Raw genomic sequence first — 72089 nt, 5'->3', positions numbered from 1 at the left:
CCACAAGTCATGTACATGCCCATTAATGAGGCTTTCCCAGGGATTGCTCCGTGAAGGCCTCTCCTTTTAGACGCCTGATTTATGGGACTCAGACTTGACCCCCACCTGCTCTTTCCCACAACAGTCAAAAGCTCAGGCGGCTCCTTCCCCCTCATTACACACATGGAATGTCCTTTGTCTATAAAGCGAATGGCGAGAGCGACGACCCCGGACACACACAATCTGCAGGAATCAAATCTGTAGCAATGATACAACCTATTACATTATGGATACAATAGCTGTGTAACAGGCTGCTGGTCCGCTTCCACCTCCTGAGGCCTTCCCCAGACTTTACATTTGCTTTGTGGTGGTTTTTGCTCATCTTTTAATTCAATAGGAGCAAAAAACACAAATGTGGTGTTCTTGTAAATGCAACCCAACTTTACAAAACTTCAGTAATGAATGCACTTTACATGTGCTAATAAGAGTCAATGATAGGATTGTTGGATTTAAACAGATCCTACAATGGCTGTCCCACATGTGACTCCATGCATTCCTATAGACAGGGCTTCAGAGGCAACAAGTCAGCATGTTTTAGGTCACTTTCTGGTTCGGATTTTAGGCTGAAATCTCACATGCAGGAGTGGATACAATAAACCACGTATGTCAAACTCAAGACCCGCGGTCCAAATCTGGCCCTCCACATCATTGTATGTGGCCTACAAAGAGGGCTGGATGCAGAAAGACCAGCTCTCCGCTTAGGGGTGTAGCTGAAGACTCATGGGCTCGGGTGCTAAAGTTGATCTTGGGGCCCACAACTTTTCTTAACCCCTTAACGCAGAGGTGTAAATTGAAGCTCCTGGGCCCCAGTGTAAAACCTGTAACAGGGCCCCCAACTATAATGCTTTATTCATAGTACTGGGCTCCCTGTATGGAGAAAAGAGGCCTTATGGGCCCCCTAAGCTTCTGGGGCCAGGTGCATCTGCATCCCCTGCATCCTCTATAGTTATGCCAGTGACTTACGCATATGCTCATGTGAAGAGGGCTTTAATGAGTATTTATGTTTAGGACCTATTCACACAAGCAGTTTTGGTCCTTGAAATATGCAGCGTTTTCACGGACTAAAACTTTTTTCTTGTTTGCAAAAGAAAAGCAAGAAGGTCCCATAGCCTAATGAGTTTGAGATGTGTTCTCTTTCCCGCGGAACTGAGTAGCATGTTACGCATCTCTTTGCACATGCATGGGAATAGACCCCCTGCCTCTCCAGTCCCAGAAGCCAGAGAATCACTTTAAAAGAGGTGAAAACTGTAGCATTAATTGACATGCTGCGGATTTAAAATCCGCACTGAAGGTCAATTTACACTGCAGCTACGTGTGAATAGGATTCCTCAAAATCCAATTTGCTTTGCTAATAATGTAAGGCTGCTTTCACATCTGCGGTGGGGATTCCGCTTTCCTGTTCTGTTCAGGGAGCAGGAAAGGGGAATCACCGTGGTCAAATGGCTCAGTTTCAGGACAGAACCGAACGGACCCCATTGACTATACTGGGATACATTCTGTTTCTGCCCAGCTGCCCGGCTTTTGGACGGAAGAAAAAGTGCTGCGGCGCTTTATCTTCTGCTGTTTTGAGCCGCATCGGCAATGTAACTTCTGCAAGGAGGTTCCAACGCAGATGGGAAATTGACTGCAGATTTTCTACAGCATATCTTTCGGGCATCTTCCCAAAGTGGAATCTTCACCAAATCAGCATGGATTTCACATAGTAACATAGTATGTTAGACCGAGTAAAGCCATATGTCCATCCAGTTCACATGAAAGCTGTGGCAAAAAATGGGCAATGCATTGTAAAGAAAATCTGCACCACATACTTTATGTATTACGTGGAATTTTTCAGTTTGTGGACTTGAAATACACTCCTTTTCTTTTGTTGAGTCGCTTGGAGTCTGTGGCTCATGGTCTTATGGTGCAGGTGCCAGATAGCACCATTATGTAGAAGCAGCACCCAGCAGAGGCCTAGCAGACATATGAGAGAACAGAAGGGCAGTGTGTGCTCCACAGCACCCAGCAGGGACCTAACAGACATAAGAGAGGACATAAAAGTAGTGTGTGCTCCACATCACCCAGCAGAGGCCTAATAGACATAAAGGAGGACATGAGAGCAGTGTTTGCTCCGCAGCGCTCAGCAGAGGCCTAGAAGACATAAGAGAGGACATGAGAAAATTGTGTGCTCCACAGCACCCAGCAGAGGCCTAGAGGACATGAGAGCAGTGTGTGCTCCACCGCACCAAGCAGAGGCCTAGAAGACGTGAGAGGACATGAGAGCAGTGTGTGCTCCATCGCACCCAGCAGAGGCCTAGCAGACACAGGAGAGAACAGGATGGCAGTGTGTGCTCCGCAGCTCCCAGCAGAGGCCTAGCAGACATAAGAAAGGACATGAGAGCAGTGTGTGCTCCACTGCACCCAGCAGAGGCCTAGTGGACATAGGAGAGAACAGGAGGGCAGTGCGTGCTCCGCAGCACCCAGCAGAGGCCTAACAGGCATAAGAAAGGACATGAGAGTAATGTACTCCACAGCACCCAGCAGGGACCTAGCAGACATAAGAGAGGACATGAGAGCAATGTGCTCCATAGCACCCAGCAGGGACCTAGCAGACATAAGAGAGGACATGAGAGCAATGTGCTCCACAGCACCCAGCAGGGACCTAGCAGACATAAGAGAGGAGATGAGAGCAATGTGCTCCACAACACCCAGCATAGGCCTATCAGACATAGGAGAGAACAGGAGAGCAGTGTGTGCTCCGCAGCACCCAGCAGAGACCTAGAAGACATGAGAGGACATGAGAGCAGTGTGTGCTCCACCGCACCCAGCAGAGGCCTAGCAGACACAGGATAGAACAGGATGGCAGTGTGTGCTCCACAGCTCCCAGCAGAGGCCTAGCAGACATAAGAAAGGACATGAGAGCAGTGTGTGCTCCACTGCACCCAGCAGAGGCCTAGCGGACATAGGAAAGAACAGGAGGGCAGTGCGTGCTCCGCAGCACCCAGCAGAGCCCTAACAGGCATAAGAAAGGACATGAGAGCAATGTGCTCCACAACACCCAGCAGAGGCCTATCAGACATAGGAGAGAACAGGAGAGCAGTGTGTGCTCCACAGCACCCAGCAGAGGCCTAGCAGACATAGGAGGGAATATGAGCAGTGTGTGCTTCGCAGCACTCAGCAGAGGCTTAGAAGACATAAGAGAGGACATGAGAGCAGTGTGTGCTCCGCAGCACCCAGCAGAGGCCTAAAAGACATGAGAGCAGTGTGTGCTCCACAGCACCCAGCAGAGGCCTAACAGACATAAGAAAGGACATGAGAGCAGTTTGTGCTCCACAGCACCCAGCAGAGGCCTAACAGACATAAGAAAGGACATGAGAGCAGTTTGTGCTCCGCAGCACCCAGCAGAAGCCTTGCAGACATAGGAAAGGACATGAGAGCAGTGTGTGCTCCGCAGCACCCAGCAGAGGCCAGACAGACATAAGAGAGGACTGGAAAGCGGAAAGTAATCCGTGCAACAGAGAAGATATAATATGGAAGTGATGTACCGCATTTAGTGCGGATGTATATGATGTACCTTAAACACCCACAGTGTGTCCAGTCCGCGAGTAGGAGGAGCTCTGAAACTATGTATAGATGACAGTCTGTAGTATGTGCAGACGGCACCTATGGTGCATTGAAACTGTTACGTTAGGGCTTATTCACACAAATGCATTTACACCCGTGTGAAGCTGCATTTTTGTGTGCAGTAAAAATGCAGACAAGGAAGTTGATAATGTCACAATTTTTTCCCCTCCCAGGGGCTTAGCAACCTATGTAAAAAAAAAAAGCAGTATAATGCTTGCAATTGTATTTACTGCATTTTTACGCACCCCCTTTATTTCAATGGGCGATTTATGTGTGAAGTATGTGCTAAAATGCTGAAAATAGGACATGCTGCATGTGAGAGGCCCCATTAAAATGCATATTGTGCGCGTGCAAAATATGCGCATAATACGCAGCAAAAAAAACCCCCGCTGATGTGAGAGTGGCCTTAGCCTGTGCTGTGGACCTCTGGAAATGAAGTATGCAGCAGTAGTTTGAAGAAGGACTGTAACCAGAAAGTTGGAAGTGCCTTGCCGCGCTGTGAGTTGAGACATTTTGCTAACATGGAATGCTGGTTAACATTTATGCAACTAAGGCCCCCTACGGAGCGGAAATAGTACACCAGTTTTAGTTCAGCAAAAGTTTTGGTTTTTTTTAAAATCTGTCCTCTCTCTCTCTGTCAGCCGCGGCGCCATCCTGAACCTGTTGTCCCATCACCACTCGCAACAGAAGTGACATATCAGTTATTGATTCAAATTTGGTGGGATTTCTGCTATTGGGGAGGGCTAAGTCTGTGTGTGGAACCGTGGTAACTGCGAGTGCTGAAAATCCGAGGCTATATCCCCAGACAGTGACACCATAGTATGGACAGGCAGGGACGTGTCAGTACAGTCAGCTCAGCTTCTTACTTAACACACCTTAATATTACAACATGTAAGCTTTGGCGCCTAGAGCCATGAAAACCAAGAGGGTGGAGCAATGCCCCACATTATCATAACAGCAGTGACTAGCACTCTCACTATGGCAATAGGAATGTCACCTTTGATCAAAAGTGGCTAATTTTCCATCTGATATTGCCACTAATAAGAATCACACGGTTACACGGCAAGCATTTCTCCCTTGCAGCCAGCACCTGTACTTGTCCTAGTGACTGAATTAACGAGTACAGGTGCCAGATGCAATCAACATCGCTCCGCCTGCGTTTTTAAGGTGAGAACGATAATATGGTGTTTTCCACTTGGGACATCCCCGGGAAAACATTTTTTACCTTGAGGAATCCCTACCAAATCTTTTTTTTTTTTAATAAAAAATGGGTAAAAATACTCCTGTCGCAGTATAATCTCATCCAGAGTGTCAATATCCCTTCCCGTCACAGTAAAATCACATCCAGAGCTTCACCATCCCTTCCTGTTGCAGTATAATCCCATTCAGAGCTTTACCATCCCTTTCTGTCCCAGTATTATCCCATCCAGAGTCTCCCCATCACAGCATAATCACATCCAGAGCTTTACCATTCCTGACCGTCGCAGTATAATCACATCCAGAGCTTCACCGTCCCTCCACGTCCCAGTATAATCACATCCAGAGCTTCACCATCCCTTTCCATCGCAGTATAATCCCATCCAAAGCTTTACCATCCCTCCCGGTCGCAGTATAATCACATCTAGAGGATGACCACCCCTCCCTGTGGCAGTATAATCACATCCAGAGCTTCACCATCCCTCTCCATTGCAGTATAATCCCATCCAGAGCTTCACCACCCCTCCCTATCGCAGTATAATCACATCCAGAGCTTCACCATCCTTCTCCATTGCAGTATAATCCCATCCAGAGCTCCTCCATCCCTCCCTGTCACAGTATAATCACATCCAGAGGATGACCATCCCTGCCTGTTGCAGTATAATCACATCCAGAGCTTCACCATCCCTCCCCATGGCAGAATAATCCCATCCAAAGCTTCACCATCCCTCCCTGTCGCAACATAATCACATCCAGAGCTTCACCATCCTTTTCTGTTGTAGTATAATCCCATCCAGAGCTTCATCATCTCTTCTCGTCACAGTATAATACCATCCAGAGCTTTACCACCCCTCCCTGTTCATAGAATGGTAGAGTAGGAAGGGACCCCCAGGGTCATTGGGTCCAACCCCCTGCTCAATGTAGGATTCACTAAATCATCCCAGACAGATATTTGTCCAGCCTTTGTTTGAAGACTTCCATTGAAGGAGAACTCACCACCTCCCGTGGTAACCTGTTCCACTCATTGATCACCCTCACTGTCAGAAAGTTTTTTCTAATATCTAATTTGTCTCCTCCCTTTCAGTTTCATCCCATTGCTTCTAGTCTTTCCTTGTGCTGATGAGAATAGGGCTGATCCCTCTGCACTGTGACAGCCCTTCAGATGTTTGTAAACAGCTATTAAGTTTTCCCTTCTGCAAGCTAAACATTCCCAGATCTGTAACCGTTCCTCATAGGACATGATTTGCAGACCACTCACTATCTTGGTAACTCTTCTCTTAACTTGGTCCAGTTTGTCTATATCTTTTTTTAAAGTGGGGTGCCTAGAACTGGACACAGTATTCCAGATGAAGTCTGACTAAGGGCTAATTCCCACGGGCGGAACCTTATAGCACAATGCTTACAGTGCGGAATTCCACCGTGGAATTCCTCACCGTGAAATCACACGTACTCACCAACGGCATGTTCTATTTTGCCACGGGCGTACACGCAGACGGCTTCCATTGCAGTCAATGGAAGCCGTCCGTCATGCTATCTTCTGCTGTAAGCACAGCGGAAGATAGCGTGAAACCGCTTCCCCACCTACCGCGTCATGTGACGCGGCCAGCGCGTCACATGACACTGCCGGCGTGTCATGCGCTCCGGAGCGTCATGTGGGACATCAGGCGGTGGATCCGGAGGTAAGTATGGGGTCTCTGGGGGGGCGCCGTGACGGGCTCCGCTGTGGTATTCCGCTTGCAGAGCCTGTCACAGCCGTGGGCACTAGGCCTAAGGAAGAGTAGAGGGGGATAATTACCTCATATGATCTAGACTCAATGCTTCTCTTAATACATCCCAGAATTGTGTTTGCTTTTTTGGCTGCTGCATCACATTGCTGACTCATGTTCAGTCTATGATCTATTAGTATACCCAAGTCTTTTTTACATGTGCTGCTGCTTAGACCAATTCCTCCCATTCTGTATGTGCTTTTTTCATTTTTCTTGGCCAGATGTAGGACTGTGCATTTCTTCTTCTTAAATACCATTCTGTTAGTCACCGCCCAATGTTACCCAGTGTTACCTATCTCTCCTAGCTTTGTGTCATCGGCAAATTTGTTTCACATCAATTCCCTCCTCCAGAACATATCACATGCAGCACCTCAACAACCCTCAAGCGTCTGTCTCCTTTCCCTTCTAGCAGTTTCCATGTGGCTAAATCTCCCAAATACAGGTGTATATGTGGCCAAATCTATTCAGCCCCCTGCTGCAATATGCATATTTGCTCAAACCCCTCTTACACCAGCTTGACACGGTTGTATTTTCGCACACACCAAGGGTCCCCATAGAAGTCAAAGGGGGGGGGGAGGGGGTACAAATGCGCTCACAATACGCAAGGAGATGCATGAAGCACTGCATAATTCCACTGGGAAAAGAACTCATCTGGAACTCATTAGCCATTTCAACCAGTGCGTTTGTTTGCCGCACGCAAATGAACTTGCCCTGTGGGCAGAAAAAATTCAATAAAACACGTTGATATGCGCACAAAAAAGCCTGGTTCAGTGCGCAAATGTGTTGTGCTGATGTACGCCCTTTTACACGGGATGACTGCCAGACGCAGTAGCGCCAAACAGCCATCCCAGTGATAATCATTCCTGCGCTTTTACACGGGAGTGATCATCGCTCAATGGAGGTGGATTGGGCCAGAGATCACTCCGGCCACCCGCCCTCTATTCACAGTAAACAGGCCGTCATTGATAAAGTAGACTTCTGCTCCTCATGTGCTATTCTTCAACTTTACAATTGGGTTCTACTCTCAATCTCTTACAAGGGGGACAACATAAAATTATAATTCATTTTCCGGGTCCCCAAGGGCCCCGTGCACCATACTGTTGTGTAGTGGATTGATGCTTTCCTATTCAAGTACGCTATTATTATTTCAATATAGAACATCAGTACTGAGATGTAGCGCTGGGTCATTCTTTCTGACTACACCCTGTCTATCATGACTAATGCACAAAGATGAGTGCAGACAAGGAACCAAGAGAATTGCAGCTTTACTTTTTCCAATGCAGGAAATGGAAAGAAAAAACTCAGATCGGTTACTAAGCATAACTTAACCTACCGTATTTACCTTGGGTAACATGCTAGTGAGTAATAGTGATCCTTGTACTGCCCAGGTGTCCATAGATCCAAGACACAGGATATGTAAAATGATATTCCCCTGGCACTCCTTGTCAGTCTTTACTGTAGTACTGACATTTTATTCAGAACTGCTAGTCAAAAGGCAACGCGATTTTTGTGTCTAAGAAAAGTTTATTTGTTCCTGTTAGCTTATTGTAACATATAATGGAAAATAACTTTCATTTCGAAAAAAGTTGGCTTTTGTGGTCAAGACATCAATAATTAAAATATATGATTTTGAATTTCGAATGTTTCAAGGACATACACAGTGAGAAAATAAATTACTTAGAATCATGAGCCAAAGCCATTATACAATGCAGAGTATGTCCATACAATTCAAAATGAATGAAAATGTCTGGTTCATTTCGATTGACGATTGTGTACTTGGTGGCTTTCCCGAACGAGCCCCCAGATGTAGTCGCCCATCATATTCTCATCGTATTGTCCTTAATAGTGACCCTCAAACTGCTGTATATCTTGGTGAACCTTTCTCCTTGTTCCTCGGAGTATGCTCCCATGTTCTGCTTGAATTTATGTAGATGAATCCAGGATAAGAGGATTTTTTACTCACCATAAAAACTCATTCTCGCCTCATCATTGGGGGACACAGTAAAGACTGTGGGATATAGCTACTGCCACTAGGAGGAGACACTAAGCAAAAAAAAAGTATTAGCCCCTCCCACTGGCTATATCCCTCCTGCCAACACCCAGCTGATCAGTTTGTGTACAAGTAGTAGGAGAGGAACCACGCGGGAACAAAGTTCATAAAAAAAAAAAAGACACCAAAAGCTACAGTTGCAACTAAAAAACAGCACCATGTGAGACTTACGGAGCGAAGATCCCGGCCAGAGCCTGAAAGTGGTGTCACTGATAACGGGCGGGTGCTGTGTCCCCCAATGACGAGACAAGAAAGGGATTTTACGGTGAGTAAAAAATCATCTTTTCTCGCTCATGTCATTGGGGGACATAGCAAAGACCGTTGGACATTCTAAAGCAGTCCCCAAGGGTGGGAAAATATAACAAAAAATACGCATGTGGTCAGATTACAGCTGTCTGTAACACCTTCCGACCCAGGGAGGCGTCAGCCGACATGAACGTATGTATTCAATAGAATTTAGTGAATGCATGCGGCGATGACCAGGTAGCCGCCCTACACACCTGTGAGGCAGAAGCACTGTTGTGAACTGCCCATGAAGCCCCCATCGCCCTGGTGGAGTGGGCTGTTACTCTCAACAGAGGAGGCCTACCCTTTACTCGGTACGCCTCTAATACCGCCGATCGGACCCAGCGAGAGATGGTCACCTTGGAGGCCGCCATGCCTCGGCCCCCCCCCGGAACCACAAACAAAGAATCAGAGTGCCTAAATGATTCTGTTAGGTCTAGATAGATTCTTAACGCGTGGACCGGATCTAAAGTATGCAATGCCTGCTCGCTTAGATGGACTGCCGCCGGTCCATCTAAGCCGTCACCACCTTGGGAAGGAAAGAGGGAACTGGACGCAGGACCACCTTGTCCGGGTGGAAAACAGTGTAGGGAGGCCTGCCCGAGAGTGGAGCCATTTCGGATACCCTCCGAATTAAAGTAACTGCAATTAGGAAGGCAATTTTCCAGGACAGCATCCTCCATGGTACTTCTCGTAACGGCTCAAATGGCTGAGCCTGAAGGGCGTTGAGGACCAAATCTAAATCCCAGGGAGGCAGCGGTGATCGGAACGGTGGCACGGAATGTGCGACCATCTGCATAAACGTACGCACCGCTGACCTGGATGCTAAGGGCCGCTGAAAAAAAATGGACAGGGCAGAGTCCCATCTCGAGCACGTCCTGGAGGAAAGACAGAAGATGGGACACAGAGAAACGCATGGGATGAACACCACAGGAAAAAACACGGTGGTACAGCCTTGAGGAAGAAGGTTTCCTCGCCTTAATCATTGTTCCGGACTACCGGGTTTGAGAAACCGCAAGCCTTCAGAACCACGGCTTCAACAGCCATGCCGTCAAATGTAGCATGGACTCGGGTGGTAAAGGGGACAAAGATCTTCTCGTAGCGGAAGTCACCATGGTACGTCAGCTAGCAGATCGATAAGCTCCGCGTACCACACCCTCAGTGGCCAATCCGGAGCTATAAGTTCACCCGCAGACCCTGCCTCCAAATTCTCCTGAGCAAGCGAGGAATGAGGGGAATCAGGGGAAAATGCGTAAAAGAATGACACCCCTGACCATGGGGCTGTCAAAGCATCCACTGCCCGGGCCCATGGGTCCCTTGATCTGGCCATGAAGACATGATGCTTGCAATTGAGACGGGATGCCATCAGATCTATGTCCGGCTGACCCCATTTCTGGCAGATCACCTGAAAAATCTTGGGATGTAGTCCCCATTCCCTCGGATCCACTGATTACCTGCTGAGGAAATCGGCTATCCAGTTCTCTACACCTGGAGCAAAGATGGCCGACAGCGCCTGGAGATGATCCTCTGCCCATGACAGAACCCCCTCCACCTCTGCCATGACCGGGGTCCCCTCTGGTGATTGATCTAGGCAACAGCCGTTGCGTTGTCTGACTGGACCTTCACTGAACACCCCGACAGTTGAGGTGCAAAAAACTGCAGTGTCTTGAGAACCACTCGCACCCCCAACACATTGATCGGAAGGTGCGACTCCTGGTGGTACCAGGACCCTTGTGCCACCCGGCTCCCTAGCGTACCTCCCCATCCAGTCAGACTATTATCCATCATCAGTACCTGCCACTGAGGTGGCAGGAATGACCTGCCCCGCTGTATCCTCGGGGAGTCCAACCACCAATGGAGAGAACACTGCGTCCTCGGCGGGATCAGAATCCCGCGATCTAGGGAGGCCACTGACTTGTTCCATCGTGACAGAATGGACGACTGCAGGGGGGGGGGGCGGCATGAAATTGCACAAACGGAATCACCTCGAAGGCTGATACCATGAGGCCCAAAACCTTCATCCCTTGCTGGATCGACACCGGATGCCGCGACTGCAAAGAGCGTACATGTTCCTGCAGATAGCAGCACTTCTTTGAAGGGAGACACACCCGAATCTAGATAGAGTGTCCATCATAATCTGCAAACTTTCCAGGTTGCTCTGGCAAGAGGGGGCCTTGATCATAATGTTGTCCAAGTACGGTATGGCCACAATCGCCGCCAGAACCTTTGTAAAGACCCTGGTGGCCGTCACCAGTTCAAAAGGAAGAGCCACAAATTGAAAGTGCTGATACTGCTGATGCGCTGGGTGAATGGGGATATGCAGATACGCGCCCTTGATGTCTATGGATGAGAGAAACTCTCCCAGTTCCATAGATGCAGTGACGGAACGCAGAGACTCCATACGGAAATGTCGCACCCTCACAAACCGATTCAGCTTCTTGAGATCCAGGACCGGCCTGACCGACCTGTCCTTCTTGGGCACCACAAAGAGGAAAACGCATAATGACGCCTTGAAAAAACAAAACAACATGTCCAGTTTCCTATCCCTCGCATCCATAAGGGAGGAGGCATCAGCCGTGGGCAAGGTGGTGTGCCTAGCCAAACGGGATACCGGCACATCAACCATTGGCGATACCGACCACTTCTCAACCAAATTGTCTGGAAAAGGGTACATCATCTCCAGAGCCCTTGATCTGGCAAAATGCCTCTCTGGGGAATTCCATTCCCTGGCTACTACCGTGTCAAAATCCTCATGCAGAGGGAACGTTTTTGGCCGGTTCCAAATCTGAATCTGAGGAGGAATCAGATAACATCCTCAAAGATTCGCCATCCTCCTCCGAGGACGGCTGTGACTCTGTCATTGAGCGGCGAAAACCAGACTGTGACAAAGATAACTTGGATGCCCTTCGTGACCTAACCGGCCTATATCGTTTATGGGCACGCTTGTGCCACGGGTCCTCCTTGGGCGCCAAGGTGTCCAGGGACTGATCGAGCCTATCTAGGATTGCTCCTGAAGCTCGCGTAAGATCCGACTCCGCCTGGGACAAGGAGCAGGCCCACTCCGGCTCCACCACAAGAGGGGGCTGCGCCGGCGACGCATGCTGCGCGGCCGCCTGTCTCGCAAAAGCGCAATCACCACAATGTGCCTCCACCTGCCCACATGGAAACTTCACCTTACAGCAAGAGCATGCATAATGCGTAGCTCTCGCTGACCCCTGGGCAGACATGGCGCTGAATCGAAATGCGCTGCAACTGCGCCAAAAGCAAGGGGGGGGGGGGGTGCAGGCTAGCAGGACAGAATACAAACAGGGAGGGAGCCTGCTACGAGAGAGAGATCCTTAAATCTCATGCCGAGCACCACCACTGCCATAACCCTCAAAGTGTCTTCCTGCCACCAGAAAATTGGTAACCCTTCACCCTCCAGTGAACACTGCAAGGAAGGGAAGGTGGGAGGTAAGGAGTGGGGACCACCCAGAACTCCAGGGGGGAGAAAAAGAGAAGGAAAAAGGAGAGGAGGAGAAGGCATACTCCCCATCCTGATGCCCCTGGGCAAGGTCCCACAGCCGGCCATCACCTCCAGCAGAGCGCTCACCCTATCATCGCCTGCCCTGCATGGGGAGGGGATGCGGACCACCAAATGGGGGGCTCTATGGCTGGCGGGACACACGCGGGAGTACGTGGGTTGTCCTCCTTTTTCTTCTGAGGGGACCAGGCCGACAACAGAAGAATTGCTTGACTTTTGTTCGCCTCCTCGGTTGGGTTAAAAGGGAGCGTTAAACCTCCCCGTTAGCCCAGGCCAAATCCTTTCAGGCCTTGCGGGCGAGATCATCCGCCTCCTATGGACACAAAGCTGAAAACTGATCAGCTGCGTGTCAGCAGGAGGAATATAGCCAGCGGGAGGGGCTAACACTTTTTTTTTTGCTTAGGGTCACCTCCTAGTGGCAGTAGCTATATCCCACGGTCTTTGCTGTGTCCCCCAATGACACGAGCAAAAAATGAACCTTGAGCGACATCCTGTATCCCATAGCGTGGTATTTCTTCACCATCGTTTCCACCAACTCCACATAGTTGTCTGCTTGTGATTACCCAAGAACCCCTGAACCAAAACTGTTCCAAACTGCTTTCTGTACTTCTCTGAGCATGTCAGGATATTTCAGACACTCTGTGATCCCCTTGATTTGTCAGCTTTTACCTTGGCCTCAGTCAGCTTTGGGAAGAAGTTTAGTAGATGTTTCTTCGCTGTAGATTTTTTATCTAGTAATGTGACAAACGGTTCCATAAGCCCAAATTTTATGTGAAGAGGTGGCATCAGAATCACCTTAGGATCTACTAGGGGTTCAAACTTGCCGTTGCTTCGTCCGATAGTGAAGTCAATACGTTCAGGCCAGTCTCGTCGATGGTAGTGTTCAGTTTTGGCTCTGCTACCCCAAAGACAAGGATAGCAAGGAAACTTTGTGAAACCACCTTGAAGACCCATTAGGAAAGCAACCATCTTGAAGTCTCCAATTACCTCCCAACCATACTGATCGTACTTCAGAACTTGCAACAGGAATGTGACGCTACTCTACTCCTCCTTGAGATGTGCAGAGCGAGCCACTGGAAGGGATTAATGAAGAGAACCAGACATTTTCAGTCACTTTGAACGGCATGGACATATTCTGCATTGTAGAATGACTTTGGTTCATGATTGTAAGTCACTTCTTTTCTCACTCTGTATGTCCTTGAAACATTCAAAATTCAGAATCCTATATTTTTAATTATCGATGTCCTGGCCACAAAAGAAAACTTTTTTTTTTAAATGAAATTTATTTTCCATTTAGACCTGCTTAGATACATCGTTGGCTCGTTCAAACGAGAATCGTTCAGTCTTTCACATTCGCTGTATAAGTGACCGCGAGGGACTGAATGAACGCTGTTCAAACTGAAGTTTGAACGAGCCAACGATGGGAGAGAGAGGTGGGAGAGAGAGGGGAATAGGGAGGGGGGGGGGGGGGGGGGGGAGAGAGGGGGAGAGAAACTAAGAAAAAAAAAAAAAAAAGCTCAGGACCCTACGGCCCACATACAATGCTCGAGTCTCCCATTGTAGTCAATGGGGTTCGTTACGCGAGTACAGATCTCGGATTTTACGAAAAGCTCGACTCGAATAACACAGACCCGAGCATTTGGGTGCTCGCTCATCTCTAGTAACCAGAGTTTCAGCCGTTGAAACGGCTAATTAATGTAATTAGTTCTATATGTTCTATTTCCCTGCAGGAAAATAGAACATGCTGCTTATTTTTTTTGTGCAACGGAATTGCGCACTTGTAAACGAAACCATTTGAAATCTACGGTCTCTATTCACTGCGTATTGCACGCACAAATAGCGTGCTGCGAATCCGGCCTACAATGGAACAGAGTAACTTACAGCTTTTGTAGGAGCTCATTTAATTTTTGCTTCACAATACAATTACAAAGCCGGAGAAGGTGTGGAAGCTGCTGAGCAGACACTTTACATTCAGCCTTCAGCTTACTTACATTTCTCCTTGAGTTTTGCCTTTCAGCAACAGGGAAATAACCTGACTGCATCGCCAGACTAAGAGGAAGCCGCCCCAGGGGCTGCAGGTGAGCGCAGGATTAGTCACTGCCAGCACTGAGATAATACTTGTGCCTGCAATCTAAATCCACCCATGCTGGAGTCACCCCCGCTGTGTGCGAATGGCGAGTACAGGGAAGCAGGCGTCTGCTGTGAATGGGATTGCCGGTGAATCATAACAAGTAGAACTCTTTATATGATATATAACCGATATGCAACACTGAAGCGAGTGTACAAGTGTAGCAAATCACAGCGCTATTATTTACTTGGTGGTAACATATTCGGCGGTACAGTAGACAGATGGTAAACAAGCACAGCAGGCCATCCCAATCTGATCTCATCTCACATATATAGGCTTAATAACATTGGAAGACGAGAAACGTAAGCCCCATTTGCACGCAAGGATGATCGTTCAAAATCTGTTCAAAAGATAGGATGGTCGACAGTTTGAGAGATCATTTTGCATAAGCCACTAATGGGGACTAATGCCCACTAGCAGCTTATTATCTTCATTTGTATGTAAATGAGCCACCCTTTACAGTATGCAGATAACAGCAGGTGGTCTGTTATCTGCATACCACCCCTTTGTTCTGCTGCGGGACTGCAGCTGAATACAATGTTATCAGCGCTCCCCTGGAGAATCACAGCGTGTGGTCCCTGCTCTTAGCTCTCCAGCGGATTGATGGATTTTAAACTCAACTGAAAATCATTGTTTGGACGAAAAGTAAACAAAGACATCGTTTGAGCGTTAATCGTTGCATGTAAATGGGGCTTTATACAATGTCCTACCAAAAGTAATTAGAAACCTGAGCAAGAATCAAAAGTACTATTTATTTGCATATGATAATACTTAGTGGGGCTCCTTTGGCCCTAATGACATTGGATACTCGCTGTGGCATACTTTCTACTAACATCGGATACAGTCCAGCTGGTATTTCCCTCCATGCATCATGGAAACATCTGGTGAGTTCTCTCAAGGAAGATGAATCGAACTACGTAGAATGATGCAAGGCACAGCTGAGCAATGGAAGAACGTTATACGGAGTGACGAATTACGCTGCTCCATGTTCAAATCAGATGGAGGTACCTGGGTTTGGAAGATGTCTGGGGAACGCCTTTTGCCTGAGCGTGTTGTGCCAATAATATGTACGATGGAGGTTCTGCTATGGTCTTGGTCTGTCGGTGGTAGTGACAAGAACCATGGACATGGTGGTGCACCTTGACATTTTAGACAATAATGTGCTGCAGACAATGTGGTAATACTCTGCGAATGGTCAGCCGCGCTTCCAACAAGACAACACCCCTTGTCACAAATACAACGCTGTTTTGTGTTGGTTCGAGCATATGCATGTTCCATGATTGGACATTCCTGCAGAGTCCTGACCTGAACATCTCTGGGATGGCCTGGAGTGTCAGATCAGGAAATATGAACAGCGTCCATCTGTTTTGAGAGAACTTCCCAGACATTTGAAGGATGAATAGAAGGAAATACCAGCTGAAGTGTATCAGGTGTTAGTAGAAAGTATGCCATGGAGAGTATCTGATCATCATTAGGACCAAAAGAGGTCCAACTAAGTATTTCTATGGTGATGACAATGTTTTGGCAATGGGCAGCGACATCATTATTGGAGCTAGGGAAGATTCAGTTGAACCTATGCGTTCTGTTGGACAAGGAGACCCAAAACCCCCAAGTGCACGACTGTTGAGGGCCCTGGTGCAGATTTTCTAATGGGTCTGGACTAGAGATGACCGAGCATACTCACTAAGGACAATTTCTCGATCGAGCATTGCCCTTAGCAAGTACCTGCCCGCTCGGTAGCAAAGATTCGGCTTCTCTCTCTCACTCTCTCCCCCCGCTCCCTGCCGCCCGCAGCGGCAGCCGAACCTTTTCTTCCGAGCGGGGAGATACTCGCTAAGGACAATGCTCGCTCGAGTAATTGTCCTTAGCGAGTATGCTCACTCATCTCTAGTCTGGACCTTTAGACCTCATTCAGACGGCCATATTGCAATTTGCACCGGAGAAGCTCAAGCACAATTTGCATTGGACAGCACACGGACACCCGTTCTTGTGGCGTCCGATCTCACAGACCGTGCACATTGTATGCCCTACTGTTATCTGAGAATACAGGTAAGAATACGACATGCAGCGATTTTCCGTGTGAAAATACATGTGTGACGCCTGAGGCCGTATTCCCACGGGCAAGAAAATCATGCCAGTTTTGTGTGTTGCGAGACGCAGAACACTCGCACGAAAAAACTGTCATTATTTACAATTGGGGGTATATACATAGGCATCGCTGCAAGATCGAAAAATTGTAGCGTGTTCTGTTTTTCTGTAAAATATTGCATTGCTCCCACACCTCCATGCGAGTCTCATGCAGGTGCGATGCATTTTTCAATTTTTCCTATAAAAAAATCCATGCGATTTTCACACGCATTAAAATCGGATGTTCAGTGATGTGATGCATTTAAAAAAAATATAAATCGCATTACACTCGCAGTGAAACTTGTAAGTGTGAGATCAGTTCGAGTTTCTTGGACCAATATCGTGCTCTCCCATGTATATAAAAGTCTTAGACTAGGAGCAACTTTTTGCTTGTGCGACTTCTGTTGTGGCTCTAACCAACTACTACAAATTGTGATGCAAAACAAAGCCTGCCACAATTCAGCTGGCACTAGGTCCTCTTTATAGTCTACTCAAGCACAGCGCTGTACAGACATTTCTGGTCATGCCTGGTACTGCAGCTCAGTCCCCTTTATTCAGCTGAGGGTGTTGGGAATCGGACCCCAACAATATTGATAGCCTATCCTGCAGAGGAGTTGTGCAGTTGATAAGTACATCGAAAACTGCACGTGAAACCAGATTTGTTGTGATTTTCTATGATGCGGTATTTATTTTACGTTTTTTCCCTGTAAAACACTGTGTGGCCAATTACTGCATCATAAAAACGCAGCAAAATAGTTCTTTGGAAGCTGTTTTTGACGCGGTCATCAACCTTGGTGTTTGAATATACCCTAAGGATGCTGGCGCCAAAAATGGCCACCCAGGTTGGCTCAGCACCCATACATAATCCCCCATAATAAAGAAGACCAACGGACACAGAAAACTTAAAAGCAAGATTCATGTTGTCTTGAGATTTACACTGATCGGTAAGACAGCACACACTTCTGTTTCTCATTGTGCAAATATCAGGTTAGAGAAGAGGTGGAGGATCCGCGCGAACAATACGAGACGTGAAGACTCCGCCGGTGCAGGGACTCAAATCAATAATCAATACCTGACTGAGGGGGGTTGAGATCATCCTGTCATCTCTGAGCAGCGGGAGCCGCTACCTACAGCGCTGAACCAGCAGATGTGAAGAATGTCAATATTCCTTCAGCTGAAGACACAAATAAAGGAGCGCTCCGTGGTGGTCGAAGAGGTAAAATACAGGAATATTGGGACGGCACGACACGTTTGTTTGCAGAACGTTCCAGCTGCGGCCAGCTTCCACGGCACAGGCAACACCTCCATGTATAAATGTGAAGACTGCAAGGAACAGCAGGCGCACTGGAGAGAAGTAATGTAACGAGCTTCATTGTAGAGAGGCTAAGCATGTATGTGCCGGATCGGCACCTGTGTGTTAACAGCTGGATGAAGGTGTCCGGCGCTGAAACGCGTAGCCTCTCCACAATGAAGCTTGTTAGATAACGTTCCTGGTCCGCCTTGCCGGCGCACCTGGTGTTCCTTGCGGTCTTCGGTAATCATTCAGGGCTTGCGGAGGCGACGCCAATTTGGGTTTTTACATTTATCCTTTATTCGTACAACTAAAGGAAAAACAGCCTCTTTGTGAGCGGTCATAGGGGCTGGCCTGAAGAATCCCAGGCAGCTAGGCAAGAGACCGGTCTCTTGCCTGGGAATCAGATACTCCCAAGAAGTTAGCTGGTCCTGCTCCTTATTATATTTGATTGTAGCGCTGACAACAATCTAAGAAAGAAGGAATCTTGGTTTTCATCGACGAGGAAGTTCACATCTTATGACCACCGGACTGCCTGGAAGCAATACAGGCCACTAGTTCCGCGCCCAGAACCCACCATAGATACCGAAGGCCAAGTGCACACTATCTGTAGGTGCAAGTTGCGCCTGAGAGACTTGGGCACAACTTGCATCAGACAGAACACAGATACCAGTCCATGTGCTGTCTGCTATACATGGATACTGCACATTGACTCGCACTGGCATGTCCTATTTGTTGGCCATGAATAGGATATGCCAACAATTTTTTCACATGTCCAGAATAACCAATAACCCCCCCCGCAATGTCCCTTTTTCATCTAGTTTTCGTAGCCACAACGCTCTGCACCCATGTTCACTGGTCGGACCTCTTTGTTACTGTCTGCGAAGAACAACTGTTTCACTTCCGGTTTCGTTGTGTTGGGTCACATAGTACGCAGTACTAGCGCTGGCTTCTATGCAGAATTCGCAAATATGTAGACACTGGAAGGATCTTCTATAAATTCAGCCAGGCAACAAATACTAGTCATACATTGCCCTGGCTGGAAGTCATATGCACAGAATGAATGGGACATCTGCGGAAATACTGAAAAGCGCTTGTTGGAGGATCGCATGACCGGGTTTCAGATCTCCTCAATGAATGAAAATCGGGATGCTGCATTACTTCATCCAGAAAAACGACGGACGGAAACCAAACGCACCCCATTCGAGTCAATGAGGTCTGTTTGCTTCTGTTGCTGGGTGAATGGGTGCGGGACCCTTCTGGGGCGGTATGCCAGCCAACATTGCTGGGCTCCAGCGATTTAATTTATTTATTTTTTTTTTTTTAACAAGACGTTCAGTTTTCCACCTATTTTATGATTGCCGATTCATACGTACAATGTGCAGCTGTGACATTGTTTCCTTTTCCACTGTTCAAAAAAAGTCGCATGGAGTGAGATTGGGTGAATATGGAGGGTCAGGCAAGAGTGGCATGCCATTTTTTGGCGTTGCGTGGGCATGATTGAAGAATCGGTCACCAATTTGGCCGCCCAGCGCTCGCTGAGTGTTGAGCAATATGTGACAGAAGTTTTTGAAGCGAAATTTGAGACGTAATTCACCCCCTCATTGGAAGAGGTTGAAAACAGGCAAAAATCCAGTGCCAGCATTGACAGGCTGTAACTTTAGCTACCCCGTCGCATGTCAATTTCCGCAGCAGATTATATAAAATCTCATTTGCTTATCAGTTACTGCAGAAATTTGCCCTGTGTGGACACACCCTGGGACGACCCTCCAGTTTCAGGACAAAATTTTGGCGCGGGATCGAAAGAGGCAGTTATATTACGGGTTAGCCTCCTGTACTCATGCCCCCGTGATTCAGCCATCCAATATGGCGAACGCAATCTTCACACTGCCTAATCCTCACAGTGCACTGGTAGTATTGACACCTGATGAACCATATCTGCTCCATGATTGGCTAGCTCTGCTCACGTGATCAGTGATGACGAATGAGAAAGCACTGCAAAATGTGCATTAAGTAGTTAGAAAATTGCAGCAGTCATCCTGGGCAGCTGAAAACAGGATTACGAACCTTGAGATCGGCCTAGAAGAACAGCAGCAGCATGTAATATACCCTAGCGCCAGTTGAGGGACAGAGTTCTCTCCCAGGACCGGCAGGTCGCCTTACTCAGAAGTATGCTGGAGTACGTTGCACCTAATTTATTAAGAAGCAAACGCTTCTTAATAAGCTGGACACAACTTTGGATGTAGGCTTGCAAGAAAATAAGAACTAGGCCAGCTATGAGTTGGTGTAAATTTGCACAGAATTTTGTATAAGTGTTGTGGGCCAACAACAAATATCACCTCTTTGGCCAAATCCCGCAAGACCGGTCTTCGAACATTTTTGCACAAAGTAGGCATGCAGCAAAATTAGCAATTTTTTTTTTTAATACGCCAGAGAACTGACGCAAATCCCATAATTCCTCCATTGAATTCTGTAAGATATCTCTAAAACAGAAGAGGGAAAGGCTGGTTCTATATGGCAGTGCGCTTGCATTTGAGGATGCGTATTACGGCTGCAACAGAACAGAGATGGTCAATAAACCCCACGGACTGGTCCTGTACTATAATTAGTAAAGCATCATCATGCCTTCTAATTGGAAAGCACTGGGAAATATGATCACAAAGACGCCCCCTACCCACAAGGCATCTCTCCTAACAGAGGTTTCCCCGTAAGCACGCAGCAGTTTGCACATTACGTCGTCTCGTATAACATTAGGGAACCTGTAAACAAAAACAATCCAGTTACATTAAGAAAAAAAAAAGTATCAGACTGTAAATCAGCAATTCATCACATTGTATAAACTCCGCCGTCCGCTCCCGTAAGTCTACAGAGTTGGACATATTTTTAAAAGTTTCTATCAGAATTTCCTTTTCCAGGCAAATATAATAAGGTCGTGTGGAAAAGACAAATCTGTGACTCTAAGGAGGAGAAAACATTATGGTGGTGTGGCACAAAAGCTGCAGGAGGACAAAAGTAAAACACTTGTACATTTCATGAAAGTAGGGTCCAACAGCAGGGACACCCCTTATCTTGTTAACGAGGGGTTCTGTGTTCATAAAATTGGGTGGAATTATTGGGGTTCTTAGTGCAGGATACCAAAGGCTCATATACAGTCGGGAACGTCCTTAGGGCTGTACAGTATCTTACAGCTTCTCTTCTTAGGACTATAGGCAGACTACTCCTCCAACACCAAGTAAACATCTTCTAGATCAATTTCAGGGTACTGATGAAGACTCTCCTTTTAACCTTAAAGGGATATTCCCATCTTGGTAAGCGATAACTTGCCAAATCAGTGGAGGTTTGAGCGCTGGGACCCCCACCAATCCAGAGCCATCACCCCCGACAGCTTCCCTGAGGCCGGTGCATACACACAACTGTGCCATTCACTTTAATGGGAACAACCAGAGATAGGTAAATTAAAAAGCTTAGCAATCTCTGGCCATCCCATTCACATCAGTGGGACAGCCGGCGACTGCTGTGAGCTTGAACTTGGCCATCTCTAGTGGGCCCATTGAAGTGTATGATGTGGTAGCGCAAATGTGAAAGCACTGCAATCAAAATTTTAGAACCTGCAAGAGGCGATTTTTCTGGATTGGTGATAACTTCCCGAGATAGGAATACCCATAAAAGAAATTATCCTGGGAGCAAAATACCCAATCCAGTTGAGGGCCAGCAGTGCATGCACCTCCACTTCCAGCCTAGTTTGGAGAACAAGATCACGTAGAACGACCCCTCACCCCATCACTGGTGACATCATTGAAGCAGAGGGACTGTTTATCTTACTTCAGGAACTAAGCTATGTCTCTGCAGTGGCCACGACAGAGAAAGACTGTCTTAGATCACATTCAGACCTGCACCAAGGCCTTCGGTGTATTTCCATTTTTGGGCCCTATCACCAGAGCGGAATTAAAATATTGGAACTTGCTTATCCGAGCAGTGCCATCTTGACTATAATAAAGCCTGTATGGCAATCAGCGGGCGGGCTGTAGCTTTTCCACATGAGATAGCACACCATACCATGCTATGCTATTTTATTCCATAGAACGTGACCCATTTTCAGAACCAGGCTCAAAGTGGAAGTGAAGACATCGGTGGACTACAGCTGGATGGGGCAAATATTTCCCACCTCCGATGACTCCTTTAAAGAGGTTTTCCAAGACTACACTCTTGATGACCGATCATTGATCAGCAGCGATCCGATGCTTGGAATCCCTGATCAGCTCAGAGGCTGAGGCTTTCATGAGCACTATGGTCTCTTCTTGGGCTTGTGACGTCACGTTCATTGGTCATAGGGCCCAACACAAGGTCAGTCCCATTCAAGTGAATGGGACCGAGCTGCCAAACCAGGCCTAGCCAGTATATAATGTATGGCACGGTGCTTGGTAGGGATTCAGTCAGCTGATCGGTGAAGGTCCCAAGTAGCGGACCACTACTCAACTATTGCTGACCTTTCCTAAGGATAATCATCAACGGTGTAATCCCCCCCCCCCCCAAAAGAAAAACCCCTTTAAACGTTCTTAAATACAGCGCTCCCCTATGGCCAGAATTAATTCAATCTAAACATTCACTTGCACCTAGCAGCATTAATGAGGCAGGAGGCATACAGCACCTCAAACCTCAGCAAAACCACTAACTTCAAATGAATTGCATACAGTTTCAGCGACAGGAATTGCAGACTTCTGCTTTCTGATTGGTCTGCGCATCACTACATGTATGACACAAGATGGTGTAGGAATATACAAACTAGAACATACAAAAAAAAAAAAAAGAAATATAAAATAAAGCAGCCCGACATCCCTCCTCTCAGATTGTGCATCCGGGGCTTCTGCTCAGATAAAAGTCTAAAAAACAAAAAAAAACTACGAGTCCTTTCTAGGTCTTTTTTTTTGTGCTCCTAAAGTAAAATAAATCAAGACAGAAGCACGGAACATCGCCCCTCCCCCACACTAGTAATAAATACTGCAAAAGCTTACTTCTTTCAAGTCAAAAACACAGTGTAACAGCCAAAGCGCTGACATCATCAATAATTAAAAAAAAAAAAAAATTTACAATATGAACCTAAAGTCTGTACAACCGTATCCAACGGAGAGCACAGACCGCGCCAGCCACTGTCCCCAAATCGTGCTTCCTGATGTGGATATCAGTCGGGAGTGTGGAGGAACGTCTCATCTCAGAAACAGGAGTGACGACAAAGTCAACGTAAAAAGTTACAGGCAAAAAGAAAGAAGAAAAAAAAAGGCTTCTGCTGAGTTCGCTCTCTTGTGTGGCAGGCCGCCATGTTGTCTTGGTCGGTTTGTGGAAATGCAAGAAGTCAGCAGTCAATGGGGAGAGTCTCGAAAAGTAGAAGGATAAAATTACATCATATTACAAATTTAAGGAGACCGTAAAAACATGGAGAAAAGTGGGAGGAGGAGGAGGAAGAATCCAGGGAATCTCCAAGGCGCCTCGGCTTCTCCCCATCTGTGCTCTGGGATTTGGCAATGGTCGCTGCATGGTTACTGCCTTCGATCTTCTGCTTCTGACCGGGAGAACGCCATCACTACGTCCTCAGCCCCTACGAGAGAAGGAAGAAAAAAGGTAAGAACGGGAGAACGACTTGGCATTGGAATCTCCAGAACTTTCCAAGAACTGGCCGGTGGTTTGTGACCCAACCATCAATAGAGAAGTCAGCCATGACATGATCTTCATGCCAACATGGCCTACAGCTGGTGACACGCAATGTATGGTTGAGTATCCTGGGCTGACGGTGGATTTCCAGACTCAGACTCTGGGCATTGCAGATTCCCATGATACTCGGAGCTCAGGTCAGGATATCCACGGTCATGGGTATGTCACAGGCCTTAATGATCCCCAATATCCTGACCGGCAAGAAATGCTCTGCTCTAGACTTTCATTACTCTTGGACTCATCACCTAATGTCAGAGGAGATCCCACTCAGCTGATCTATCAAGTCAGACTACTTTGTATATACTGCACAGAAGGAAAGTTGATGTGTATACCAAGTCGGAGATGGGGGTAAGATTTCTTAAAGGGGGAGAGGAAAAAAAAAGGGGTACCAAGTGTTGCCACCAGGGGAATATCTGGCACTGTAAGCGAATGGTGTGACGTGTGTAATGCAACTAGTGAAAGGAGCGTTACTCGGATGGCTACAATACGACTGCAGAGCTACGACACTCTCAGTGCCTGAACGCACTTCATTGGCTCCCCTTTATCATCAGCGCAAGTTGCTTCGAACTTTGACGCATGCGCCAATCTATGAACTTCTGTGCGTGCGTGAAACATCAAACCGCTCTGTGGATAAGATAAATAAATTATATATCTCGTTTATAGCGCCTGTTATCAATGCAGTAAATAAAGCAGGACCCGCTGCATTTGTCAGAGCGACATCCCCATGCAGTTTTTACGTTAAGCTGCCGAAGTGCGACGCGCTTCCAGCGCCAGAACACGGAATTCACATCCTATCCTAGAAATGTGCAGCTACTCTGCGGCTCGGAACGAAGAGCCGTGTTTGCACTGACAACCGGAGGGCCGTGCCAAGAACCAGTGCTTTAATAATCCCCCTCCCCAACACAATCCTTCTGGGAGCTGCCTCCCCTACCAGCAGAGCGAGGAGACCGCTCGCTCCAGTTACCATGGCGACAGGACGGATAAGCTGCGAGGGCACGGAAAGCTGCAGGTTGACGTTCGGATACCTAATGAGGACGGAACATTACTGAGCGCTGACGACTCAGACGTCTTCTGCGAACTGACTGACTAAGGCGCCGCGGTGACCCGAGCAGCGTACGCTGGGCACCAAAGAGGAAACATCTCCAATGACGGCGACATCCAACGCCGACGGGCACTTTGTAACGTTTGTCTTTATAGAAAACACTGCTTTTATTGCTACAAATGTGTGTATGAAAGGACAAAACAGCAGCAGAAACGATACGCACTTGTCATAAATAATCTATATTCGTCTCGCCTCCGTCCTTCCATAACCGTGTGAGGTGACCTATAGAGCGGCTTATCCTGAGCCTTATGGTCCGTAAACATGAAGCCGGAACGGCTCACAGGCAGGCAGTAGAACAAGGGAACGGGCGGAAAGTTGCGGACACGCAGATTTATGGTAAGCGCACGCACCACGGAGAAAAACATGCATTACAATAAGTCAATTGTGTGGGGAAGATCCCCGCCATTCCTGCAACAAGGAGAGCATGCCGCAGATACTTTCCACTGTAAGTGAATGGGGTTTGGACGGGACATTGCTGCAGAATATTGGGGTGAAATCTGCAGCGAAACCAGCTGGCCGTGTTCCAACGCAGTAGCATGCGGATTTAACACCCTGCGCCGAGTCCAAAGTGCCGAGGAATATCAAAAGATGGCGGTATTGGTGCCCGGCTGTCATTCTGGAGCATGTGTCCATTAGATATCAGCATGGCGGATCCCACCTGTACTTCACAGTCAGCGCCAATAATATAGCTTCAACTAAAGTGACTTATGTCCGCGAGTGACGATCACCACAAGACAGAGGCGCAGAGAATAAAAGTATTGCTATATAAATTGTTCCACTGTTAACCTCTAAAAGGACCAGACACTTTTTAGGGATTTTACCCATATGTTGGTTTTACTGCCCAATAGTCTTTAATCAAGCCTGTCTTGATAAAGACTATTTCTCTAGTCGAAACGTTGCCTGTATTTGCTTTTTAAATACGGAGCAATAAAATGTAAAGTTTTATTCTAAAACCCTCATTTGAATGGTGCCACTTCCTTCTCCCCTGCGCTACGATGTGACAGCCCCCTATAGTAGTAGTAATGTGGGATAAGACATACGTGCCGTATATTAATGCCAAACGCAGAACTGAAGGTGCAGAATGTTCACAGGCAGCTAGTGACAGATCCTCCTACACAGACGCCGGCAGCTGCTGCGGTTTCTTTTTGTCTTTTCTGCTACAAACTTGCCCCCTATGTGACTATTTATAACGTCTCAGCTGATCGCAATCTGGAAATTTTTAATTAGCGATTTTATTTTAAGTTCTTGCATTTCTTCTCCATTCTTTGCAGCCGTCTGCGGATGGATCTCGGTGTCGGGTTTGCACTGACTGCAATACGGCTGGGAGTTCATAATCAGCTCCCAGCTTAAAACCTGTCTGAAGCTCAAACGTGTATCCAACCCGAGCGAAAGAAAATACTCTGAATCAAGTGGAGTTTATGTCTAACTTGGACCAGAGATATGCACAAGATAGAAGTGCCCTGCAAATTCCAGTTTGGGGTAGAGATAAGACACAAAGGGGTAGGTAGAGGGGTGTTGGTTCCTGCCCTCTGATCCGAGTCAGCTCTGCTGGCTACAAGTACAACTTTGGGTAGAGATGGGTTCTCAGATATTGATAACAGTTGTACCTGCTCACCCCGAATCCATAGCTGCCTGCATGCATCTGAGTAAAGAAATGGGCACAGAGCCCGGGAAGGTGAGGGAGCAGCAGGTTTGAGAAGGACAATACGGGTATGTGGAATCCACAAGCACGTGGGGTGTTGCTGGGAGATGTAGTACTGCAGCGGTCACAAGTCTCTGAAGCAGCCCTGACTACTTTGACATCACACGGAGGCCAGAAAAAAAATTATGGAAAGAGGAGCCAAATCCATGCAAAGAGGCCAAAACGTAAGTTCATTTTGGCACTCGTGTGTCTATTGCAGCCTCCTATTGGGAGGCTATAGTGATTTCATATAAAACATTGCATTATGGGATTAATTCCTTTACCCATGCAGTGTGAATCTAGCCTAGGCAGCTTTGACCCTGGCTTCAAAATCGCAGGATTTTTTAGTGATGCGACAGCGCTACAAAACACATACATGAAGCTCATGATTTCCTATTGGTTCTTTCATGATTTGTCTTAAAATCGTGACACGCTCTATACTGCCGCAATTTGCGCTGTTTTGTAGCCCATGTTTCCCTATGGAGTCTCCTTGCTTATCGCATTGCATAGCACAAACTCATTTTTCATGGTCTACCCTGGCCGCCTTTCGAAGGCCACAGACTGCCATGTTTACCAACTGGTACCCCACAATCTCATGGTGCCTCAACCACCAATCAGGGCATTTAAAGGGTCAATAGCTGCGATCATTAAGAGTGCTGATTTCAGCTGCTGCGAGCGAGTGTTGACCCCTCTCAATACAAACTTTGCATGCCTAGAATGTAAATGTACATCATGGAACACGAAAGTTAAAATTATTCATATTTTACCACTGAAAATCAAGTTTAAAGTGGCTGCCTCCATTGGTCTCCCTTCTGGCACCTTTGCAACCCACTGCTTGTTGTTAGGCACTTGGCTTCTCTAGTAAAACGCACATACTACATGCAAAAAAAAGAGCGGGCATTTCGATGCTACCTTGCAGCTGACTGGATCAAGGTAATATGGGAAGTGTGGGTGAAGAGGTCCCAGCCAATAAAGTATGTCTGATGTAAGATTCCCACCCCCACCTTTTAGTGGACTGTAAACCGTAGGGTAGCAGAAAAATAGCGACATTACCATAGAAATCTGGTCAGCATCAATGCAGCGGCTAATGAAGAACTGTACTGCTTTTGAAAATTCAGGTACACTTCAATTTTCTGATACCAATACCACCCGTTGCCCCTGCAATACATAATTGATAACCTGGTATCTACTGGTGCCCCCATGTGGCTGGAAGCAGTACAACAGACCAAGCACTGCATGTAGAAGTGAATCCTTGTCAGACCAAGGAGGATTATTGATAAGGGGTAAAGCTTGGAAGGAAAATCCCTTGGATCTATCTAATCCTATTATGTACTTAAGGGTCATCCTTGGGCATCCTGGGTGACGAATGAGAAGCCTTATCCTCTGGCTGGCAGGAGCATGCTGGGACATGTGGTTCTGCAGCAGCTGGAGCGCTGTCATTAAAACATGAAGTCTCTGGCTGTTCCTTTCATCTTTGCTGATGCTTTTTCTACGATCATAAGATGCAATTCATTTCTGCGGAGCTCCGTGTACGGCCATGTTCACACGGGACGGGTAGACTGTGGCATTTCCAGACTACGATCTGCAGCATTTTGAAATCCCAGCTGAATTAATTTTAGTGATTTTTCATCTACACTGAGCGAAAAATATCTAACATATAACATTGTGAAAAAGCAGCGTAGAAGCGGCTTTTACTGCATGTTCTGCAGCAACATTTAAGAGGTAATAAAAAAGCCAAATCCCTGAGTATTTGGGCAAGTGTTGGTTGCATTGCGGGTTTTAGTGTGTAAATTCACATTGTTCCTCCAAGGATGCAGCTCAGTAAGCGAACAAGTCAAAATCAAACTAAAATCTGCACCGAAAAAGCTGATGGAAAATGCTATGAAAAGCGCAAGAAATAGTAACTTTGTCCTGCAGATTTCAGGACCGTTTATTAACCATCCTAAAATCCCGTAGCGCCTCCGTCCCGGGTGAACATCGCCTAAGCAGAGAACAAGACCTTTTGCTGCGGCCGCAGGGTCCCTTTATAAGCCATTCTACGCCGCTGCACGGCGGTTCCTCTTGATCGCTGCCCGACCCCGCTTAATGAGTTGTGTCTTATTGCTTTGCTGGCCACTGCCTGCCCGCATGTGAAGTCAATGTCCAGTAACAGAGATAAGGAACGCAGGAAGTATGGGAGGGGAGGTTGAGGACTCATGTTGCCCACAGAGGTCTGTAGGGAGGAGAGAAGGTTATGCGGGAGAGGAAAGGAGGAAGGACCTTATGCTGAAGCTAACAGAAAATTAGAGCTACAGCCTGTAGAGGGCAGAACTGCTCATAAACCAAGGATACAAGTCATATACTGCAGTGTTCTCCCTCATGTGCACACAACCTATTCTGAAAAGTGAAGGTATACTTTAAAAAAGGTACGAGCGCCCGTCAGATAATATATGTACAGGGTTAGCGAACTTCAACCCTCCCACAACTCAGAGGCCTCTGGTGGGCATTCTGCTGCTCCACGAGACAAAATTCAGAAAACTGGCCCATTCCGACGATGCACGCCGCCATCTATGAAAAAAAAATGGTTATTTGTACAAAAAAAACAAAAACTGACTGGTAGGTGTCGCCTTTATTTTTAAGTCAGTCACCCACGTTTAACTAGTGAAGTAATATACTTTTACGTCCGATACCACGAGGAATCTGTACTTTTATTTTCATCCTAATTTGTTACGATCTGAAGGTATCAGTGCAGAAATCGTTTGCGAGCCATATGCCAATTTGCCCTGGTCTCTCCGATGGGCGGTCCAGGCTCTCTCCTAGCTGTCCCCTCTTGGTGATTGACACTGCCAGCTCTGCCCGCTGGAGACGTCCATCATGCATTCCATTTGCAACTGGCCGTAAGTGTAGCAGAAGTGTAATCCGTGACGTCTCCAGCGGGCGGAGCTGGAGGCAGTTTATAGTTCAAGAGGCAAGGAGAGAGCCTGGACTGCTAGCAGAGGTGGGGCGCCCATCAGATGATCTGGGGCTAATTAGCATATGGCGCACAAATTATTTCTGCACCGATATCTTGAGATGGGAGCAAGTCTGGAAGAAAATAAAAAATAACGTACGGATGGATTCCTAATGTGGTCACACATATAAAAATATATTACTTTACTAGTCTAAAAGTAAGGTGGCCGACTTCCTTTAAGTGAAGGCTCTCTGCAAAGTTGTGTCACCGAGTCACACTCAGGGCAGCTCAGGGCTTTATCACGTAGATCTTTATCTGGTTCTTCATAGACTAACACTGCCTGTAATCTTTGCTGAAGTCTCTATGTTGATCTTACATGACTAGCAGCAGTGTCACCAAGCATTTTCCCCCTTTAATCCTACATGACAAGTGACTACCGCCATCGCACTCCGCATCAGGTCGCTACTTTTAAGGCACCGGTTGCAGTTAATTACAATATGTCGCAAGGAATCAGGCTCGGCTGGCTAATTGTACAGACTTAATTAAAGTCTCCACAGCAGCTTTCAGAAGCGCAGCCATGCGAATCCCATCCATCCGCTATCTAAGTGTGTGCAGGTCTCTATTACATTATGGTACCAGCCAAATAAGGAACACGTCCGCTCCCCTCAGCACATACAATGCTGTGACACCGCCATTGCATCTATACGTGCGGCGGAGGAACTACGGATCACAGCCGAGGAGCTATAATTTGGGAATGTTGGCAGGCTGTAATTTCACACTATAAACCATTAAAATTCAAGTAGGAGCAGCTTCCCGTCAGTCATAGGAACTTGCAGATTGTGTGTCAGCAGAAAACCCAAGAACCATCCCTAGAGCAAGATGACAAAGACGCGATGACGAGCGTTTCTTCTGCCCCATTTCTAGAGGGTGTTGCAGCGACACCTAGTGGTTAGTAGAGGGAAGCACTAAACAGAAATTTAACTGGAGCACACTGTCACTTCAAGGGGTTGTCTAAGGCTTTTACCATTGATAAGCTATCCTCAGGATGGCTCATTGATAGTTGATACGATGGGGGTCTGCACTTGAGATCCCTGGCGCTCACTGCCAGTGCTGAAAGCTGATGGCACTGTTCATATTGCAACGGCTCAGTCTGGTACTGCCAAACGAGGTAGCCATATGGTTGACAGCGTTAGCCACACAGAGCGAGTCTGTCGATCAGCAAGGACCTTAAGTGTAGACCCCCTCCCCTCTAATTAACTATTGATGGTCTGTTCTTGGGTTAGATCCTGAATAGTAAAAGTCCCGGATAACTCCTTTATATGGAATGAATCACAAGTTAAATTTTAAAGGGCTTGTACCAAAATTGCAAGTTATCTCCTATCCTGTGGATAGAATGTAAGTTGCTGATCTGCGGGGGTCCCACCGCTCAGACCCCCGCGGATCTGCAGAATGGGATTCCCGTGTCCCGTTCTGCCCATCAGTGCGGAGGTCACCTCTTTCCTCACAAGCGTTAGTCAATCAAGCCCACTCAGTGCTCCGTTTCAATGGAGCTGACGGAAACACTGAAGCGGGTGCGGCTCTGGTATCTTGGCAGTCCCATCGAAAGTGAATGGAGTACACTTGCGCATCCAGCACTCCAGTCTCCTCACTGTGGGGGTGTAGTATCCTGGCAGTGATGACAGGGAAAAATGGGACCCCCATCTTGGGATTGGGAGGGGTTTAAGCGGCAAGACCCCTATCAGTAAGTTATCCCCTATCCTGTGGATGGGGAATACCTTGTAATCTTTGTACGACCCCTTTAACTAATTAAAAACAGATTGTGAAACATTCCATGTTTTTCGGGCTGCACTCAGAGCTTCCAGTGAGGATGTGGCACAAAATCCTGGATGAAACAATGCAGCATGCTGCGCTAGATCTGGGAAAATGTCACCCAGCATGCGGGAAGCCTGAAGGACCCCAATATAGTCAATGGGGTCATCGGCTGCCATTTGTATCTGGCATGTGCAGTTTTCAATATTTTTGTTGTTTACCTCCAAGGGTGGAGCAAAACAATGGAAAAACAGACTAAGTGCCAATCAGAGGCTGCAGCATTACGTCTCATTGCCCTGGCATCGGCAATCACATCCCGGGGGCATGATGCCAGAAGTCTGGGAATGTGATGCTGCAGCGGTCACCTTATTTCCTGTGCCATCATTGGTCACAGCAAATGCCAGGACCAAAGCAGAGATGTAGCGCTGGATCTCGACAGCAGGTGGTGTACGTGCACACATTAAATTTGCTTTAGTCACCATTTGGACAGAATTGGCCTGAGACAACAGAGGGGTGAGTATTCAGATACGGTCCCCCTCTGCCAATTGGGCCACAGACTGTGTGCTGCATTGCACCGTTGCACAGTGAGGGCAAGCAAGTGCAGAACAGTGAACTACTGGCAGAATGCTAGGCTTGCTAAGTGGACTGCAAACAGCAGGACAACAAAAAAAATGGGGAAGACCACCTGAAAAATCAGAACTGACATGAAACGGTGCAAACAGCAGCAAGTGAACTGGTGCATTTCAGGCAGCTTGTGGAAAACTCAAATATACTTTAAGCTTAGCGGTCAATGAAAATGCAAAATTACACGACTTTTATTCTTAAAAAAAAACACATTTTAAACATGGATGACGACACTGGGAATTGCAAAAAAACACCCAGAAAATCAGCATGAAAGCTTGATTTGTACAACAGATCATTTTCTGGTGGTAGACAATACAATAAGGCAGATGCACGCTTATGAATAAATGTCTGCACGGTCTGAAATTGATAAATGAAGCTATGCTAGGTCAGCTCTGGTGCAGCGTTGGACAGCAGAGACAGGAGAGGTCCGCAGTTGCTCCAGCTGGAAAAGAAGACAGCGCATGCGAGGTCAGCGTGGCTGGAAGAGACAGCCCTGAAATGGGAGGTCAACAGGGATGTCCTGTAAACATGGGAGAGACTGCCCTGTCCTAGCCAATGTTTACGGGACGTCACTGAACCTGCATAATTAAGTGAAATCAGATGTAGTCATGTGACGCGCCAAGAACCCAGCAAAAGGGGCACATCTGGGGCACCGTGAGAAATCTTCAAGAGTTCATGTAGGCAGGATGATGGACCCAATAAAAAAAAATAAAAAAATACCTAGTAGCATAGTATGTTAGGCTTAAGGGAGACCATCTCAATCTAGTTCAGCCCATTTCCACCCCCCTTGTTGATCCAGAGGAAGGCAAAAACTGTATATACACATGTGGAGCGTGTTACACTATATATTGATATACAAGTCTTCCAGTAAATCCCCCTCCGGCCACGCGAGTTTACAAACTAATCTTCCCACAAATAGGGGCACGCAGAGTAAATTTGGTGGAAAGCCAATTGATGCAGCATTTCCTTTAGTGCAGTTTAACAAGACAATGATGGGAAGACGGTTATACGAACAGAGTGATGATTTTGTGTAATTTCCCACAATGGGGGATCTTCTCTGCACAAAGTACTGGAAAATTGATTTCTTACATTGTGCGAAGTGAACAGATTGTAAAATGAGAGAATCCAGAACAAGCGGCTGCAGGCGACGCTCATGTGCCGAACAAAGACGCAACATTACCCAATGCTCGTCGCATGATACAGGCAGGAAAACCACTGGAATTGGGATGCTCATACACACTGCAGACCCCCGCCGATGGCCGGGCAGACCCTGGACTTGTGGCGGTTTCAATTGACAAGTCCAGATGTCATCTGTCAATCAGCGGATTATCCGCTGTGGGATAGGCCTTTTGTGACAGCAGTCCAAGAACGGCTTCACACAGGCGAGAAAAATCGTACAAGATTTGTTGTTGCAAGACACACCAATCTCGCATAAACCTTTTGAAGTCACAGTATGCCCCGTCTTGCAATGCGAGCTTTCCCCATTAAAAATACTGGGAGAAACTTTGCAATCCTTTGCCGCGGCTGACAGCCATGGTGGAGGATCACTACTTCCCCAAAGTTATGCAAGGCAGTTTTAAGATAAAACGCCTCACATCTGCAGGAGTATCGCACGTTGGCTAGCGTGATATCGGGCTGTGAGTCACGGCCCGATGTAGTGAGCGTCCGTGTGAAGTTAGCCTTAGACTGCACTTTTTAAGTGCATGAGGGTTTGAAAGCTACCAAACAAGGGTGCAATCCCAGATGCGAAACCACATGTGACCAAAGCCACCTGCAGCAGCCAAAATCCACGGCCACGTGCCATTATCGCATCATACCATTGGCCGGCACCATGTGTGTTGTATGGCTTGTATTTGTCAAATACATTTTGCATCTTTTGTGATTCAAGGAGCTTCACTTTTATGACACTAAGGTGAAATCCAAGCAAATATATTCTAAAATCACATATCCCCCCCAAAAAAAGACAGTGTAGAGTGACCTGCGGTGCAAGTTTAAGGCTGCTTTCACACGGGCGCAAAAAAAAAACAAAAAAAAAACACATGATTTTCTGGTGATGCCAATTGCATGTATGTGAAGCCCATGCTCTCCAATGGGTGCCTTCACATTAGCAAGGTTTTGTAGGCTGCAGGAAAAAAAAAAGTGGCATGCTGAATATTGCCGCAACTTGCGATGTTTTGTAGTCTGTTTCCCCCTATGGAGTCTTCCTTTGTGTTGCATTGCACAAAATCGCGGCTGTCATGCGATGCAATTTTAACAGTAAGTTGTCCTACTGTTTCCCCATAAAATAAGCCCTAGCTGCGATTGGCCGTGATTGGTTCTTGAGTGCCACAGCTCAGCCAATCAGAGCCAGCACTTCCTAGAGGCATGATTTATGACCCCTTAACCAGGAAGCGGAGGGTGAAGACTGCAAACAAGTGCAGCTAAGCCTTGGGAAGGAGAAGTGTGGCGGAGCAGACAGCGCCTGTTAGGTATTGCATTGTTTCTTGTTTTAAATACAGCTAGGGCTTATTTTGGGGGTATTGTTTATATTTCAAGCTTCCCAAAAAAATCTTGGCAAAAGAGCACGACAAAGTCGTGATATCGCCACGAGAAACCGCAGCAGTATCGCACAGAAATTGCGGGAACACAACAGTAATATCGCTATCGCCTGTGTGAAAGAGGCCTAAGATCTGCAGAACGGCAATCTATGCCGCAGATTTGCAACGGATTTCCTTTTCTTTTTTGCAGGCCAAGCTCTAAATCTTCCAAGTACCATTCTGGGATACAAATGTGTAGTAGGGGAGAGCAGTATTCTGACGGTGAGAAGGATGCAGGTATGCAAAAGTAGGAAAGTCTTCACTCCCAAACAAACTCTAAAAAGGAACGCTGGGTACTGCATTATGTTTGAAATCGGCTTTCCATTGTGATCAGTCTTATATGTAGCATCTTGTGTCATCTGACAAGGCGCTGTAGCTTGCGGTAGGGTTTTATTACAAGGGGTTGATTTTTCATCTACCTGGTGGCACTCACAGGAAAGTATTAGGGGACATTTTAACTAGCAGCCCAGCGGTCCTGCGGCTGTGAGACTACAGCAGTAAGTGGAATTGCACTCATTAGAACACCATGAATAGAGGTCAACCCCTTAACGCTACAGGGCGTCCTGGAGGTTTGGAGTTCGTATATAAAGGGAATCAGGGTTGGATCCCACTTCATAAAATGTGAGTGCCGGTTGTTTTACAGCAGACACCCGCCTGCAAAAGCTCCGATTAGCAGCGCTGCTGATTGGAGCTGTTAACCCTTTAAACACTGCCAACTGACAGTGGTATTTAAATGCCCTGATTGATGTTTGGGGGTCCCACATAGCCGCCTGCGATAAGATCTCAGTGTGTCATGTGGTTGCTATGGTAGCCGGGGGTCTTCTGAAAGCCCCTAGGTCTTACATGTCAGATTACCTATCAAGTCATGCCGGTGCCATTTTTTACAATTTTTTAGTGGCATTGGAAACGCCCGCTAAAACGCTTTACTGAGGCTTCATTGATTGGGCTTCTGAAACGCAGTGCTAAACTAACGCTGTCCGTGGTATTTCAGTGCGTTGCATCGCTTTTCAACACACCATACTACCCATTGCAATGATGAGGTGCGTTAAAAAACGCATTTTACAGCGTTTTGGAACGGCGTTTAAAAATTCGATGTTTTTACAAAAGCGTGTGCGAGACCGACCTTAGACTAATTTCACACAGGCAGGCACGATATCGCGTTCTTGTGATGTCCCCACAGATGCAAGGCGTTTGTGTTAACACCTCCCATCACTTTTTGCCCGCTGTGATCCCCCGGCGCTGCTAAAAGCCGTATCGCACGCCATGCGATGCATTTTCCGGCCCCATTGAAAACAATAGGTGGGGCTTTCCAAGGGAACATCTAAAAGGTAGGGCGTGCTGTGATTTTATCGTATAACGATGAAAAAAACCAAAAAAAAAAAAAAACCCCAAAACGCTCATGTATATGATCCCATTCCAAAAAAATGGATTATATTTGTGCGGGATTGGAGTCTCGCAACGCACACATCTCACACGATTTTCTCAGCTGTGTGATAGTGGCCTTAAGCTAGTAATAACGTGCATGAAGTGGAGAACGCTTGTACTATGGAATAGAGAAATCAGCGTGGAGGCCGATCAGATCAGTAACACCATGATGGTTTAAGGAGAGGTGCCACAAGTCAAACCTCTGACTTCTACCATACAGGGTCATGTTGCGCTTACCTTGATCAATTGAGTGCTGAGGCAGCTGACTAAGCTGGCTATTGACCACTCCAGCGTACGACCGCAGGAATGCCTCTTCACTGGGCGTCAGCTATGGGGAGACATGAAGAGTAAGAATAAATCATCTATGAGTAAATATACAGCAACTACAGTAAAGCGTGGCACTCCTGCTGTGCCATGGAAATACTCACATTAGAGCCCATCTTCCGCAGCATGAGTAAGACCCGCACCTTCTGCTGAACATACATCTCTTCCGGACTCTTCCCGGGGGCCCCCTCACGGTTCATACCCCCTGCCCTGCTCCCTAAAAGAATCAGCGATAAAAGCCGTGAAACATCTCTATCACAGTAAGACTGCGTAATTAAAAGGAATTTATTTTCACACGTGGTAACGACAGAAGGGAGCAGTTTTATTCTGATTTAGCAGCGGCAGTTACACTGCCATTTGTCACCTGTAGATGGCAGTGTTCTTACGTCTAATACTAATATGCAGAAAAGGCAAGTGTCTACAAACCCAGAGAGCGCAAGTAATGCCCCCATAGATGGTACAGAACAGAACTTTGGAAGCAGAACAGGAAGTATCTGTCAACTTTCTAGATAGGAAGTCCCCAACCTTTTGTACATTGCAAGCCACATTAAATTTTTATTTATGGTCAGGAGTCACAAAAAAAATAAAAAAAATTGAAAACAGACATTAAAATGTAAAGAAAAAAAGAAATCACGAATTTGGGAGCATTTACTGCTGAAAATTTGATGCTAGCATTATACTATGCAAATTGGCACTGTTCTGGGGTTGGATATGCCTGCCACATTGTAAGTTGCCAGTGCATGTGGCCACATGGGTGTCTGTACACTACCCAGCCAAAAATAATTGGACACCTGAACAAGAATCAAAAATACCATTTCCATATGTTAATACTTAGTGGGGATCCTTCAGCTCTAATGACATCAGATACTCTCTGTGGTATACTTTCTACTAATGTCTGATACACTTCAGCTGGTATTTCCCTCCATTCATTCTGCAAGCATCTGGCGAGTTCTCTCAAAGATGATGAATCGGCCGTCTACAATGGTGCAAAGAGCGTCGTCATTGGACAGTTGAGCAATGGAAGAACGTTCTATGGGATGAAGAATCACTCTTCAGCCTTCAAGTCAGAAGGACGTACCTTGGTGTGGAGCATCCTGGGGAACGTCTTCTGCATGAATGAGTGTGTTGTGCCACCAGTTTAGCACAGCGGAGGTTCCGTTATGGTCTGGGGATGTTTTACGCGGCATGGTCTCAGTGCGTTGGTTGTAGCGACAAGAACCATGGAGATGTACCCGGACATTCTAGACAATAATGTGCCGCTGACAATGTGGTAATACTCTGGGAATGGTCGGCCATACTTCCAACAAGACAACGTGCCTCGTCATAGATCCAACGCTGCTTTATGTTGATTTGAGGGTATGGATGTTCCACAATTGGACTGATAAAACACACTCCGGTAAAAGGTGTTTCCCATCATCTTCCACACGCAGGTACATCCATCTGATTTGAACACAGTAGTGAGATTCGTCACTCCATAGAACATTCTTCCAACGCTCAACTCTCCAATGACGACGTTCCTTGCACCATTGTAGACGGCCGATGTATCTTCATTGTAAGGTCTCCCATAATATTTACAAGATAAAAGGGAAATACCAGCTGAAGTGTATCAGACATTGGTGACCTAGCATGTTACAACAACTGCATTGTCCTCCTGTTACTGAGCAATATTTGCAGAGGATACAAAACTATGAAGTTTTACTGTGCAAACCCTCTACCGGATCATTAATACATGAAGAAAAAAAAAAAAGAATAGAACCCACCCCACTAGCAACGGTGATCCCTCCAGCACTGTCCACCGTGGTACCGCGCTAGCAACGGTGATCCCTCCAGCACTGTCCACCGTGGTACCGCGCTAGCAACGGTGATCCCTCCAGCACGGTCCACCGTGGTACCGCGCTAGTAACTGCGACCCCCTCCAGTACTGCCCCATGGTACCCCGCTAGTAACTGCCACCCCCTCCAGTACTGTCCCCTGTGGTACCCCACTAGTGATAGTGACCCCCTCCAGTACTGTCCCCTGTGGTACCCCACTAGTGATAGTGACCCCCTCCAGTACTGTCCCCTGTGGTACCCCACTAGTAACTGTAATCCCTCCAGTACTGTCCCCTGTAGTATCCCACTAGTATCAGTGATCCCTCCAGTACTGTCCCCTGTGGTACCCCTCTAGTAGCAGTAATCCCTCCAGTACTGTCCCCTGTAGGACCCCACTAGTAACTGTGACCCCTCCAGTACTGTCTCCCTGTGGTACCCCACTAGTAATGGTGACCCCTTCAGTACTGTCCCCCTGTGCTACCTCATTAGTAACTGTGACCTCTCCAGTACTGTCCCCTGTAGTACCACACTAGTAACAGTGATCCCTCCAGTAATGTCCCCTGTAGTAGCCCACTAGTAATGGTGACCCCCTCCAGTACTGTTTCCTGTAGTACCCCACTAGTAACAGTTATGCCTCCAGTAATGTCCCCTGTAGTAGCCCACTAGTAATGGTGACCCCCTCCAGTACTGTTTCCTGTAGTACCCCACTAGTAACAGTTATGCCTCCAGTAATGTCCCCAATAGTGGTCCACTAGTAATGGTGACCCCTCCAGTACTGTTCCCTGTAGTACCCCACTAGTAATGGTGACCCCTCCAGTACTGTTTCCTGTAGTACCCCACTAGTAACAGTTATGCCTCCAGTAATGTCCCCAATAGTGGTCCACTAGTAATGGTGACCCCTCCAGTACTGTTCCCTGTAGTACCCCACTAGTAACAGTGATCCTTCCAGTACAGATTTTTATTTTACTACTTTTGTACAATAAGCACACATTTTTAAAGAAAAACAATTGAATCTGCATCACTGCATTCTAAGATCAATAACATTTTTATTTTTCCAGCAACGAAGCTATACAAGGTCTTGTTTTATACAAGAAGAGTTGTAGTTTTTATTGGTACTTTGGACTGCCTTGTATTGCGCTTTTTGTGAGGTGAAGAAAAATAGCAATTCTGGTGTTCCCCCTTTAAATTTTTACGGCGTTCACCCTGTGCGATAAACAAATTCATTGTCTGTTTCATAACAAATGCAGTAATATCTATTACATGTTTATGGGATTTTATCCATTTGAGAAGGATTTTTGTGTTTTTGTTTTTTTTTTTCTTCTTTCAATTAAAGACTTTCTTGAACCTTTTTCTGACACCATTTTTTAGTCCCTTAAGGGGACTTGAAGGTGCGGTAGTTCGATTGCTACAATAGTACATTGCTTTACTTATGTAGTGCATTCTACTAAATCTATGATAGCAGCCTACTAGACTCCGCCGAAGGCAGGGTCTAATAGCTTCAGTTACATGGCGGACATGGAGGCCTTTGTCAGGCTTCTGGCTGCCATGGGAATACATTGGTACCTTGTGATCACGCTGCAGGGTGCTGATATCTGACAGAAAGGGCCCGATACCCCTGTCATCTGCTTACACGGTGCAGTGGTTAAGGTTTGTGGCATGTAAGGGGTTAAATTGCCAGGATCTGAGGTTTCTGTGTTACTGGTTGTTAGACCAGGACACTAGCTGTCAGTAGTCAGTCAATCCACTGCCTTAAAAAGATGTATGTGCAAATTAAAAGCCCATTAGTGAGGCCAGTAAAAAGGCGTACTGGACGTCCCTATGGGGTTAATGTGGTACAGTATCAAACTCTTTGGAAAAGTCCAGATGCACAAGATCCAGTGACTCTCCGCGGTCCAGTCCAGAACTTACCTCCTCGTAGAAGCAGATCAGGTTGGTTTGACAGAACGATCGCTCATAAACCCATGCTGATATGGAATTATACAGCTATTTTCCTCGAGGTACTCCAGGATAGCATCTCTTAGAAACCCCTCAAACATTTTACCCACAATAGAAGTAAGGCCTCCCTCACACAGGGCGTTTGCAGATACGCAGCGTTTTTCAACGCTGCGTTTGCTGCAGATTCCGCCCCGTTTCAGCAGCGCTGGCATACTTTCTGCCAGCGTTTTGGCTGTGTTTTCAGCTCGGCTGAAAACGCAGCCAAGAATGCTAAAAAGAAAAAAAAAAAAGTGTAATACTCACCTAGCCGCTGCAGTCCGGGTTGCGGCCGCTGGTCTCTGCCGCTGATCCGGGCTTCCTCGGCACCCCCAAGTCTATTGCCGGAGGCCAGGTTTGAGAACCCCGCCTCCGGCAATAGATTGCTGTGATTGGGCATCGAGCAAGCACCGACAACCAATCACAGCCCTTCATTGACTGTCTCAGCCAATCAGAGCTTGCCGGCGCTGATTGGCTGAGTCAATAAAGGGCTGTGATTGGGCATCGAGCGTGCCAATAACCAATCATAGCACTCTATTGCCGGAGGCGGGGTTCTCAATTCTGGCCTACAGCAATAGACTTGTGAATGCAGGGGAAGCCCGGATCAGCGGCCGCGACCCGGACTGCAGCGGCTAGGTGAGTATTGCTTTCTTTTTTTTGTCTAACTGGGACTGATTTTCGGGGTAGGGCTTCTACTGCAAGCCCTCACCCAGAAAATCGGCGAGCGGTTAACGCTGCCAAAAACGCGGCACCAAGTGTTGCCACGTTTTCAGCAGTGCTAAAACCGCTGCCCATTCATTTCAATGGGTGACGCAGGGCTGAAAACGCCCCAAAATAGAACATGCATCGCTGTCAAAGCGCAGCGTTGGGAGGCGCTGCGTTTTCAGCCCTGTGTGAGCAGCCCCATTGAAATGAATGGGAGTGTTGTACAGCGTTTAGCGCTGGGCTGAAAAGGCAGCGCTAAACGCTGTATAAAACGCCCTGTGTGAGGGAGGCCTAAGACTTACTGGCCTGTAGTTTACAGGTTCACTTTTTGACCCCTTTTTATACACTAGCACCATATTACCAGTCGAGTAAACAATGCAAGGGCGCTGACGTCCTCACTAAGGTAGTTCGTGTTCATGCACTACGTTTACACTAACAGACTACACCGCTGGATCGCTGGCTTCTCGCTCAGCAATACGCCTTTTATGTGAAGCGCTGAGCGTTTACACTGAGCGACAAGCCCGCGATCTAGAAATTGTTTTCAGTCAGCATAAAAACAAATAGTGAGCGATTTTTTTACATGTACACTGCACGATTATCACTCAAATTGGTTTGTTTGAACGGATTTTGAGCAATAAATCGCACCTTGTAAATGGCCCATTAGACCGGTGATAATTAGTGGAGAGTTTATCACTTTGCATCTCATCTGACATTTCCTTTTCCTCTGAATACCCCATCAGTCTCTACAATTTTTCCTACATTATTTATTAAAGGGCCAACACTTTCAGAATTGATTCCTTTTAATATTTAGGGCCACCTGCACACGGGCGAGTCAGATTCCGCATGCGGAATCCAGCCCTGGCAGTAGTGGCATCCGTGCGTACTTGCCTTTCTGTATGGCTCGCTGTCGGGACATGCGCAGAAGAGATTTAAAGAACAAAAAACTGCTGCAATGTCAATTGCGGAAGGGCCGCGGATCGGACAGCTTCCATTGACTTCAATGGAAGCCACCCGCGTGGAATCTGTGCAAATAGGGAGCATGCTGCGATTTTTCCTCAGTGATCGCAAACTGCAATTGGTTTCCGCTCGTGTGCAGGAAGAATCACTTTTCCATAGCATGCTATGGACGGCATTTGCTGCGGCACCCGACAGTGGATGCCTGCTCCAGATTCCGCAATGCAAATCCGCCCGTGTGTAGTTGGCCTAAATTATTGAACAGTTTAGGGTTAGTTTTACTTTTTAACAAGGTCTCCACACCTGCTGTTTTTATCTGCCTTTTACATATTTTATTTTCCTTATAGGTTTTTAGTACTTCGCTGTCTTTGTTTTTGCAGTTTATCTCCTTTAGGTTTTCTCCTATTCCTAGCTGTTTATTCCTGTAAGGTATGAACCTCTCGCAGGAAGTAATTAGGTGGTTTTAAACATTTCCCATTTATTGTTTGTACTCACTTTTCAGGACATTATCCCAATCAATGAGGGTTTAGGGCATCACTAAGCTGATCGAACTTGGCCTTCCTAAAGTATAGCTCCCCAATAAAACTCCCTATTGAAAGCCAAGTGGAAATTCGTTATATGGTCATTATTTCCCAGGTGCCCCCCAACCAGCACTCCTGTTATTCGGTCAGGTCTGTTGGTTAATACTAGGTCCAAAAGGGCCGTCCTTCTAGTCGGGTCCTGTAAAAGTTGGGTGAGGTAATTATCTTTAGTATTTGACAGAAAATTGTTATCTATACAAGCTCTGCGGGTTTCGGCTTCCCTGTTTGTATCTGGATAGTTAAAGTCCTCCGAAATAATTACTTCATTGTGATTTGCAGCTTCATCCATTTGCCTTAGTAATAGCTTTTCAATGGCTTCTGTTATATTTGGTGGCCTATAGAAAACCCCTATGAGGATTTTGTTGTAGTTTTTCCCTCCATGTATTTGCACACGTTCATCTCCGTCGCATATAATTTTCCTGTAATGTGGATTTTAAACTGGATTTTACTAAAGACAAACCCCTTCCCCTTTCCAGTTTTTACGATCCCTTTTAAACAGTCTGTAATCTTGTAAATTTTACCGCCTAGTCACAGCCTTTATCCAACAAAGTCTCAGTTATTCCCACTATATCGTAGTTTTCCTCAGACATTATTACTTCCAGTTAGTCTACTTTATTGGTCAGACTTCTAGAATTGGTCACCACACATTTTAAAAGGTTTTATTTTACTTTTTTTATTTTAAGTGTATCACTATTAATTATTCTGCCAGTTCTAACTGTACTAACCCCTCCCACCGTTCCACACCCATTTCCATTACTTAGTCCCAGGTCACTGTCTACACATCTCCCCCCCTCTCCCCTCAGTTGCCCCTCCACCCCCTAGTTTGAACACCCCCTCCAACATTCTCGCCATTTTCTCCCCCAGCACAGCTGCTTTCTCCCCATTGAGATGTAGCCCATCCCCATGGTAGAATCTGTAGCCGACAGCAAAGTCAACCCAGTTCTCCAGCAACCCAAACCCCTCTTTCCTACACCAACTCTGGAGCCACTTGTTTACCTCCCTAATCTCAGAGGGATGCCCTTCTGGTGTGGCTCAGATAGTTTTTCAGAAAATACTACTTCGGAGGCCCTTGCCCTAAGCTTACATCCTAGTTTCCTGAAATTGTTTAAGGACCTTTCATCTACCTCCAACTTTGTAATTGGTGCCAATGTTGCGCTAATCCTATAATGACATTCCCCTCATCTGCCAAGTTGTTGGGGTTTGCCAGTTCAGGAGTAGCCTCCCTAGACCTCTTCCCTCTACCCCTCCTTCCAACGGTCACCTAACTAGTTGCCTGATCACCCCTCAGCGAGCAGCAAACTCCTTTCCATGGACCTCAGTGTTGCAAGCTGATCATTTAGATCCAGGATCTGGGCTTCCAAATGCGTCACACGATCACATCTCGTACAGCAGTATGCACCCACGGGCGGCTGTTCAAGGACAGAATAGACGGCACAAGATGCACACTGCATTGTCAGTCTGGGAGCACATTTTGCTCACTTATCACTGCGTCTAAACGCTCCCCATTTCACATAGAATATGAAGCACTGAGCGAGAAGTGAGCGATACGCAGCGTGATCAGCTGTGTAAATGTTCTGCACAAGCACAAACACCTAGCAGTGACGTCACCCCCTAGTGCAGACAGTTTAGCCGACAGTCCTCCTGTCTAGATGGGGCATTGAACAGCACATTAACCTATGTTTGCTTTTTATAGCTCTTAGATGTAATGCTCCTGCTCCGCCTCTGTTTGGAAAGTTAGTCACCTGTTAGGAAGTTCCACAGATGCAATTTATCACACCCCGAATGGATATTCCCACCCTTAATAAATTACCTGTGCAAAGCAATAGAGATTGACAACCCCCCCACCCCCACCCCCCCTCCGCCCAAGCAGTTTGTATGTGCTTTAGGCCTCGATCACACTGCATCGCTGCAAAAAAAAATAAAAATTAAAAAAAAAAAACAGCGATATCGCATCGCTGGTCCGTGCAATATCGCTGCGGTTTCTCACGGCGATATCACAATTTTGTAGTGCTTCATCTCTTCTGGAAGTGCTGGCTGTGATTGGCTGATGCTTAGCCAATCAGAGCCAGCGCTTCCAGGAGGCGGGGATTTTTCAACGCCCGGCCAGAAGAGATGAGGAAGAATAGTGCCCGGGGGAAAATCTGCAGCAGAGCTGACAGCGCTTCTAGGTGATGTATACTTTTTTTCCCCCCTGCAGCTAGGGATTAGGTTATGGCTTTGACAGTAGGATTTCCTACTGTCATAGTTGCATCGCACCACATGCAAATCCTGTTTTTGTGCGATGCAACAGTGAGGAAGCCTCCATAAGGAAACCTGGGCTATAAAACCTCACGAGTCGCGTGCATATTGTGGGACCCGCAAGGTTTTTGTGTTGGGATGTCGCATGCCACAAAACATCGCATGTGTGAAGGAACCCATAGGAAAGTATGGGATTCACATACATGAGATTTGTAGCATTGCGACTTTGTTGCTCGTGTGAACGAGGCTTTATTCCCTAAACGCTACAGGACGTACATTTCCGTCCTGGGAGGTCCGGGTTTGTATGGAAAGGCATTGAGGGTAGATCACACTCAATACAATGCAAAGCTGTCAACACTTTAAATACTCCAATGAATGTTCAGGGGGGTCCTGCGCATCAATGCGCATGTCAGAAAGGCCCCAGGGCTGCCATTGCAGATTACATCATACTGCAAGCTGACAGGCAATGCTATGGCTACTTTTTAAAAGTAAAATATCTTTGGGAAAAAAATTTCTGCCATGTTCTGACACCCATAACTGATTTTATTTTTCTGTCAACATAGTTAAGGGAAGGCTGATTATTTGCAGGATGTCTGTAGTTTCTATTGGTACCATATTGGAGTGCGTATGACTTTTTGTACAATTTCTTGGAGTCAGGATGACCAAAAAAAGACAGCGCAGTTCTGAGTTTGTGCACCACCATGCAAGATAAATGATGTGTTACTTTGATAGATCTGGCTTTTACAGATGCAAGGATACCAAAAGGTTTATAGGTTTGCTTTTGTTTTTGTTTTTTTAATTGTAATTACAGGAAAAGGGTTTTTTTTTCCCCCTTTTAAACTTTTACTATCTTATTTTTCTAATAAATAAACCATAACTCATTTTTACATTTTCTCTTTTCTTGCTTAGCTCACATAGGGGGACTTGCACTTGCAATCGTTTGATCGCTCATACAGTTTAAGGCAATGCCATAGTATTACATTAGACAGCGTTTTGATGGCAGCCCTGGTGAACTTCTGAAGGATCTAGACTACCGTGGCAACTGAACAATCTCATCATAGGAGGGGTCAATGGGGGCAATTTGTGGCTCCCAAACATGGATTGGGACACGTAGGTTGGCTGCACACATATGGGTCAGATTCCAGATGCCGAATCCCGCACTGGAATCCAACCCTGTTCTCGGTGGGTGACCCCATGTACCTGTCGTTTTCTTCTTTCTTCTGTACTACGGATGGTCTGGATGGCTCAACATTGGACATGCGTAGTACAGATTCTCCCACGCTGTCGCTAGGCGTTGACGTGGGTCACATGACCTTTCCAGAAGGGCTGCGGCCTGGACGGCTTCCACCAACTTCAATGGAAGCCGTCTGAGCGAAACCCGGCTCAAAAATAGAGCATGCTTCGATCTTTCCTCCGCGAGCGGGAAGAAAGAAAAAACCCAAAACATCGCAATTGTTTTCTACTCGTGTGCAGGAAAAAGAACTTTTGCATTGCATGCTATGGGCGATATTTGCTGCAGAACCCGGGGGCGGATGCCCACTCTGTATTCCGCAATGCAAATATGCCCGTGTGCAGCCGGCCTTAAATGCCCCTGCAGGAATTAACAGCTGCACGTCGCTGACAAAGACAGCCAGCACCCACCATGTACATAGTTGGGGATTGGCTCCCTATCCCACGCCTCCGTAGCATAAATATATACGGCGTGTTGTTAAGAGGTTCATTATTTTATTCTTTACAAAAAGGTCAAGAATTTTTTTTTTCTCTTAAAAAGCTACAAACACCGTTCTGAGATTTTGAGGTTAGAAACTACAGTGTATGGGGCACATACAGACATTTTTTCTGCGCTCTCTGGAGTGGCTCAGTTCCAAAAAAGATTGTTGAAATTCATGTTCCAAATTTACTTGTATTGCAACTAAAGTGTTAGGGAAATATATATATATGTTCGAAATCTACATCTTACGAAGAATGACACCTTGCACATCTTCCAAGCCCGATGGTTCTTGGTGACCTCCAGAAAATAAACCCTCCTCTATTTCTAGAGCCATGACCTGATGGGTCTGAAAATTAAAGGGGTTTTCCAGGGAGAATACTATTGAGGACCTAAACTCAGGATAAGTCACCAATAGTTGATCGGCTGGGGTCCGTCGCTCGGGACCCCAACCGATCAGCTGAGCGGACGCATGCTGTCAGCATCACAAATACAGAGGTCGGAGCAGAAGCAGTGGAAGTCTCTGCGCTGATCTCCGTGTGGTGGCTGGCGCTTGTAACTGCAGATGCAGCTCGCATTGATTTTAATGAGCAAGGAGGTGAGCATTGTTACTTTTTAAAAATAACTCCTGCCGCCCCGCAGCTGCAGCCAATGTACGTATAGTAGTCAGAAAACCCCTCAAGCCTGCCTGCACATGGGTGGATTTTTGCTGTGTAATCCACGGTGGGCGTCCGCAACATGGATCCGCAGCAAATACAGCCTATAGCATGCTATGAGAAATTGATTTTTCCTGCACATGAGCAGAAGTAAATTGCGATTTCTGCTTGCAGAAGAAAATAAATAAACTGCAGCATCCTCATTTTTGCGAGGATTCCGTGCGGACAGCTCCCATTGAAGTCAGTGAAAGCCATCCAACCGCAGCCCTTCCACAACGACAAAAAAATTAAATAAAAAAGGGAAAAAAAAAGTACTGCGCATGTCTGACAGCGGCTCGCCGCAACCATCCGTGGTACAGGTAAAAATGAAAGAACACAGGTACGCAGGGTCGCCGCCTCAGTCAGAGCCGGAATCTGCTGCGGGAACCTGCATGCAGGATCCAGCTCTGCAGTGTGCTGTCACTAAATGAAAAAGTTCTTGTTTATATCTGAAAACTGGAAATAAAAACTATTTTTTCTTGAGTTCTGTGGCCCAACAGCTGCTATGATCTGTAATGTGCACACGTACCTCTTGCTGAAGGATCTTCTAGGTGCAGCCAGTAGGACGGAATGGAGGGGACCCTGCAAAAAGAGAACACTTTTTAGTAAACCTCATCTGTAAATAAAGATCTGTAATATGCTCAGCATTACAATCTTGTCCGGCCTGTAGGCACAGCAGGTAAACACATTAGTTAAACCAGGGGTTACTTACTGAGAGCCCCTCTACTGGTGCAGCAATACTACAACTAGAAGGAGCTGGTGCGGAGGACCCGTTACAGATGGCAGGAGTTACTTCAACTACAGTGTGAGCGCAATATAATAGAAGATTCTGTAACTATTATTTCTGAATGGAGCATTACATTTTACAAGACTACAAATACACTAACAAGGCAAGCGGAGGTGAGCACTATATCACATACAAGACAGGCACGTTCTGGCGGTGCTGGTGTGGGGTATTCCCGATAGATCTGGTCGGAGAGTAGAAGCGGACACATCCATCCATACAGCTTACATGGTCATCCGCATTTCTCATATTAGTTCTTAGATTACAGTTATGATAGCAGCTGTCCTGCATCCAACACTAAGAATCCGCCCGTCCCCTCCGGCCCGCAGATCACATTCACCCAGGTCAGAGGGGTCAAGAAACTGCTTAGGCGGCATTTCCATTTGTCACATGATAATTAAGATTATATTAAGTAACAAAGTATTTAAATTTCAAGATATAAAACTTACCCCATTTACACAGACAGATCGCACAAAAATGTTTGAGCGATCTTTGCATAGTCTATAGTAGCTAATTAGCTACTAAAGACCTATGCAGGCGGAGCAGAACACCGCTGGTATCGCTCGGCGAACAATACAGCCATTTTGCATAAGCAAACAGCAGCATTGTTCTCCGTGCTTACAGCTCGCATCCCGCTGTGAACTACCAGCGGGACACGAGCTGAAAGAATCTCATCAGCGCTGCCTACTGCGATAACCGCCTGCACCGCTGATAACAGTTCATTGCTCGATTCGAGAAAACTAGAATTGAGCGAGGAACGAATCGTGCACGAAAACTACACAATGTCCGTGTATTTAGAATCAACAGTTATTGCTCAAAAGATGGGCCTTTACTGTACAGTTAAAAGTTTTGTAAATTTTTTTTTTTTTTTTTTTTTTTTTAACACATACAAATACTTTCATTTCTCACAGTTTTTCAAGATCTCTGCTTGCAGTCACTGACCAGAACCGTCCACCGTTTACCTCTTCACATGAGGATTTCACCATTTGCATGGGGTTGTTACAGTAGTCGCAGCTCTCGCATTATGAAATGTATACCTGTGTGATCACCGCATGGTAAACCACATAGTTTCACTCTAAGGACACAGAAGACCCCATCCAAGAACCCTTTGAAACAGGCTGACAAATCGTTCAGATTGCCGTGATCAGCGGGCATCTGAAGGATTGTCGTTCACAGTAGGAGCTCGCACGAACTGGACGACAAAAGGTCGTTGTTTGTTCCATTTCTGCATGCCTAAAAACTGCACAAATCGGGCCGTGTAAACACCCGCTTATGGTGAATTGACGCAGCGGCTGGTAAGATCCCCGCCGCGCTCCGCCTCCATTCACTGAAAAATGATCCTTCCTGTATAAAAGCTCAAGAATGATCATCTTTGGGACGAGCTGTCCAGCAGGTATAGCAGAAATAATCATAAATTTTGATTTTATACAAATAAGACATTATATAGTCTAAAATAACTAAAACTGATCAACGTGTGTTCTGATAGACCGCGATGTAGTTCTAGGCCAGCAGTCACGATGCCACACGCACTTTATACCATTACTCAGACCGTATATTTGTGCCCATGTGAAGGTACTCTACCGCTTTCACAGGGAGGACCAAAAAAAAAAACAAAACACAATTTTCTTGCGAAGCAACAGCATTACAAACCGCATGTATGTGAAGCCCGTGCTTTCCAATGGGTTCCTTCACATTAGTGAGGTTTTGTAGGCTGCTACATTGCGAGGGGGGAAAAAAAAAAATTTAAAAAAAATATGCGGCATTCTGCGAGGTTTTGTATCCCATGTTTCCCTATGGAGCCTTCCTTTGTGTGGTGCGATGCAACCTTAACAGTAAGAAGTCCTACAGTTTCCCTTAAAATAAGCCCTAGCTGCATTTAAAACAAAAAACACAATACATTACCTAACAGGCGCTGTCCGCTCTGCCGCACTTGTTTCCAGTCTTCCGCTGCCGCTTACTGGTCAGCAAGTTCATAAATCCCACCTCCAGGAAGCGTTTGCTCTAACTGTCTGAGCCGCGGCGCTTGAGAACCAATCACAGCCATCGCATTGAATGGCTGTGATTGGTTCTTGAGCGCTTCAGCTCAGCCACTTTGAGCCAGGATTTATGAACCCCCTGACCAAGCAGCGGCAGCTAAAAATTGCAAGCAAGTGTGCCGCAGCTTTGGAAGGAGAAGTGCGGCAGAGCGGACAGTGCCTGTTAGGGGATTTATTTTTGTTTTTAAAATGCAGCTAGGGGTTATTTTCGGGGTAGGGCTTATATTTCAAGCCCTGCTGAAAATCCTGGCAAAAGAGCATTACAAAGTCCCGCAAGAAAAACGCAGCGATATCGCACAGAAATCGCGGGAACACAGCTGCGATATTGCTGCGAAAGAGGCCTCAGGCTGCACTCATTCATGGCAGATTTGGACCAGAATTTCTGCACCATTTGGTAGAGATTTTGCCACAATAGGCTTCACACCTTCAGATGAAGGGAGAAAGTTTTCTACATATGTCAAAATCTGCAACAATGTTGCATATATTCCCACTACTGAAAGTCTACACCAAATCCACTACATAGTAACACATCCTCGGATACATCCCTTTTGGCATATGCAATGTGCTTGGCACCTTACAGACATACGATGGTCCCATTACAGAGAACTGCTAACAGTAATTAGTAATAATAAAACAAAGTCCAATTATAATAAAGGTTTATTAGTACTAAACAAAGCAGGCGACCATCACACAGCAGCGGTCCTCCTCTGCAAAACACAGGCGTAGAAAGGACCATTGTGAGCAGCACTTGGACTTGCCGCACAAGTGCAGACGCCACCAGAGCCGTGTATTAGCACCCTAATGCTGAAGCCCCTCAATAAAAGATAAGTCACTAACACAACACATGATCTGGCACCGCTGCCCAGGTATTTGCTGGGCGTAATGGGAACCTTTATTAGATCCCTTGAGCGTAGCGGGTCAGGGAAGTCGCAGGGCATGTGGCTACAAGCTGCATTACTCACTGAGCCGTTCTCTAAAAGTAGAAGGCATGCAGGAGAGGGTAAGGGACCCAGAGCTTCCTACTGGAAATGAAGACCTTAAAGGGGTTGTCCCGCGCCGAAACGGGTTTTTTTTTTTTTCAACCCCCCCCCCGTTCGGCGCGAGACAACCCCGATGCAGGGAGGTAAAGAAAGCTCACCGGAGCGCTTACCTTAATCCCCGCGCTCCGGTGACTTCTCTACTCACCGCTGAAGATGGCCTCTTCCTCCGTGGACCGCAGCTCTTCTGTGCGGTCCACTGCCGATTCCAGCCTCCTGATTGGCTGGAATCGGCACGTGACGGGGCGGAGCTACACGGAGCTACACGGAGCCCCATAGAAGACTGCAGAAGACCCGGACTGCGCAAGCGCGGCTAATTTGGCCATCGGAGGCCAAAAATTAGTCGGCACCATGGAGACGAGGACGCCAGCAACGGAGCAGGTAAGTATAAAACTTTTTATAACTTCTGTATGGCTCATAATTAATGCACAATGTACATTACAAAGTGCATTATTATGGCCATACAGAAGTGTATAGACCCACTTGCTGCCTCGGGACATCTCCTTTAAACCTCAGGCTGACCTTAAGTCCCAAGCAGCTGCGGTGATGTATCCCCTGCACTGGTGAAAGGCATCAGCCTCGCAGCCAAGACCAGCAGCTGCCCATGGGAGAATGACAGCGCCGATGACACTGATTGTGCCAGTCTGCTGCCCAGCTACACGTCAGTGGATCTGCTCCATGAAGTCAGGACTGTGTGGGGGAGCGATAATGTGTCCTGTGCAACCGGAGACCCTCGTTCACTGCCAGAAACACTCAAATCCACTACTTCTGCCCTGAAATAACACTGACCGCTGCCAGCGATTGTTCTGCCAAGAGCAAAATACAACAAATAGCCGGGGACGGGCAATGTTATAAGGCTGCATTCACACGGCGGGATATTACAGGATCTGCAGGGTCTGTATGATCCTTACTGAAAAATGGGAGCAGATACCATTAGATGAACTGAGCGACTAGTGAGGGGCCACATGGTCCAGTTGCACAAATCACAGGGGCCACAGCAAAACTCTGCAAACAGTGAACACATTAAGGGCTCATTCACACGAGCGTGTATATACACACACGTCACGTATTTATGTATGCTTGCTCTGTGCGTGTAGATCCTGTGAATAAAACCTATACATTTCAATGGGTTCACTTACGTTTGCGCATTTCCGCAATATATTTCAGTCACGTATAAAAAATAATATATATATATATATATATATAATATGTTGCCGCATGTCCCATTTGTGCGTCGAAATACTTTACTAAGTAAATAGAGTGCTGCGCAAAAGCACGCCCGATTGTGTATATAAGCTGCATTTTTGTACAGCGTATTTACGCCGCTGATACCCGCACTACACCTGTGTGAATGTACCCCAAGGCTAACTTCACACGGGCAAGCGCGATAAGGGGCTACGAATCCCACCCCAATATCATGCTCTCCACCATGTGCATTCCCCATGAATGTGAGGCATTTTCATATCAAAACATCTTCCCATCACATGAAGGGAATCCCCGCCAGGGCTGAGAGATCACAGAGTTTCTCCCATAGTTTTCAATGGGAGACCTTGCATCTTGTGCATTCGCCACGTGGTGCGATGCTGCTGCCGGCACCATTGAAAGCAATGGGGCGGTGCGATGCAAGAGCATGCAGCAAGATAGAACAAGACGCGATTTGTTTGCCGCATCGTAGTGCCATGCAGGAAAACATCGCCCTTGTGTATGACCCCATTCAAGATCTGAATAGGGTTCGTATCTGTGCGCCTCACAACGCACAAATCTTGCACAATCTTATAGCCCATGTGAAGCCGGCCTAAAGGGGTTGTCTCATCAGGATGTCCTTTCAAGACTATCACCCCAGGTCCTGCTCTTGATATCAGATGCAAACGGCTCACTTTGTTGGGGGAAGATGCAGGAAAACATGCATTTCCTTTGCAGCGGCTACGTAGTATTACATGGTGGCCATTCAGATGAATGGCAATGTGACTCTCCATTCTGGTTCATAGGGGGGAGTCCTGGACAGGTAAATCCGGCTTCATGGATGTCTATATAGCATTTGAAGGAACTCTCCTGAATGCTACTCAAAGCCATTCTGGACGACTTGGACCCGATGACATGGGGTGCATTATCCGGCTGGAATAGCTCATCATTGTGGGGGTCCATAAAGGGCTGTACGTGGTCACCAATAGTGAAATGTAGCAGCCATTGCTCAATGACATGTTTAGCTAGGTCAGTGGACCCAACCCATACTGAAAGAACACACCCTACACCAGTATGGGTCCACCACCAGCCTGCACACTGCCTTGTTGACGAGAGTCCATGGCTTTATGGGATCAGCACCATCAGCCCAAAATAATTGGTATCATGACTTATCAGACCACGCCACACGCTACCAGTCCTCTAAGGTCTAATAAGCAACCTCACGCCCCTAGGTCAGGCGTGGTGTCTGGTGTTGTGGTGTAACAGAGGCCTCTGGTCTTCTGCCCCATATCCCATGGAAGAGGGCTGCACTGACCTGCAGGATTTACATGTGGGGCTCCTGCATTGTATGTGGATGCGGTTTTTGCTAGACCTGTTTATGCTTTCGCACAATTCTAGCCAGAGACCGCTGGTCACAATCATTAAGCACCTGTGGGCAGCCTCTACGCTGCCCACTGTGGATGGTAATGCAGTCTATAACATATTCCCTGTACACACACACGGGGCATTGTGCATTGAGGAATGTTAAATGCCCGCACAACTTCGGAAATGGAACGTCCCATCCATCTCGCACGCGCTATCATACCTTGTTCAAACTCTGATAACTCACATCGCCTCGCCATGAGCGGGCTGGTCAGTGGTCAACCTCACAGCTTATACAGGTCTAAGCCGCCCACTGAGTTAGCATCATTTCATAATCACTTTACATACTGCTATCCCATGACTTTTGGCACATCGGTGTATAGTTCCTAGAGCGCAAGCTTAAATAATTGGAATACCTTCCATTTAAAGGAAGTCAGAGGAAGACAAAACTCTGCCAACAGCATTAAGCCACGGACATTTAGCTTGCAGATGATCCTCTAGTAATTTGTCGATTGACCTACATAACACACTAAGGGCTCTATCATATGGCCTGCAGCGTATTCACAGACTGAAATACGCCATTTGTGTTTTTATTCATTAGTCCATTGGCAGTAAACTCTTTATATAGACTTCAGTAACAAAATGTTACGTACCAACAGATTTTTAGCATTGGCTACCATGCTTCTCAGAGGCTCCAAGCCATAGAGAAGAACACAGAGTCAGACACCGCCACTGATTGTACATGACGAGCTAAAAAAAAAAATAAAAAAATTTTTTTTTAAATAAAAATCATTCAGTGCAATGGGGACAGATTACACAGTAAGGCGATGTAAGAGATTCGTCGGACCATGCGACCAAAGCAAAAAAAAAATCCTAAATAACTTTGCCCAGGTTTGGATTACTTGATCTACCTTTTTGTGCATAATGCTTCTATGCAGACCTGTATGTTTCCATGGTTACAGACTACAAATAGCCCCTGTGTAGTCACACCGCTTCCTCTGTCCTTTACTTCTTGGTTACATACATTCATCTGAACAAACGGACATTTTCAACGTTATAAGCAAATCGCCAACCACTGTTGTTAGTCGTGTAAGGCTCAGTTTTCACCACGTTTGGGGCACACGTTAAAATATTTATTAGAGATCTATTAAAAGGGGTTCTACCAAAATTGACTTATCTCCCCATAGGATAGGTGCCAAAAGTCTGATTGGTGGTGGTCTCACCTCTAAGACCACGGCTAAGAGAAAGGGGTCCCATTTTCCGAACTCAACACTGCTGACTCACTGCACCCCCACAGTGAGGAGGAGACTGAATGGAGTGCTGTTGGCGAGGTGTCATTCCATTCCCCTTAAAGGGCTGATAGAGAGCTTGTACTCAGCTTTTTCCCATCAGCCCTTTTGGTGTTTCATTCAATCTGACATTATCACTGAAGGGGGTGTGCGGCGAATCCACAATGACAAGAGGGGGACACAGACCCCCGTTCTCGGGATAGGTGGGGTCTCAGATGCGAGACCCTTCACTGATCAGTTATCATTTATCCTATTGATAGATAAACCTATTTTGGGATGACCCCTTGAAGGTACATTTCCATTGCTTCTAGGATGCGATCTCTCTGTCAGGCGGCTTTTAGTGTCCGTATTACAGCTACAAAATCTGGACCTTGTACCACTGTACCAGAGCCATCACCAAAAGGTCCTCATTTGCATACCAAGCTCAGTGCAGTATAAGCAGGACACATACATACTGTCTGCACTCCATAAACTAGTATATATAAGGAGCATTTTCCAAAATAAAGCAGGTCAAAACCTAAAGACAGTCTGCAGACACGACCTCTTTTGCTCGGCCAGCATTAAATAAAGTTACACAATGGAAAATAACTCACTTTGCTTAAAGGGGTTCTCCGAGTGAGGAAATACCTGTTAAGGGGTCTCCAATGCATTAAAACTTAATAAAAATAAATAATAGTCAGCAGGTACTGCCCTCTCCCCCGCCGCCGGCCCTGGTCTCCACTGGCTGTTTACAGGTATCTGTCATCTGCTGTAGCAGCCAATGACAGCTCTTAGCCATGATCGTCGAGCGCTGTCATTGGCTGTTGCAGCTTGTTTGTAGACGGGCTCAGCCTGTAAAGTAACATCAAAGGGAGACCGGAGCCAACAGCAGAGGACAGATGGGGGAGAAGAGAGGGGAGCAACTGCTGATTTGTTATTTTAATGCCCGGGGGACCGGCTGACAGAGGTTTTCCTGCTTTTAGAGGGAATAATGTTTTTTGAACGATACTCGTTCTGACAAGCGAAAATGAACAGTAAGGCTGGGTTCACATTGGGCGGATTTGCCACAAAAATGCCGTCCGGAGTTCCACTGTGGCAAATCCACCTGCTAATCCCGGGATTGGCCAGGCATGTGAACGAGATTTCTTAGAAATGTCTCCCACACAGAACGGCGAATCCGCCGCAGAGTCGCTGGACGCAGCATGTTAATTTTTTTTTCCTTCCTCTATGGGAGCGCCGTCCGCAGCGGAAAAGCGAGCGGCCGGGCCGCTTCAAAACCCGAGGCTTAGTGCCATGGGTTTTGAAATAGAGGATTCCCGGCGAAAATCTTGCAGTTTTTCGCTGCGGCCAAATTGCGAGATTTCCATCCAGAATCCACCCAGTGTGAGCCCAGCCTAATCGTTTGGTCTAAACGCGAGCCAACAACTGAATGATGAACGGGAATAGTTCGCTTTTCGTACATTTCACGCAGGCATCAAACCCATTGTTGGTGCAATCACCTATTTGGGTTAAACATTAAACAATTCATTCCCTCTCATTCGCTTATACAGTGAATGCAAAAGACGGAACTATTCTAGTTCGAATGAGTTAATACCTCTCTAAATAAGCTATACGAGAGCGAATGAGCCGGCAGTGACGTCACGCGCTCAGGGACCCTTCCTCGGACAACCCCTTTAAATATCGCCTTGCATACATGTAAACAGAAGCAAAGGGATTTGTACTGCATCATAAGGTGCAAAATCTTTAAAAACAGACCTGACTCATTTTGGAAAGACGCTCCTCATATTATATTACACATACATATCCCGTCACTGGCTGTTATGCTCATAGAGTAGGTTCCCATAAATCGTAAGTGCAGGGAGGTTTTTTCAATACCTGTGTGGACTGCATCATCGGGCTACAAGCTGAAGGCTGTGTGCACGCTGCCATAGAAATCAATAGGCGATCGAACACTCACGTCTGATGGCACGGTCCTCAGGCAGACTTTCATAGCAGATAGCGCAGGCAAGTATTAAAAAATAAATTTAAAAAATTAATACCTCCCTGCCCTACGGTGCTCCTAGCCGGTGACCGGTTCCCTTTAAGCAGGCTTACGCACTGTATATAAACACGCTGTTTAGGGCACATCTACATGGGATGATATAATACCCACACTGGTCTATGTACCTACACACAGGACACGACTGGCTTATAAATGTACGTCTGCATACGGAGCTCTGCTCAGAGTATATACTAATCAGCTATAATACTAAGACCCCTGACAGGTGACGTGAAGAACATTGGTCATCTGGTGACAATAGCACCCGTCAGAGGTGGCATTTATTGGGCAGTAAATCAACAGTCCGTTCTTGAAGCTGGTATGTTGGAAGAAGAAAATATGGGCAAGTACGATGGCTAGAAGACTGGGTCAGAGCATCCCGAAAATGCCAGGACCAGAGAGGCGCTCCAGGTATTTCTGTGGTTAGTATCTGCCAAAACTGGTCCAGGCAGGACGTCCAGTGACCAGGGCATGAGCAGTGAAGACTGGCACATCCAGTGCGACTCCACAGAAGAGCTAGCATACAAACTACTGAAAGTCACTGGTATCTCTGATAAAACACAAAGTATCACTTTATGGAGCTTTGTAGCCACAGACTAGTCAGAGTAACACTGACCCAGTCCGCCGCAGCGATCGCCTATAATGGATACATGAGTATCACAACTGGATGATGGAGCAAATATAAAAGGTGGCCTGTCTGATGAATCACGTGTTACATGAAGTGGACAGCCAGGTAGGTGTGTGCCACTTACTTGGGCAAGAGATGGCACCAAAATGCACTATGGAAAGACGACAAGCTGGTGGGGGCAGTGTGATGCTCTGGGCAATGTTCTACTGGTATTCATGCTGATGTGACACGTACCACCTACCTTGTAGACCAGCTGCCCCCTTCTGCGCTAATCCCTAGTAGCACCTATAAGCAGGATAATGTTCCTGCCACACTGCATAGGAGGGGATGAGGAACATAATGATCAAGATGGTGACTTGGCCTCAAAATTGCTCAGATCTTAATCCGATCGAGGATCAGTAGGATGTGCTGAAAGGCGTCCGGTCTATGGAGGCCGCAACGAGCAACTTACAGGACTAGGTCAGTGTCACATGGGAGTAACCGCATTTGCACTGCATTTTCCCACACCCATGCACGTTTTACTATACTGTTTGTGTGTGTAAATCGTGCGCATTTGTGCACAAAACATACATGCAGCCACGCTACCATTCATTCATTATGTGAATGAACACATTGAAATCAATAGGTTCTATACACTGCGTATGCAAACCACGGGCTAGGTGCACACTCGCATTACAACAGTCTGTGTAAGGCCTCATGCACATGGGCGGATTTAAATTGCGGAATCCGCCCCCGGATTATGCAGCAAATACTTTTCCATAACATGCTATGTAAAAGCGATTCTTGACGTATGAGCGGAAATCAATTGCGGTTTCCGCTCGCGGATGAAGGAAGGAAAAAATAAATAAAATTAAATCGCAGCACGCTCCACTTTTGCACAGACAGCTTTCATTGAAGTCAATGGAAGCCGTCCCATCCGCAGTTGCCGTTGCAGAAAAGTCACGGATTCCGCGATGACGTGTGAAAAGCAGGAGTTCAAAAACAAAAAAAAAAAAAACTCTGCACATTGACTTGAACGTTACACTCCCCTGCCTGGTTGGCTGCCACTCCGGTACCCCCGCAAGGCCCTGTTTACAGTGAAGTGCCTTCATATATACCGCTGCAGTCAAATCACAGACCTCAGTGCCATATACTGCCGAGGTCAGCGATACGGCCGCAGCGGTCACATGTATACGGGAACAGCCATGCAAACAGAGCCCGGCGGGGAGGTGGCAGCGGACTGAACGGGTGAGTAGAACTTCTTAGACTCTATTTCCACTCCACGGGTGGGTAAGAACCGCAGCGGAATCCGCCCCTGTCCGCGTACCTGTCCAGGACTTTTTTTTCTGCACTGAGGGTGTGTGCAGAATCTGACCCGTCCGTGAGAGACCGCCTGCGGAATCCCGCACAGAATCTGTAACTGACCACGGCCGGCATTCCCCTGCTTGTACTGCAGATAATCCGCACGTCTCGCCGTCGGATATGCGCAGTACAGATTTTTTTAAACTCCTACTTTTCCCACATCATCGCCTAGTGAGGACGCAGAATCTGCAACCGTTCCACAATATCAAGTGCAGAAAGGACGCAGATCAGACGACTTTCATTGGCTTCAACTGTAAGTACCCACACGAAATCCACGCAAAAATACAACATGCTGTGATTTTTCCTCCACGAGTGGAAACTGCAAATGAAAGAAGGAAAAAAACAACAAAAAAAAAAAAACAACAAAACACTTTGCCATAGCATGCTAGGGGCGGTATTTGCTGCGGAGCCGGACGCCCGCTCCGCATTCCCCAATGAAAATCCGGCGGTGTGCAGGCGACCTTCACACACAGGAGACGGATACATGCGAGTACATGGGGAAAAAGGAATAAAGTATGAAACACGCCAACACACAGAAAGGTCAGCGAGGCCTCCGGCACACTACTGTATGTTGGGGTGTGCGCTGTTTGCGTTAGTTCACGGGCGGCACACGGCCCCATTATAGCCTATGAGGCTACGCAGATTGACGTTCTGACATGGACAACCAGTTGTGTGCATGAAGAGAAACGCATTGCATGTCGTATCCCAGTCCGGATCACAGATGAGATCTGGGACATGCTACTACATGTCTGTGCGCTGTCCGTGTGAGTCAGGGCGGAGTGTGTGGGAGCCCTCAGACAGTCTGTGTGCGGCCCAATGCAAGGGCCCACCCGAGCCAACATGTACCTATGTATATACATAGGAAATGGATACATGTGTGTAACATACAGGATACTATTGGCATGTACATGAACGAAAGCACCATACAACGTATACGCACACATCATGACTCATACATGTAAATACTCACACTGTATATATAGGTCATGACTCGTACACATATACGCTTCCTGCACTGTAGATTTCCATAGGATATTACATATAAGATCCACGAATGGGTCATGAATCGTACATGTATATATGCTATATTATATATGATGATACACATGTAATGTCTTGTACATGTATATTTGCTTATAGTGTATATAGATAGAATACACACAGTTCATGACTGGTACACAGATAGATGCCCCATACATAACACATACTATACACACACGGGTCGGTGTATATGCATGTACGAGTCATGACCCGTGTGTCCATCATCCCGTGTACCCAGTTTCCCTGACAATAAGCGGTAGGATGCTCTTTCCATGGTGTCCACGCAGCTATACATGTAAGGCCCCATATGTCCACGGGTGGATCGGTTCAGCATGTGGGAGCCCGCAGCCATATCCGACCCTGCCCGCGGCCACAGTAGGTCTTCTCCTTACCCATCCGGGTCTTCATTCCCTTTCCTGCAGATGTGTGCGGAAGCGCCGGCAACCGCCGCATGTGCGCAGTGGAGGGTTTGGGGTATTTTAAACTCCTGCTTGCCCGCGTGCCACGGATCAGAAGCCACCTGTCCGTGAACTGCACGGAAATACAGCATGCTGCGATTTGTTTTCTGGGTCCGCACAACAAATCCGCGTGCTTACGGACGAATGCCCCCGGACGGATTATCGCTGTGGAAATCGCAGCCAGACACCCGCCGCGAATTCCGCATCAATGTCCGTCCATAGACACGCCATGTTAAATGATTCTCACCGGCGCACGAGCGCAAATCAACTACAACTCACCGGGAAGAATCGCAGCATGTTCTATTCTGTGCCGAAAATCGCACGGACGGCTTCCATTGCAGTCAACGGGAGCCGTCCGTCCTGCGATATCCCACGCTGTGAGCACTGCAGAAGTAGCGCGGGAAATCGCGTCAGGCTCTACACACTCACGGCGGATCCGGAGGTCAATATGGGGTCTCTGGGGGCCACCAATGAGATATCTCGCAGGCAGAATCTGACCCAGCCGTGGGCATGAGGCCTAATTAAGCTGCGGACGCCCATGTTTCTCTATGAGCTGTGGGGCGTCCGCATGGGTCTCCCACAATTCAACTCCGCCCTGAGTAAAAAAAAGGAATGTTTTGGAGCAAAAAAAAAAAATTTAAATATGAGACCGTCTTACCCAGTGTGTATACTATATGCACCATCCGGATAGGTCTTGTGTGTGGGTAGGTCTTGTTTTCAGGGAAACAGGGTAATAACTCATACTGTAATATATATGTTATGGCCCTGTGCGTATATAATATGCACCATCCTGGTATACAAACACGGGTCATGACTTACACGTGTGTATATAGGCTTATGCACAGGAGATATATCATATATTACATGCTTATAGGCTTACACACCGTATACACATATGATAATACATTATATACACACACACACACACACACGACTCATACTGTAAATATATATTAGTGTATATGCCCTGTAATATACACACATATAGAGGACATGCCTCGTACATGTATATACACACATATATATATATATATATATATATATATATATACACACAGGACATGCCTCGTACATGTACACACACACACACAGTGCACACAGGACAGGTACCGCACACGACCCCCCGAGTACTGCCATGCCCCCGCACTGCCCGGGCACACACATATCCCCGCCGTGGAGCATGGCACCGCCGGCCGCTCTCCAGCTCCCCTCTGCCGGCCACACTGCTCTATCCCAGCTGCAGGCAGACAATGGAGCCCCAAGCCGGGACCAGGCCGGCTCCCCGGCCTCACCTACTCACCGCTTCCGGAGCCGCTCTTCAGTCCAGCCCGCCGTCTGGCTGCTCCTCGGCCGCTCTCGGTGCACAAGCTCCGGCCTGTGAGCGGGGATATCGAGCGGCCTCTCTCCGCCAGAGCCTGGGAGTCACCGGCAGCGGTGGAAGAAGGGGGAGCCGAGGGCGGAGCGGGGAAGGGAGGAGGAGCCGGCGGCCTGTGGAGAGAGCCTGCCCTCGGCCTGGCCCGCTGCTCCGGCCTGACCGTTACCATGGTGACCCCGTAGTACATCGGCCCCAGGGAAAAAACCCGCAGCCAATCAGATTTCACCTTTGATTTCCCCAAAGCCAGTTAGAAAGTGAAAGTCGCTTTTTGACTGGTTGCTATGGGTTACGGCTTCACTGAGACCACTAATGGGGGGCTATTTATGGGGGTCTCCATGGGGGCATCTATGTGTAAATGCATCTGTATTTGGCGAAATTCACGTTTGCGCTGGGGACGGCGATTTTTTGCTCCATTATGGATGGACGGAGGCGTCTTATAATGAAAACGAACAGTACCGAACAGACGCCATTGATTATAAGGGGTCCGTTGTGTACCTGTCCAAAAAAGCCCTCTGGCGCAGATGTGAATGGCGCCTTTGTTGTACGTTTAAGAAAGACGTTTTTATATGCGCAAAAGGTAGAAAGGCAAGAAAAGACAAAATGGACATATGTGTATATATATATACAAATCTCTCTACCGTATACATTTAAAAAAACAGAAGCTATGGTTTCTATTTGGTTCCTTTTTCATTCTGTTTTCCTATTAATTTCCTATTAAAAAAATCGGTCCCACACAAAATAGTTTGGCGCGCCAGGAGTCGGGCGGATTATATTCTAGTCAGTGGCGTCAGATCCATCCTCGGCATGACGAAACAGGGAAATGTCTGAACACAAGTGTGAACATAGCCATTCACATAAGATAGGATATTCTGCGTCGCGGAATACGCCCCCCTGCGGAATATTCAGCCCCCAAATCCGCATTGCTAACGTACGGATTTTGGTGCGAAATTGAAAATAGCTAAATCCAGCCGGCAATCCCATATCCAAATCTGCAGTTAGCAGCGCGCATTTTAGTGTGGCGTTCAGTGGTGGTATATTCTGCAACGCTGTCCCAAGAGCGCACCTGAGCGTGTGTGGGGGCGTATTACGCAGCAAGTACATTCAATGCCCATAGCCTATCTTGGCATGTATGCACGCGTGCCAATAATGCGTGCCAAGATAGGAAACGCCGCGTGTTTTTTTGCACGTATTTCGTGTACATTGCGTGAGCAGCACGATGACAGTATGCAGGATATTGGTATTACGTGCGCAAAAGCTGATAGTTTAAGGGCTTATTGCCACGGGTGTATGCATAAAATGACATGGGAGACCACACATATACAGCTGTGAGGGAAACTGTTCCTGATCCTACTGTTTAGACATGAGCGAGCATTGTCCTTAGTGAGTATCTCCCCGCTCGGCAGAGAAGGTTCAGCTGCCGGCGCGGGTGACAGGTGAGTTGCGGCAGTCAGCAGGGGGAAGCGGGGGAGGAGAGAGGGAGAGAGAGATCTCCCCTCCATTCCTCCCCGCTCTCCCCTGCAGCTCCCTGCCCGCCGCCGGCAGCCGAATCCTTGCTCCCGAGCGGGCAGGTACTCGCTAAGGGCAATGCTCGCTCATCAGTATAAAGACTGTTGATTTTCTAGTATTAGAATAACACGTATGACCGTATTGCCACGATTTTCCGCGGTCAGCCTATCTATTAGATAGGGCTGACCGGCGGAGATTCGGCAGCGGCTCCTGCTCCCAGGCAGCGGCTCCCGCGGTGGAGCTTCGCCGTGGGATACCGCATCGCCCGTGGACAGCCGGCCTTATGCTTATAAGAAGAGCTGTTCGAGCTGCAATAAACTCGGCGATAACCTGTACACTATCAACAGGGGTATATTCTTTTCCTGGCAGAACCAAACCAACCAGGCAGAGGGCGGATATTTAACTGCAAACAGACCAGTGGTGATTGGCTAGTAGGAGAACACCACACCCAGCCAGCTCAATCATTCCACACCTGTGGGGCTGTACTAGAAACCTATGTGGTACAACAGATCCAGCCAGCACAACCCTTACACGGCCACTCCTCCCGACCAGTGCCGAACCGGAGGGCTGACACTCCTGCACAGCTCAGGATGCGGAGGGCTGACACTTCGGCACTGCTCAGGATAAGGAGGAGGGCTGGGAGCAGCCTACTAGTACTGAGTGGTACTAGTGTAGTATGTCTCCGCCAATCATGATCTTTTGCCAGCTTTGGGTATGACCTAGGCGTTAACTGTATGTGAGCCCGGCCAACCCATATTTACGGTGGAGACATACTACAGTAATACAGGCACCTCCTGTCACCCATCAGCACACTGATAGATGAGGTGCCAATTGGTTCTATGGTAGCTGGAGGCCTGATCAAGGCCTCCAATTCTGCCATGTGAAAGCACTCTTATACAGGAAAACCAGTTGGGTGTAAGATGCAATACAGGTCATCCTAGCAATAATAATTTCTGTGCTTTTACACAGGAAAGATCATTGCTAGTGAATGGAAGCAGAACAGGATGTAGATTGTTCCGACTCGCCCGCCCCCATTCACAATAAACAGGCAGTCGTTCATAAGTGACTGACTGCTTGATTACACGGTTCAATCTGTCCAGTTTTCTGTATGCAGAAGGTGATTGACGAATGAGAAGAGAATAAATTCTCATTCATCATTCAGTTGGGGCATGCCTTTAGGGCTAATGCCCATGGACAGATTATCGGAATTCATGGCCAGGCGCCCACCGCAAATTCCGCAGCAATGTCCTTCCATAGACATGCTATGTTAAATGATTCTCCCCTGCCCATTAGTGGAAATAAACGGCAATTTTCCGCTCGCAGAGGAGAATCGCAGCATGTTCTATTTTGTGTGGAAAATCACACGGACGGCTTCCAATGCAGTCAATGGAAGCCGTCCGTCCCACGATATTCCGCGCTGTGGGCACTGCGGAGTATCACGGGAATGCGCGTCACAGACCCCCACCGACACGTCATGTACTACACTGCGCTTGCGTGCAGGGCGAGACACTCGCGGCGGACCCGGACAGGTGAGTATAGGGTCTCTGGGGGGCACCAGGTCTGATTCCGCTGCAATATTTCACAGTTGGAATCCGACCCGGCCGTCGGCATGAGGCTTTACACCATTCAAATTCCCACTGGATGTGGGTGGGTATCTGAACAATTTATCAGCCTGTGTAAAAGGGCCCTAGTCAGCCTATTAGACCTTGCCTCTAGTAGGGTCTGATAGGAAGGATATCGAAAGTATATTACACTACATTAGCAATCGAACAATTGCATTTTAAGTCCCTGCAAGGGACCTAAAATGGCCAAAAAAGTCTAATAAAAAAAAGTTACAAAAGCACATTTATCTTACAAAATCCTCTTTATTATGAAAAAAGGAACATAAACATATTAGGTATTGCTGTGTTCAATACGATCCGTACTATAAAAATATGCTCATTATCATGCATGGTGAAGGGCATGGAAAAAAAAAACATTGCCAGAATCAATATTTATTTAGCAACATGGTACAAAAATAAAACATATACATTTGGTGAACGCACCACCTGAAACGTCTAATTAGTCCAATGAGTTCCAGATGTATTCTTTATTCAGCATATTACACACCACGTTGCGTATTACTTGCACATTTGTGCACCCTCCCCCCCCCCCCATTGACTTATGTGGGGATCTATGGTGCGCAAATGCACAGAAAAGTAGAGCATGCTGCTTTTTTACACAAGCAAAACGAGTACCCAAAATACGGAAATATAAAGAATCCCAGTGAAATCAATAAGTTCTATTCTCTGTGCATTGCGCGCGCAAATTTTGACCCTGCAAATACGCCTATAATGAAACATTTAATTTATACCACCTGCTGAACCTCCTATTTAAAAAGAAAGGCTAAGGCCGCTTTCACACATCCGAGTAAATCATGCGAGATTTGCGCATTGCGAGACGCACAAATCTTGCACGAACCCTATTTTGAATGGGGTTATACACATGATGGAAAAAAATCACATCATGTCCTATCTTTGGGCGTGCTCTTGCATCGTATCGTACATGTGCGATATATACGCGGTGCGATGTGAGATCTCCCCATTGAAAACAAAGGGAAAAACTCAGCAATTCTCCACTGCAACTGACAGCCACAGAGGAGGATCACTGCTTCCCCGAAGTGATAAGAGGCATTTTGAGATAAAAACACCTCGTATCCGCGGGGAAATCGCATGTTGGCGAGCGCAATATCGGACTGTGATTAATCTCAAAATACGCATGCAAAATATGCGCAGTGAATAGAACCCATTGATTTCAACCCATTGATACGTCCCCCATAGAAGTCAATGGGTGTGTGTGTTGGGGGGGGGGGGGTTACACAAATACACAAATGCAAGGAGGAGTGTGAAACACTGCTGGAAAAAGAACACATCTGGAACCAGGGGCATAACTATAGGGGATGCAGGGGATGCGGTTGCACCCGGGCCCAGGAGTCTTAGGGGGCCCATAAGGCATCTCTTCTCCATATAGGCAATCCAGTACTATGAGTAAAGCATTATAGTTGGGGCTCCTGTTACAAGTTTTGCATCGGGGGCCGGGAGCTTCAAGTTACGCCTCTGTCTGGAACTAATTAACCATTTCAATCGGTGCATCTTATTGCCGCGCGCAATTGAACATACCCTGCGGGTGCAAAACGTAACATAAAATGCACCGACACACGCACAAAAAGCCAAATTTACATGGCAAACAACATTGAGCTAAGGCACACGCAATCACGCTTCACACGATCGGATTCTAATTGCGGAATCTGCGGTCGACATCCACACGGAGGATCCGCTGCAAATCGCACGCATTAAAAGGTAAGTACTTTCGCTTTTTCTTTCACATTCGCGGAAACAAATTGCGTATTCCGTGAGCGAAGGAAAAATTGCTTCCATTTTGCTGCGGACTCCGATTTGAAATCAGCGGAGGTCGGCTGACCCACAGCCCATCCACAACTGACATTACGGATAGGCCGCGGGTACCCGCATCATTGTCTAGCGACGACACGGAATATACGATTTTTTAAAAATTTATTCTGTACTGCACATAACCAGCAGCGAGCTTCTGCGGTCATCCGCAATACAGATTTTGCAGGTACGCAGGGTCGCTGGCCGAGGTCAAGGCCATCCGGCTCTCCCGTGTTTAGCCGACCTTAGGGCACCATTTATGGGGTTACTGTAGGATGGCTATCGGTTTTAGGATGCGGCCCATGTGCAAATAACTAGTGAGGGGTACAGAATTGTGATATATATTTAATATTAAAGGTTGATAACTGTGCTATTGTGCAGGGTGGGCCACGGAAAAGTAGCCCACAACCCCACTCTTATGAAAGCAGTCTAACAACAAATCTGCCTTTTTCTGCCCATAGCAACCAATCACAGCGCAGCTTTCATTTTACCTCAGCAGCATAAGAAATGAAATCTGCGTTGTGATTGGTTGCTACGGGAAAAAAGCCATATTTCGTTTTCATAAGCTTTCATAAAAGCGTGATGGCGGGCTACCCCTCTGTGTGGCCCACGCTGCGCATATGACATGCTGTATAGATAACTCCATTATGTCTTTCATGTTCCTTCGTGTTGCCTTTAATTCCGTATCGTCATATTTTTGTATATAATTAAGAATCGGGGGAGGAGAACACATAGAAGATGTTGGAGGGCTCACATTTCACCTTTGGCGCTGTCGGCCTATTTTTTTTATTTTTGCAGAGAACAAGCTGTAATAGAGGCGCCTTGGCTTTGTAGCTTTTATTTGATGCCGCTCGGATAGGAATGTGCGCAGGTCACCCTCACGGCTGTCAGTCAGATCTTAAGAAGGTCACTTTGATTTTGCGAACATTCGCTGGAAGATGCCGCTTGGGAATACCAATTTAAATCCGGCAGGGTCTGGGCGACAAGAATAGGCAGCAGTACTGTGACTAATTACAGCCGGCGCTGAGGCGGCTCTGATCCCTCTGATGGATAATTTAGATGTGGATGTGCAGAGGTTTCCTCCCGCAACATGTCACATTCAGCACAGAATATCCTAAAAGGCCTTGTAACAATGGATTGGAACTCAAAAGGAGATAAGTAGGAGAATGTTACAGCGCAGACAAAGCCGAGCCGCAAAGCAGCCACCCTCCCGGATTAGGAGAGCAGGGGCCGCACATTAGTCAACTGCTTATGCAGCAATTCCTTAAAGGGAACTTGTCGCGGGATAGAATCAGCGGGGCGGCTGCATGGCTCTGCGGTTGCAGCTTTGCCGCAGCTATCCTCAGTTTCTTTTTTCCATTCTTGCCTCCCTTCACCCAGATGGGCTCTTCTTAGGTCCGGCTCCCAGCTAGCCACTAATCAAGTCCAAAGGCCAAATGGCTAGTAAAAAAAATTCAGCTGAGACCAGGCTCGCCGATGTACATGTGCCGTACAGGTGATGCCGCGCCATCGCTAGGCTATGACACGGATCCTGCAATCTTTCCGCAATGATGATTGCGGAAGGATGCAGGATGGACAGCTTCCATTGACTTCAATGGAAGCCATCTGTGCGGAGTCCGCACAGAATCACAGCATGCTGCGATTTCTCCTCCGTGTGCGGAAAATTGCAATCGATTTCCACTCGTGTAGATGAAAACGCGTTTTGCCATAGCATGCTATGGGCGGTATTTGCTGTGGAATCCAGAGGCGGACGCCCGCTCCGGATTCCACAATGCAAATCCGCCCGTGTGCATTCAGTCTAAGGCCCCCTGTCCATGACCGTATATTGCCGGCCGGTGAATCTCGCAGTCTGAAGCTTTCCATAGTGTTGCTATGGAAAGCGCCGGCTCCGTGTCCACGAGCGGAGAATCGTTGTGATTCTCCGCTCGCGGCGGGCAATTTGCAGCACGCTGCGAATTGCCCCCATTCTCCGCAGTCAGCCTATCTATTAGATTAGGCTGACCGGTGGAGATTCGTGTGCGGCACCTGCTCCCGGGCGGCGGCCAGATCTCTGCCGCGGGACTTTGCAGCACCAGTGGACAGCCAGCCTTAAGCAGGTGGGCTCCCTCACACGTGCGCAAAATTTACACGTGCAATATACAGGGTTCATTCACAAGCATGTGTTTTGGGTGTGCAATTAGACCACTGGGCCGCCCTTTATTGGGGTGATGTCCCCGCTCAGGTAGGTCAGTGTCACTTACCCTAGTAGAAGATAGGGAGGAGGTGTTAATCTGTGTGTGGTAGTTTCACCTGGTGTTCCCTATCATTCTGGGTCACGTTCATATGGGCCCGGTTCTCATTTGCCCACACACACGTAGCAGGGGGCACTATTACTAGTGTGTTCACTAAAATAATTGTCATGGTGCTGTAATCACCTGCTCTGGGACTTGTGGTCAGACACTGCCACCTGTTGCATGGTTTTCTTCCATCTCTGCTTACTCCCAAGCCTTTGCCTGTTGGGCTTGCACATGCTCCTGTAACACCCCAATGGACTTACCGGTATGTATGTATGGCCAGAGGCCTATTCCTTGTCACGGTAACGCCACACTCTAAGGCTGGCGGAATTCCGCGGCGGAGCCCGTCACGGCGCCCCCCCCAGAGATCCCAATACTTACCTGCGGATCCGGCGTCCTACATCCCGCATGACGCTTTGGCGCAGATGCGCAATAGAGCACGTGACGCGCCGTAGCATCATGTGACACGCCGGCCGCGTCATATGACATGGCTGCAGTATGCGGGGAAGCGGTTTCACGCTATCTTCCACTGTGCTACAGCGGAAGATACCGTGACGGACAGCTTCCATTCACTGCGTACACCCGCGGCAAATAGAGCATGTCGCGGCGGAAATCCGTCCGTGGGAAGGAGCCCTAATTGGAAACTCCAGATGATATCCCGCAGAAATAACACAGACAAATCCAGCTTAGTTTAGCAATCTGAGAGTGAGCAGATTTACTAACGTTGGTATTTTGCAACAACAGGTTAACTTCACAATTTTCTGTAGACGTATATATACCAGGTATACAAGGATGTAGTACTAAGCAGGCAATATACAGCAGTATTGACTTGATGATACTCTGACTTCAACGCTCTCTCTTATTTTCCTGAAGATTGATTTACTAGACAATTTCCCCCCTAGTGAATTTAGATGGAACAATTTAGTTAGATTTGACTGTAGAATTTTATGAAGCAGAGGGACAAGTGGCTGTAGGGCTAATCCTGGTTCTGACTTCACTGGGTAGCTATAACTCACTGTTAGATGAAGATGGACCTCAGAAAGGATCTTCTGTTTTCTGTGCTGCGGGATGCCAAGGGAGTGAGTTGATCACCACACTCTACCATGGGTAACGATCACACACTGAACTACTCCTCCTCTCTGACTACGGAACTGCAACCTCTCCTCACTCACTCCTGGCTGAGTCTGCCTAACTGCTCTGCGTCACTTCCTTTTATAACCTCTCTCTCTTCTCGCACTCTTGCATAGGGACTTGTATCTTTGCTTCCTGCCCTTGGGCTCTGCACCAGTAAGATTAAACCTGACTGTCAGCCAATGAGAGACCAGCTGACATCAGGGTTGAGCTCTATACTTAGAGCAAAAGGGGAGACAGAGGGTCTCTCCCACAGATGACACCTTCTGTATCCATGGACGGCATACAGACAGGTGAGACAGAACAAGTGTACTGTGAATGTTCTGTAGGACCCACTGGGCCACTACACTCCCACCCCCTATCTTAAAGGGCCAATGCACGCTTCCTAATTCTTTTCCCTGCCAATGATCAACCAGTATCTACTATATTAGGCATTCACACCCTAGAGTGGATGCCTAAGCAATTGGCATCATACAGCAATTTGTGGCAAAGCCCCTGTTTGTTCTAGTTCTGACCCTTGCCTGACTATTCTGACTTCTGTGCTCCCTGATCATGACTCTGGACTGCATTACTGCCTATTGCCTATCCTGACTTTCAACTTGGACTTTGCTACTGCACCTGAGCCACCAGCCCTGACTACAGCCTGTTTCACGACTACGCTCCTGGTCAGACCTCCAAGTACTGTGCCTCGGCTAAGTGCAGTGTCAGCAGCCACATTATAAGGACTATCCGTGTGTGTAATGGCATGGGGACCCCGCAGCAAAGCCGGTACCCCACTTAGATGGGTCAAGTGTGAAAACCGGGGTTCTGCAGGTACTGTCACCTAAGATAGCCTAAGGCTAAACCAGTGTGTGGCAAGGCAGATCCACATCCGTCTGCCTGACAATAAGGGTAGACACCCACTGGTGTTTTTTTCTCCACTGCGATGCGAGAGTAAAGTTAAAGTCTCGCATCGCAGTGCGAGAAAAAAATCGGCATGACGCCGGGATATCAGCATCACGCCGGCATATCGCCAGTCTTTTCAATGGGGCCAGCGGCAGCAGCGCTAGCCCCATTGAAAAGAGATGGAGAATGCCGGGGACTTCTGCCACAGCTGTGACAGCTGTGGCAGGAGTTTGCTTTATCCCCGCTATATCTTAGCTATTCATGAATGAATAGCTAAGGGCTATGTGTGATTGGCTGAGCGCTCAGCCAATAGCTAAGCAGTAGCTGCTATTGGCTGAGCCCTCAGCCAATCTGCACAGCCCTTTCAGGAGGGTACATTCATACGTAGTGGAATTGGTGCAAATTTTCCATTGCAGAAAATCTGTACCGAAATCTGCGTCTAATAAGTGTCAAAAACCACACCAAAATCCTCAACATTGGAGTGGATTTTGGCGCGGAACCACAGTGGAATTTACCCCTTAAATTGAAAGGGTGAAATCTGCCGAGGATCTGCACCAAAAGTCACAGCACAAAATATATTGTGGATTTTGGTGCGGATCCACACTGAAATCCACAGCCTGTAAACATACCCTAAGGGTGCATTCACACGTGCGAGGGCGAGATGCGCCGTCATTCTTGGACACAACTCGCATCGCACAGCACACAGTCACTCCGTTCATTTGCTGTACGATGTCTGGGAAACTGCACAACTGCATGCTGTATTCTCATGAGAAACTCACTGGAAAGTAGATCCTGCTGTGATTTTTCATCTCACAGCATCGATGCGAGAAAAAAAAATCGCCAATATAAATACTTCCATTGCAAATAATGGGTTGTATTTTCGTCTCACACCAAAAAACGTACGACTGCTTTTTTAATGAGACCTTGCATGCCGTTCCCAAATATACAAGTATAGGGTAAGTTATGCACAGGCGGACCCATGACTTTAGGACAAGCCAGAAAGGAGTATTAGGAATAATCCACTGACAACTTAGCAGGCCTCGGCTTCCATCTGGCAGATCGTTCATGCTAATCAGCGCATGCTGGAGCCATATTTTAGTGATTTGTCCTTGGTGACCTGAACATGTACAAGTGGCATAAGCCAAATGACTCTTGACAGCAAGATATTACCAACACGCTTCGGGAAAATATGTAGCTGATTATGGCACAGTGAGTGCAACATCCCTCGCGGGCGCAGTGTCGGGTACAGTCCTTCCAGAGTCCAGAACACACATGGCATAGTTATTAGTAGAGCGATCTGCATGCTGTTACGCTCCGGCAGTCCTGAAATTACAACTCCAAGCATATCCTGATGGTTAGAGTTCTGGTTTCACCGCAGCGACCATTGCTTTCTTGGCGGTGTCAGCAGACAAGACAGAACAATGTCACATCCTCTCTGCTCATAGTCATAAATGCTCTCTGTATTCTG

The 72089-nt window shown here is 47.1% G+C and overlaps 1 protein-coding gene across 2 annotated transcripts; it reads right to left on the bottom strand.

Moving 5' to 3' along the window:
• Positions 1–22709: 22709 nt before the first annotated feature.
• On the bottom strand, positions 22710–61482 carry CTNNBIP1 (catenin beta interacting protein 1). Of its 2 annotated transcripts, none has more exons than XM_066606588.1 (5): positions 61316–61482; positions 47378–47430; positions 36290–36402; positions 36099–36189; positions 22710–23602 (listed from the first exon to the last, which is right to left on the bottom strand). In XM_066606588.1, exons 3-5 carry the CDS (start codon positions 36383–36385, stop codon positions 23544–23546), a joined length of 246 nt encoding a protein of 81 aa, XP_066462685.1. In that variant the 5' UTR covers positions 36386–36402; positions 47378–47430; positions 61316–61482; the 3' UTR covers positions 22710–23543. The 2 variants fall into 2 exon arrangements, with proteins under 2 accessions (XP_066462685.1, XP_066462684.1); XM_066606587.1 differs by having other exon boundaries at positions 61324–61482.
• Between the last annotated feature and the right edge of the window lie 10607 nt (positions 61483–72089).

The sequence above is a fragment of the Eleutherodactylus coqui genome, chromosome 6, assembly GCF_035609145.1.
Source record: "Eleutherodactylus coqui strain aEleCoq1 chromosome 6, aEleCoq1.hap1, whole genome shotgun sequence".
NCBI lineage: Eukaryota > Metazoa > Chordata > Amphibia > Anura > Eleutherodactylidae > Eleutherodactylus > Eleutherodactylus coqui.
The sequence above is the reverse complement of the archived record's forward strand: the minus strand, read 5'-3'. Positions and strand labels throughout refer to the sequence as shown.

Excerpts from the sequence above, each read along its gene's own strand:
- CTNNBIP1 (XM_066606588.1), bottom strand. The coding sequence starts at position 36,385 with ATGAACCGTGAGGGGGCCCCCGGGAAGAGTCCGGAAGAGATGTATGTT. Across the intron at positions 36,190-36,289 it reads TGCGGAAGATGGGCTCTAAT|CTGACGCCCAGTGAAGAGGC; the intron begins GTGAGTATTTCC and ends GTCTCCCCATAG. Across the intron at positions 23,603-36,098 it reads TCAGCACTCAATTGATCAAG|GGGCTGAGGACGTAGTGATG; the intron begins GTAAGCGCAACA and ends CTTCTCTCGTAG.